Source organism: Dasypus novemcinctus, chromosome 25, assembly GCF_030445035.2.
Source record: "Dasypus novemcinctus isolate mDasNov1 chromosome 25, mDasNov1.1.hap2, whole genome shotgun sequence".
Classification (NCBI taxonomy): Eukaryota; Metazoa; Chordata; class Mammalia; order Cingulata; family Dasypodidae; genus Dasypus; species Dasypus novemcinctus.
In genome coordinates this window covers 53,761,804-53,833,892 of record NC_080697.1, presented here as the reverse complement: position 1 = coordinate 53,833,892, position 72,089 = coordinate 53,761,804, and positions in this window count along the sequence as shown.

The following is a 72,089-nucleotide window of genomic DNA, read 5'->3' as shown; positions in this document are numbered from 1 at the left end:
AATGATATTGAAACTTAAAGCACAATTCACTATGCTATTGGCATTCAGAGGAGGTTTTCAGGGGTAGATTTTCAACTGTCTTTTTAATAAAGGCGTATTAGTTGTGTATGCTCTTTAATTAAATTGAGTTTCTCTTCCCACCTCTAATTATAGTATTAAAGGAGAATTCTTACTCCAGTAGCGATGGTAGATTTAGTGTTCTTAACATAATGGCCAGCCTTCTAACTAATTAAAATCACCATGCATATTGAACATTGAGAATTCAATGCCTTTTAAAAATTCAACTCATGCACTAAGCTTGGTGAAAAACTAATATTGTAATCTCAGAAGCCTCTTTCAAGTGCTGCTATTTAGACTATGCACTATTTGATCAAATTGGGCAGTTTGAAAAGAGCTCAAAATTAAGGAATTTCAATCTATTCAGGGAAAAATGAAACTTGCTGTTTTTCCTTTTTGTTCTCTGTGGTCTTGGCTTTTCTGTCTCTGGTTGCCTCTTTCCACCAACTCCCCATTACAATATCACTTGGGTACTTTTCAAACTTTCTCTTTATAATTCTTTCATCCTTTCATTCATTAACTTTCCATGGTGCACTCACCATATTCCAGAACTGTGCCAGACTTTGGCTATACCAAGAGTAAAATAAAGAATAAAATAAATAATCAACATTTAAAGATTTCATAACCGTTTGGATGTGCTCTTATTTTTTTAAAAGTCTGAACAAAAATTCAATAAAAATTGCCTGTCTGACAGTTCCTAGCACTGTATCTGGCAGGTGTAAATGAGTCAGTCAATGGATGATGTATAAATGCTAGTCATAACCTAGCTGTAACCCAAGAAATCTTGCCATTTAAATGTATGGAATGTGTTAGACAGAAAAGAAATCACTGTACGTTTTGTTCATAGGAATGGAAGGACAGCAGCCTCTTATAAAATATGGCAAGCTGCATGTATTGTTTTTTCAAATGGCCACATGATGTCACTGTCACTATAATTCAATCTCCTAGCTAGGAACTTTGTCGGGCATTAAAGCAAATGGTCTCATAAGGACATTTTATTCAGATCAGAGTTCGGCATCTTCTGTTTCTTCTCTAGTAATACATGACTGTACTCATTTATTGTTTTACTCACACTCTGTTCAAGTGTTCTTTGTATTAATAAACACCAAGTTCATGACTCTCCTGTTATTTTTTGTAACTTGATTAGGTGACACTTAATATTAACTGTTTTTGACTCACATTAATACATAGAATTTGCAAATTAGAGTCAACTATGCTTTGTAAATTGACTTTAATTAGAAGTCCTAATACAGCAATTCTTAAAAAAAGCCAAAACACTTTGCATAGTAATAGCCGATTTGGAAGTCACATTTTTCCAGTTGCCTTTTGGCAGACAATTCTCTGAATAGTTTGTCTGAACTGTCTTCAGAGTTGGAGTGAAAGAGTAAAATCTCCTCGAAGTGTGAGGACTTTGTGGAGACTACACAGCTTTCTTTTCTCAGGTATTTTGAGAATGAGTTGCACTCTGTTCATTTTATGTAGTGACAAAATTCAATAACTTGAGAAATTACAGCAGTTCATCTCTGAAAAGAAAGATGATTTAGAAAAGAGTTTCAGAAACAATAAATTCATGATAATCTGTTGAGGTCTCCACGTTATTGTTAGTCTTTATTTACCCTATGCATGGAATTTCACAGTCCTCCAAAAAAAGAAACAAAAAGTAATCTATGACTAAAATAAACTGATAGCAGATGCAAACTTATTATTTTATCTAAAAAGCTAAGATTATGAATAGCTTCTTTAGATAATAAAGTGGGATTATACATCAGAAAATACTATAATGTATCACATTAATGAAATAAAAGGTAAGAAACAGCAGAATCGTCTCAATAATGCTGGAAAAGTATTTGTTACAATTGACTATTCATAATAAAATTCTCAGACATTAAAAATAAAAAGACAACTTCTTTAATATGATATTGGTGACAATGATATCCTACAGCAAAAAGTGTACAGAATACAGAGATTTTAGACTCCATGTGGCTGAGCCAAATATCAGATTCCTATGTACCACCCTATATTTTATGAATTAAAACCCATAACTTCTCGAACAAAGAAAAAGAATAAGCCGAGAAAGCTTTTAAGATTAAAGACAAGGCAAGAATGCCCAACATGGAACCCAAATTTCTGGGTAAAGCAGTACAACATGAAAATGAAATAAGGAGTAGAAAAACTGGAATAGAGGAACAGATCTTGCCATTTGCAGAGGGCATGATTATTTCCCTATGGAGTTGAAATTTCCTAGCAAACTATTGAGATACATGAGTTAAAAAAAAAAAATTCAGACCTTGGCAAAGTATCTGGATACGTGATCAATTTACAAAAAGACTCTAGTACTAACAAGCTAGTAAATTCATTAGAAAATAATATTTTACAAAAGCCTTAAAAAAACTAGAAAAGAATATAATGGAGTATGTACTAGATATTTATGGGAATAAAAGTTAAATTCTGTCGAAGGATGTTAGAATAAGAATAATTATATCAAGATTGATTTCTAAATTCAAATCATTTCAATAAAAATTGCTGCAATATGTTTTCCTGGGGAAATTGACTCTGATCTTAAGATCTTAATTTTACTAAAATTTCTATAATCCCACAGTCTGTATTCTAAAATCCACAAACATCTCAGACAATTTTCACTACAAAATAATAATCTATAAAAGTAGTAAAAACAGAGCAAGCAGTAATTACAGAACCAGAGAAAACTGCAATCAAACAAAACAGAAATCCTGAGGCCATGTATACATGAGAAATCAATTTATGACTCAAGTGGCAACCTCTTATCACTGAGAAAGACATGAATTACGGGGTAGATCATTTGGGGAAACTAACTTATGAGGGAGAAGATTCAAGCTGGATCCCTACCTCATATATATATAAAATAAATCCCAACCTATTAGGGACTGACATTTTAAAGATAAAACTCATAAACTAATGGAAGAATTTCTTAGCTTTAATAAAATCTGAATCATAAAGAAAATAAATAAGTAGATGTGAAAACAATAAAATTAATGATTGCTCTTCAATATTAAACATCTCAATATACAAATTTAAGATACAAGTATGAAAATGGGAGAAGATATTTTGAATATCTGAAAACAAAATGAAATGAGTGGACTCACTGGTATTCTACTATAGACTACTGTGCCTCTAGCGTTGGAAGAAACTGTATAACTGATGTGGAGATAGTGGCCACAGTAGTTGCTGAGGGCAGAGAGAAGGAAGAAGAGATGTGATGTGGGGGCATTTTTTGGGACTTGGAGTTAGTTGTCTTAAATGTATTGCAGGGACAGATGCTGGACATTATATATCCCGCCATAACCCACTGAATGGCCTGGGGAGAGTATAAACTACAATGTAAACTATAATCCATGCGGTGTAGCAGTGCTCCAGAATGTATTCACCAAATGCAATGACTGTGCCACAATGATGAAAGAGGTTGATAATGTGGGAGAAGTGAGGTTGAGGGGGTGTGGGGTATATGGGAACCTCTTGTATTTTTTAATGTAACATATTTTTGTGATCTATGTATCTTTAAATAAGAAGACAATTTAAAATATTTAAAAAATAAATAAATGACATATAACATCCATAAGGTTGAAAATCCAAAGTTAAAAAAAATCATAATGTAACAAGGGTTGATGTTGACATTGGAATAGGGGGGAAAACTTGCACTACTAAGCATTATTAATGGTATTTAAGTTGGTATAAATATTTTCAAGAATAATCCAGAAGGACTTAATTATGTGTGTACTTTACAATACAGGAGTTCTGTTTATGGCTACCTATACCAGTAAACCTATCCATGTGTCTATTATGGAACATATCCAGCAACATTTATTAAACATCTTTGTATGAATAAAATGTTGAAAGCCATGTGATACTTCACTATGGAAATCGAATGTCAAAGATAATAGTATCATATAATTGTATATTATGGCAGCAGTCAGAATTAAGCCTAGATTATCAATATAAGAATATGGGTAATTTTTAAAAACAAGGCTATATTTGAAAAATGTGAGAAAAAGAATGAATGCGTCTACGTTTGCTCTAATTCAGTTGCTTAAAACTTAGTTGAAATTAAGGTTTAAGTTTAATAATCATTATTAATAAATCCCCCAGGAAATTCATGTTTTGTAAGACTTTTGCCTACCAACGACAGCATTTTAGAAATAACTTTGTTCCATTGTTTCTATTAGATACATATATATTTCATTACTTATTTTAAGCAGCATTGTATCAAAGTCATCTGCCATTTTAGGGGGCTTATAAAGACTTGAGAGCAATATCTTTTGTGTCACTAAAAGTGTGGAGCACTGAAGACAAGTAGGATCTAGCTCCATTCAAGATTGAACGGGTAGCTCTTTCTCTGGGGAAGGAGGATCATTGGATGCTGTTTTGAGGATGAAATATAAAAATTAGCCGTTCCCTGTATATATGCAGAGAAAGGAGATCGTTTTTTTTTCTGGATCTGTGAGAGTCAGATATCTGTGTCTGCACCACTTCTGGCAGCTCTTGCAACAGTTGCATGGTATCAATTCAGCATAAATTATTCTAAATATTTTGACTAGTGACACTTTCAAACAGCTAGTGTGCATATCTCCAGGACCCAGAAACCCGAAAGAGGCCAAGAGATAAGGTTCATATTAATCCTGTAATGGGTAAAGACTTTGTTCCTTTTTACTGGCCAGACAGCAGTATCTGTTTTAACTTAGAAGCCATTTAGACTGAGAGCAACGCCAAGGCCGCATTTATTCAAGACGCTTGCCTTTAAGGATATCATTGCAATATAATATAGGAAAATTATGTTGATATTGAAAGCAAAGGGTCCAACTTTTAAAATGCAGACAAGTAAAGGGCAAATACTGTGGACATATTTAGGCGTATTTCCATCTAAATGGTTAATAACAATATAAGTTTGCATCTTAAATTGTGACATATTTACCTAGAAAAAGCTGTTATAGCATCCAAATTTTATGTCTCCCAAGTAATTTTAATAAACTGGAGATCTTTAACTCTAGGAAGGCCTTACCACAGTACAACATACAGTCTTTATTTACTTATAATTATTTTCATGTAAGGTTTTTTACTTTTTATTTAAAATAATATATAAGTAACACGTTATAAATAGTATAAGATACAGAGAAAGCAAAAATAAGAACACAGAAGCCATGCTAATTCCATCAGCCAACATTCACAGTTGTTAACATACATGGTATCTTTTGTGCAAACTTACTTTAGAGTATACTCACTCACCCACACACTTTTGAAAAGGGATAGTACTGTACTTAACGTTTCCCCCCACTTATCAGTATATCTTTACCTTGTATAGAATTTTAAAAATGGTTCTATCATTATACTTTAAGGAAATGGATTGTCTTACAACAGTTATGCATTTATGTGTTCACAAGTGTAAGCTGTATATTTATAGTCTTTATTGAACCCAAGCTACTTCTTGGATGTTCTTGCTTGAAAGAGATTCCTACAGGGAGAGTGTGCTTTTGGAATTATTCTTAATTTGCATTCATGAAGCATGCTTAGTCACTTAAACCTCGAATCTCACCTTCAAAACGATGGATGTACTTTTCTTCTGAAATAAGTTACTTACTGTAATTCTTTATTCCTAGAAGAGGATCCTTGTCGCTGGAAACTTCCTTTAGTGTTTGAAACAGTGAGAGGATCCATCCTTAGGGGTGCCAGTTTGGCGTTCTATCTGAGGCGTTATGTCAGTTATCCTCTTAGAAGCCTGCTGCCGTGTTGTGCAGTTCTCCCGTTTCTGAGAAGTCATGGTGACTTTGTCAAATCTTCTTAGTCCAAAGGATGGCTTCACTTGGATTGCTTTTTCTCTTCTAGTTAATTTCTGAAAGTTTTATTTAATTCTTTGGATATAATTTTTATTAATAATTTAGTATTATATATTATAATATGTACCAAAGGATATACAAATAATATTAATAATAAATCACAATAGCAGGATGTATCTCTTGTTGAATCCACTATAAAGCCAGATTTGTTGAACTAAGCATTACAGTTATAGTAATTTAAAAATATCTCAGTCATAATTTATATAATTTTCATTATTTAGAAGAAACAAAGGTATATATCATTTGAAATTAATCATTCCAGAGACTAAGACAAGCCAATAATATTTAAAATTTCATAAAAGACATCCTTAAAAACATAGTGAAAATAATAACATCAAGATTTGTTAATTCTCTTTTTTATTCCTATTTTCAATTCACTATTACAGCCAGACTCTCAGATTTTAGAATGGGTTTAAGGCAAGAAATGGTATTTATATCAAACTTTAGTGACATATTATTTGGATGAATCATATATTTAAGACATGTTACTAAAATTCTCAAGGAAAATTAGCTATGGTCATTTGTAAATTTTCTTATTTCAGGTGAATTATAATAAATACATTGTATATAATATTTATTTTTAAATGCTAGTCAGTATTTAATAAAATATTGTCAACATATATGAAATCACATTATAAGAAATTTGAAAGGTCCAAATTCTTCTGTGAGTTTGAATTTGCTTTTTCTATCAAATATTACTTGAAATAAATGGGATATTTGTGGAAAATATATTCCTTTTTATTTGGGTTCAGTGTTTTTGTTGTCAAAGTTTTATAAGAATGGGTTTTGAAAGGTGCAAAAAAATCACTTTTAATGAACTCTGTGGGACTTCCAAATTATTGGTTCTAATAGCAGTTTATTAAAATAATACATAATTCAAAATCACATGTTCATGTTAAGAGGAATTACAGATAAAATATGACAGAGTATGTTCCTTTTTGTAATAGATAGATTAGCAAGTAAATAGAATTGTGTTGGCCCAAGAAGATAGGTGTCTTTGCATGTCATCCATCTCTAGATATTGGAATTCTTTGTGACCAGGTAGAAGCAAGTGTAAATCCATCTATTTACTGGTAGTTGGGTATGATTGTTGTATGTGTATGTATGTGATGGTGTTTATGTGTGTGTGTATGAATGTGTTTTGGTGGAAAATTTTTATCCAGTTTTCCTCTTTTGAATTTCATTGATTTCTGCTCTAATTTTTATTTCTTTTCTTCTGCTTCCTTTAGACTTAAATTGGTCTTTCTCCTTTGTTTCCTAGGTACAATCTTAGATTACTGATTTTTAACTATTTCTTCTTTTACAATGTATTCATTCAATGCTATAAATTTCCCTCTAAACTCTGCTTTTGCTGCATCCCACAAATTTTGATGTTCTATCTTATTTAGTTAAAATATTTTATTTCCAGTTTCATTGCATTGTGGTCTGAGAACATATTTTATATGATTTCAATTATGTTTTAAAATTTAAGGTATGCTTTATGATCCAAATTTTGGATGGCATTAGTGACTGTTCCTTAGGTACTTGATTTGAGTTTGTATTCTGTTGCTGTTGGATGAAATATTTTCTAAATATCAATGAGATAAATGTGATTAATAGTGATATTCAAGTCAGCTATATTCTTACTTCTTTTCTGCCTATTCAATCTATCAATTACTGATAGAGTAGTATTGAATTTTCCAACAATATAATGCATTTGCCCATTTCTCCTTTTAGTTCTTTTAGCTTGCCTTATGTATTTTGATGTTCTGTTGTTACTTGCATAAACATTTTGGATTGCTATGTGTTTTTGGAAGACTCAATCCCTTTATTACTATACAATGCTCCCCTGTATTTCTGACAATTTTGTTTGTTCTTTTTGTTTTAAAACAGCAAAGCTTCACCAGTTTCTTTTGATAACTGGTATATCTTTCTCTATCTATGAGTCCTTTTAGGACAGGAGACAGTAGGAAATATAGGAAGATGAAGTTGTTTCTTTATATAATTCCATTCTCTTTTTCAAGTGAGAGGCTGGTGTTGCCTTCTGAGACTGAGTGGACATCGGGTGTTCAGAGGTTTGACAAGAGGAGAGACCATTTGAAATAGTTCTAGTTAAGAATTCAAGTGCATGATTTGTGGTGAAATTGCAGTGTTACAATTTGTAACACTAAGGAGTTTGTAATTAAAATTTTGTAATGAAACAATCTGATTCATGGATTAATCTTCTCTGGCAGTGATCTGTTGGGTTCAAGGTCCAGAGAAAGTATATATTGGATGTGGTTGTTACAGTTTTTAACGGGATCAGTAAGCTTACCTCTGGGACTGATGTGAAAATTAATTGACATAATTCTTACTAAATGCTTATTTTAGTACTATTACCTCAATAACTAACATATTAGTTAATACATCAATGAAGATTTATATTCCTTAGCCAATGTTGACAAAATAAAATAACTATTTTATATATAAATAAAATATATACCCTAAAATAAAAATAACTGTTTTTATGTATGTAAAATCTAAACTCATATGTTTGTATTTCATAATTTCAAAGATATGTGCAAACTTATTAACATCTAACTGTGCTTAGTATCTATTATTTTGAATCTCTATTTCTCTTAATACACAATTCCCTTATTTTCTTTTTTGGTTATTTTCATTTTATCCACCTTTTCTTAATTCTATTTCTAAAGTTTATATATGACTGGTTGTTTCAAAATTTTTAATTATTTATCAATTCAATAGCTATTTTCTTCTGTATACAAATTTATTTGTTTTCACCTTATTTTCTTTATCCTGTATCTTTTTTTTTATTGTTTAGTCTAATTTTGGTTCTTATAATAAATTCTTATTTTATTGCTATTTTTCCTCATTTGGCTATTGAAATAATTTAAGGATATGATGTGGTTTTAGTTTCCTAGGCTGCTCAAAGCAAATACCATGAAATGGGTTGGGTGAAACATTGAGAATTTATTTGCTCACAGTTTCAAGGTTAGAGAAATGTCCAAATCAAGGCATCATCAAGGTGATGCTTTCTTCCCCAAGACTGGCCTTGGGGCTGCCTGCCAGACCCCAGCTCCTCTGTCACATGGCAAGGCACATGGCAGCATCTGCTGGGCTCTCCTTTCTCTTCTGGCTTTCACTGATTTCAGCTTCTTGCTTACCTGACTCTCTGTCTTTGTTTGAATTTTATCTCTTATAAAAGACTCCTGAAGTAGGATTAAGACCCATGCTGACTGAGGTAAGACACACCTTAACTGAAGTACCATCATGGAAGGGTCCTACTTACGATGAGCTCACACCAAGGAGTGGATTAGATTTAAGAACACACTTTTCTGGAGTGCATATAACTTCAAACCAAAACAGGTGTCATCTGGGCCTTTGTTTGCTCATGTCTTGTAAGTCTAGATGCCTAATATTAATAAACATACTGTACTTGGGTTACTCCTTCCTTTTCGTTTGTTTGACACACTGTCACTAGCATAGCTTTTTTAAAAAATCAATATTATTTAAGCATATTCATAAACCATACAACCCATCGAAGTGTACAAGCATTGACTTTTGGTACAATCACAGACTTATGCATTTATCACTGCCATCAAAATTAAGGAATTTTCATTACTCTAAAAAGAAAAAATCCTATGCCTTAGGAGTCACCTCTCAATCTCTCTAACCTTCCCCTGCCATATTTAATTGCTAATCTGTGTCTGTCTCTCTCAATTTATTTATACTGAAATTTTGTACAGATGGAATCTAACAATACGTAGCACTTTGCGTCTGAGTTCTTTCACTTAGCCTACTCCCTCCACCCCCCACTTTTTTACCCTTTGTGGAAGAATATTAATATATTACTATTTTCTAGAGTCCATACTTCGCTTTAGTTGCATTTTTGCCCATTTTTAAATTAATCTTATGTTCATTCATGTGAATATTATTTTAAGGAATAATATGCATGTATTGCTTTGATTAGAAGTCCATTTAGAAAATGGAAAAAGCGTGTATTAGAGCACTGAGGCTCTCAGGAACTCAACAGCAAAGATAATTCCTATGACTAGTTGGGTATGATTTTAGTGACCTTTGGATTCTGCATGGATGGATGGAGCCAGAAGCCGATGAAACAGAGTTAGAGTGCATTTATAGTTTTATTTTCAATTCTTCCAGTGTTTATGTATCTAAGTGGACATGTTTAAGAAAAATTGCTCAATGTATACCAAGCAAATTAACACTGAATGAATTATTTTGTGAAGTTTTAAATGTTTGCTTTAATTTAAATGTTAAATTAATATTTACTCAATCACTATTATATTTTACATCATATCCCTGTAGGTAGGTATCTCCATATTCTAGTTGTAAATTAAGTTCTATTTGGAACCCTATAGACTGGGGCACTGACTCTTCCCCTTTTCCTTCCCCACTCCCTCAACAGTTTTGTGATCATATAGTTTTGTTCTCTACTATTACCTTGAATTTGATGTACCATACCTCTTAGAAAGAAAAGACATCAATTAGCATCAGAGAACAATATTTCCTTTGGTATTTTTTTCTGGATAATTGCTTTCAGAGGCTATACATAGAGAAATTAAGTTGTCTCTACAACTTATTCATCAAATACTAAGCTATATTCTGATTTTACAATGCACATTTTTAAAAAAATTAACAGACTTCAGTGTTACCCTTCAGCACTTCTTCTCTATTTTTTCTAATTCACAATCTGTTGGAATTGCACACAGGGTCCTATATGTGGTGAGAGCATCATCTTGGTGGGTAACGTTCCATTTGTGGGTGTGTTAATGAAATATGGGCAGTTCAAGCTTGAAAGAGAGCTATTTCCCTTTTTAAAGTTTGGATTCCATTTACAATATTGCAACAAAATGTCCAAAGGTTTTCCCAAAAGGTATGGGTCAATGCTATTTTTTTTCTTTTAACTTTCTTTGTTTCTAAAGTCCAACGAAAAATATGGATGGGAGCTAGTGTGGAATGTTTGTCCAACAAAATAGTTTCATTGTGGAAGATCTATTTGTTCCTAGCTTTAAAAACCAAAACAAAGAATACTAGAGTATGTTTAAAATAATAAGCTCAGCTTCCTACTGAAGTAACAAAATCAGACATTAAAGAGCAAAGTGGCACTTTTGCTTGAAGTACTGAAAAGTCTGATGAAAACCAATACCAATGGGGTATTTTTAAGTTAGCAAATAAGGAGGTGCATTTCATTCTTACATCAATCCTTTGAAGCATCAGTTTCCATCTCGATATAGACCTAGTGATTTCTCGCATCTAAACTTACTAGTACCCACTTTTATTCCTCCTTACATGGCAGATCCAGGCTACTGAGCTCTCCCTGTGACTGGGGAGACAGCTTAGATGACTTTATTATAGAATTGTTTGTCCTGTTTATAGTAGAGGCCCTCCTAAATTATAGCTTGCTTGAACACAGTTAGATATTTTAACTGGCCTAAAAAGGGCTTCTCACCAGCAAAGTGGCGTTGTAACAAGTCAGAGAAATGAAATGAGCCACTTTAGATAAAAATGCTGGCCACACATGAGGTAGAGACAGTATTGCCCTTGTGTCAGTGTAATAGAAAATATGCCCTATAAGCTGTTCAGAACAAGAAAGCCATACTGTGTTTGCAGAGATAAGGAAGAGAGGTTGGATTCTTCAAGAGAAGGGATAATAGTGCAAGATCACACTGGGCAGGATGAAATCTAATGATATTCAGAAATGATCGTGACCTTGGAAATGTATCATGTGAAAATATTACACACACATATACACACGTGTAAACAAACCACTGGATAATGTTTACAGTGGTACTTATAAAACATGATGGGAACAGGGCTCTTGCCAAAGACACTAAGGCCACAATGCAAATTTCAAAATTATAGTGAAACAATAGATGTACAGTTCCTAATTTTGAAAGACATATCATGAAGATACAATGTGGTGTTATTATCGTAAGACTGTGGTATGAAATATCTTTAAGAAAACTGTTTTCTGCAATTACCAATCAGTATATAAGTCATGCATAGCCTAAGAATGCCTCAACTCCAGAGAGATATTTTTTTCTTATGGCCACATTTATGAATGCTTATTATTTGCCAAAAGTTTTGTCGAGTATTTTATAGGTAATATCTCATTAATCTTCATGAAAATCCTGCAAGCTGTTTGTTATAATCCACAGTTTCACAGATGAGAATCAATGAGACCCAAAGTTAATATATAACTAGCCAAATACAAATAGCAAGGAAGGAGGAGGTAGGATTAAAAAAATACATTTCCCTGCTTTTAGAATCTAGATTTTTTAATATTTGCTAGAATACCATCAGTGTGTTCAGTAAATTTCCCATATTATTCTCTGAGAAAATGAGAACATACAAAAGTAGGCATACAGTGACCAGTTTTTACTTTAGTACATTTCAAAGATAAATACATACACACTGCACAAAGAATCACAAAATTTTCAAGAAAAGAAGTTTTAGCAACTAGAAACCTAATGAAATCAGATATTATAAAAATCAGTTATATTCACTTAACTGGATAAGTGTGAAGGCTAATAATAAATGAGCATGTGTTAGTGTTCTTAGTTGTTAAAAAGAGGGGGGGGAGGTATAACCCACTCTAGCTAGATTGTGCAGAGGAGGGATATAGTAAAGGATATTAAAAATCCACCCATCTGCCCATGGGATTGAAGCCCCCTCTCAATTAGAGATGGAGTGGGCATCACCGTCCAGAATTCTCAGGATTGGGGAATAAAACATGGACTAGTATGGACTTACTGTTCTTCTACTATAGACTTATTGTGATTCTAGCAATGGAAGAAATTATATCATTGACACAGAGGCAGTGGCCACTGGAGGTGCTGAAGAAAAGGGAGAGGGAAAAACAGGTGTAATATGGGGGCATTTTGGGGACTTGGAAATTGTCCTGAATGACATTGCAAAAACAGATACAAGACATTATGTATCATGCCATAACCTACAAAATCGAATGGGAAAGAGTGTAAACTACAGTGTAAAATGTAATCCACACTTAGTGCCAATGCTCCAAAATGTTTTCATCAATTGTAGCAAAAGTACCACACTAATGAAGGATGTTGTTAATGTGGGAAAATGTGGGAAGTATAGGGAGTGGGCATATGGGAATCCCCTATATTTTTATGTAACATTTATGTAATTTAAGTATCTTTAAAAAAATAAAAAATATGTTTAGAAATTCTACAGTAGGGTGGCAGAACTAGACTTGAAGGCTACACAGTCAGGAACAAGTTCAACTACACCATGAAGTCCTCAGTAATGAGCCTACACCCCTGCTTTAGGGCACAGTCATGGCAAAATTCATCTTTGAGCATGGAATATTAGTGCTAAGACTACTCTTCTGGAAAGCTGGAAGATACCTCAGTCCACTCTTCCATTCTCATTGGAGGATATTCTGTGTGGCACCTCTAGCACATCACTTTCTTCCAAGTAAAAACCTCATGTGGTTGCATCTTTGTTGAGTCTTGACCACATGACTGTACTTTAGCTCCACATTAGTTTCTCATGTCTATGTTGGCAAAGCAAAAGTGGAATATTTCTCAAGGAAGTTTTTCCAAAAATGATGTTATTATAATATATCACTTTACAAAACAGTCTAACATGATTATAAATTCTAATAATAAGCTCTAAGTCCATTCACTATAGTAGATTGACAAGCAATATTTGAGTTTTCATTAAGAGAAAGTTATTTTTGGATATTCTATCAACTGTCACATCAAAGACATTGGGATGAGAAAAAAATATATATATGTCTTGTGCTTAATCATATAGAGTCACTTGATATCTACGCATTCAATGCCAAAACATAAAACTTCATAAAATAGTACTATTTTTTTCTGGTTAAAGTACAGATAATTGGACTTTTGGAAATGTCTGAGGAATGAAATGGTTGCATGAATTGTCATGGAAAAAATTACAAGTAACTTTATAAAAGGATCAAAAGAAGTCAGAGGAGATGTTTATTCTAAAAGAATTGCAATTAGAAGGGGTAAGAATTATGAGTTTGCTCCTCTCTGGCCTAAAACATCACCAACAATCATGACCAGGATTTCAACTGTGAAGTGTAGGCTTACTAGTTCAAAGTTCCTGAAATTAATATTCCAGGCTTGAAAAGCATCTGGAAATTTAAAGGGAAAATCCTGGCCAATAGAACTGCAGAAGAACTGAGACATAAATTCTTAGTATAAAATTGTACAAATCCCTGACAGATAGCTAGATAACACTTTTACAGATAAGAATCCAGGGATCTTAAAATTCAGGTAGGGAAGAGAAAGGAATAAAATCTTGAAGGAATTTCAGCAGATAATATCCCTGAGTTTACTTCTTTTTAAAATAGATTTCACTCCCCATCCATATGTGTCCTGGGCAGCAGGCTTGAAGTACGAGAGGACAGAGACCAAGACTGAGAAAGAGAAAAAGAATTTATCTCTGCCCAAATATTGACTGATTGCCAAGTTGCACAAAGAGGAGAACATGAGAGCACCTTGCTAAAAAATGTCAAAAGTGTGCAGTCACATGTAAAGAGAAGCAGTATTAACAGATATATATGAGGGGGAAGGAAAAGTTTGCAGTATAATTCCAGACAGACTAAACACTTACTAGAACAGTAGCAAAAATGTCAGCATAACACATAAGAAAAAAGAGTCTCTACGAAGTATTCAAAAATGCTTGGAATTACCCAAAAATTATTAGATATTAAAAATGCATGGAACTTATGAACCATAATAAGTAAAAGAGGGCCATCAGTGGAAACCGACTCTGAAAAAGTCTAGATGTTGCTTTTAGCAATAAAGTCTTCAAAATAAGTCATACATATATTTTCAAGATATCTATATATCTTCAAAAGTATAAAGGAAAATATGTCCAAAGAATCAAAAAGAAATATAATATCAATTAATAAACAGAGAAGGACTATCAGCAGACAAATGGAACCTATTTTATAATTGGAAATTCTAGAGTTGAAACTATAGTATTTGAAATAAAAATTCAAAATTGAGATATTAGATTGTATATAAGAGAAAAAGTAATTAGTGACCTTGAAGATAGACCAATAAAAATTAGCCAATCCCCCTTCCAAAAAAAAAAAAAAGGCAGAAAATTTTGCATGCATTTATTGGTATAATATCAAGAATCATCAGATACCTCTAGTACAGTATCAAAAAATCTAATGTATAATTAGAATCCAAGAGGAAAATAGTAGAGAAGAGACATGATCAGAGATAATATTAGAAGAATAATGGCTTGAAACTTCTCAAACTGTGTGGAAAATATTAACTTACAGATCCAAAAAATTCAATGAAATCCAACCAAGATACACACAAAGAAACTCCTCCTAGACACATCAAAGCCAAACTACTCTAAAACAAACAAAAAAAGAAAATTGTCAAAGCAGCCAGAGGAAAACACGAGGTGCTATATACAGAAGAAGAATAATCTGAATAAGGATTAACAAGTTATAAGTAACTATTGAAGTGGTGAAGAAAAAAGAAAAGAAAACTTTTCAATGACAAATTTTATAAATGGTGAAATGATACTATCAAAATACAGTTTTGATACATTTTCACATGAAAAGAAACTGAATTTATCTCCAGCAGATCTGTATTACTATAAATGCTAAAGAAAATTCTTTAAGTTGAAAAGAAATGACATCTAGAGAAATCAAAGAAGAAAGTTAAATGTTTAAACCAAGTCTGTTGGGCTTCTGGTAGACCAAGATGGTGGTGTACAGTGCTCCAGGATGTTACTCCCCAAGAGAGTTTTCAAAAAACTAGCAAAAACTGGCAAAGCCTTCCCCTCAGAAATCCCCAAAACAGTTAAAAGTTTGTAGTAACTGGATGGGAGCAAAATTATGAAACATGCAGTTTTAGAAAATGGTAGGAAAAGCTCATGGTGCACTTGTTGGTTTCACGCTCTCCCCTCCCTATTGTGCAGCCAGCCTACCATGCCAATGCATGTTCCTGACCCTGTTCTGGAAGGAGCAAAGTAACCTCTATGCAGTATTGTGGTCACTACAAAATATTTGTGAAAGAAAACATAGAAGAGCTAAATAAATGGAAATATATTCCACGTTCATGGATTGGAAGATACATTATTAAGATATCAATTCTATCCAAACTGATTTTCAGATTCAGTGCAATCCCAAACAAAATCCCAGCAACCTTCTTTGCATAAATGGAAATGACAATCATCAAATTTATATAGTAGGGTAGAGGGCCCCAAATAGCTGAAAATTTGCAAAAAGAAGAACAAAGTTGAAGACTCACACTTCCTGAGTTTAAAACTTATTACATAGCTACAGTAATCTAATCAGTATAGTACTGACACAAATTAAGATATAAACAAGAGGATTCCATTTGAGAGCTCAGAAATAAATTCTCACATCTACGGCCAATTGATTTTTGGCAATGGTGCCAAGTCCACTTAATTGGGAAGAAATGGTCTCTTCAGTGCTAGAAGAACTGGGTATCCATATGCAAAAGAGTGAAGGTGGACCCTGACTAAAATCAATATAAAATGAATCAAGACTTAAATATAATAACCAAAACTATAGAACTCCTAGAAGACAACATATACAGGGATGCATGTTCAGGACCTTCTTTAGGCAAAGATTTCATAGACTTTATACCAAACACATGAGCAACAAAACAACAAATAGATAAATGGGTCTTCATTAAATTAAAACTTTTGTGCATAAAAAGACTTCATGAATTTTAAAAAATTGCATGTGCACAACAGGAGATAACATTTGGAATCAACATTATCTACAAATGTTTAGTATCGAGAGTACATAATGAAGTCTTACAACTGAAAGAAAAGAGAAACAACCCAATTTAAAAAATGGTCAAAAGGCCTGGATAGACATTGTTTTCTTTAAAAAGATATACAAATAGCAATAAACACATGAACAGATGCTCAACATCATTAGCCATTAGGGATATTCAACCCAAAACCACGAGATACTATTTCACATCCAGCAGAATGGATAATATTTTAAAATATGAACAGTAACCAGAGTCGGAGAGGATAAATATAACTAGAAACATGTTTTGTTTTTGGTGGGAATGTAAAATGGTGCAGCCGCTGTATAGGGTGTAGTGGTCCCTCAGAAAGCTAAGTATAGAAACACCGTATGACCTGGCATTTCTACTTCCAGGTATGCAAAAGAATTGAGAGCAGGGACTCAGACAGATATTAGCAAACCAATATTCATCACAGCAACAATTAGTCATGTTAGTACAACTAGACTGAAAAATCTGTAAATATGAAAGAAAATCTGGTTGAAATACCTGCCATCTTACTTTAATTTATATTTTGAGTTCCCTGCACCCAAATACACATCTTCTCCAAGGATACATGAAGTCTTCATCAAGATAGAACAATGCTCTGCCAAAGAAGAATCTCAACAGATTTCTAAAAATTTAAATTTTGCAATCTGTCTATAGGGAAAGCAATGAAAAATCAACAATAATTTAAAATCTAGAAAAACACCAACTATCTAGAATTAAAAACAAATTAATTCCAAGTAACTTATGAGATGATGTAAAAATCCCAGAGGACATTAGGAAATAGTTCTATATGAATGATAATTAAAAAAATGTGAGATACAGAAAACAACAAATATAAATTTATGGATTTTTACATTTCATCTCTGAAAAATAACAGAGATGTTATTTAAATCAATTGTGTTAGCTTTTGCTGTAGAAAGATGTTTAAATCAATTGTGTTAGCTTTTGCTGTAGAAAGATGTTAAAGAGCAAAGTAAACCAAAAGTGATTGCAATCAAGAAAAATAATACAAATTAATGCATAAATCAATGAAAATGGACAAATTGTAAGAGCTAGTAGCAATATACATTTTTACAAGAGGGCTTGAATCCAGAATACATTAAGAATTCTTTTTCTTTTTATAAGAATTCTTACAACTCAACAATAAAAGGAAAAACAACTCAATTTTAAAAATGTGCAAAAGGAACAGAAATTTTACAAGTAAAAATATACACCAGGTTAACAGTTACATACAATTTTGTCTAATTTCATGAATTATAAGGAAAACGCAGGTTAAAAATCAGTACATATGATGCTATACATCACCTAGTATGGTTGAAGTTAAAAAGCCTGACAATGTGAACCACTGATGAGGCTGTGGCGTCACTGGACCTGCAGCATTCTTCTGGTGAGAATGTAAAATAGTACAGTTAGGTGGGACTATAAAATTGTACAAAGATTGCATAATACTCATTGAGAGGTTTTTAAAGTGTCAAATTAACACCTACTCTGTGACCTAACCATTCCATTCCTAGGTATCTGTAGCTGTTTGATATTGATGAATTCCAAAAAGAAGTATTGGTTTATGTTTATAAACTGATCTTTCCCCTGGGCTTATGAGATTATACTGGATTCAATATTGATTATATTGGTATCAGTAGGGCGATGAGTCCCCCGCCCTTTGGTGGGTGGGGACTCACAGATAAAAGGCATGGCAAAGGACAGAGTTGAGGGTTCTTAATGTTGGAGTTGTGATGTTGGAGGTTGATGCCAAAGTCTTAAGCTGGAGCCCTGGGGAAAGAGACAGAGCCCTTCACCTGATAGTCGACAGCTGACCTTGTGGAGAAAACAGAGGGGCTGAGCCTAGAGGAACCCAGGAAGCCTGAACCCGCGCATATGTTGGCAGCCATCTTGCTCCAGCACGTGCAAATAGACTTTGGTGAGGGAAGTAACTTCTGCTTTATGGCCTGCTATCTGTAAGCTCCTACCCCAAATAAATACCCTCTAAAAAACCAATTTCTGGTATTTTGCATCAACACTCCTTTGGCTGACTAATACAGTATCTAAGAAAAATTAAACCATATTTTACATAAAATTATACACAAATATCCTGAGCAGCTTTATTCACAATAGTCCAAAACTAGAAACAGGAAACAACTCACCTGTGCACCTATAAGCAAACGTGTAAACAAAATGGAATACAAGCAGTAACATCAATAGATTACTATGTGATAATGGACATCCTAACTCCCTAGAGCTGCAGTAACAGTGCCAGACACAGAGTGGCTTACAACAACACAAATTTATTGTCTCAGATCTGGACTTCAGAAGTCCAAATCAAGGTGGCAGCAGGGCCATGCTGCTTCTGAAGTCCGCTGGTACCGCAGTGGCTTGATGACAACCCATGGCTTATGGAATAACTCAGTCACTGCCTCTGCCACATGGCCATCTTATTATCTTATCATCTAATCTAATTGGATTGTCCTATTCCAGTTTGGCTTAAGGTAACTATAACATCTTCAAAGACCCTATTGCCAATAGGGTCATATTCATGAGACTGGGGTTCAGGATTTTCCTTGTCTTTTGGGGCACACATTCAGTCTGTAACCGTGGATCCATTTCAGATTCATTCTGCTTAGTGAAGGAGGCTAGATGGAATAGAAAACACTGCAGTGCTGATGCACACAAGGAGTGCCGTGCCATGCAGGGGTGTCCCCCATGTAGGGGAGCCCCACATGCAAGGAGTGCGCCCCGTAAGGAAAGCCGCCCAGCGCAAAAAAAGCGCAGCCTGCCCAGGAGTGGTGCCGCACATACAGAGAGCTGACGCAGCAAGATGACACAACAGAAAGAGACAGATTCCCCGTGCCGCTGACAAGAATATAAGCAGACACAGAAGAACACACAGCAAATGGACACAGAGAGCAGACAACTGGGGGGCAGGGAAGGGGAGAGAAATAAGTAAAAAATCTTAAAAAGAAAAAACGAATACACACTATAGGGCTGGTTATATAAAATTCTAGAAAATAATCTAATTTTATTAGTGGTAACTGAGAGCTGGTGATGGTAGAAGGGACAGAATGAAAAGGACCCTTGACACTAGGGGTGGGGGCGGTTAATGGAAAAGTTCTCTATTTTGATTGTGTGTATGGTTTCACAGCTGCATACTCATTGGGTTTTGCACTTCAAATTGATGCATGTTATAGTATGTAAATGATACTTCAAGATACAGCTAACTACATAAATGAATGCTTTTATTTATGCCAGGGGATATGTGATTCCACATGAATTTTTTTTTCCTTTGAGTTCCCATATGTGTAGACAAAGGAGTAAATGAATGAGCGCTTGGGTTGAATTCTAGCTTTTATCTTTCCCATTTTGTATTGCTACTAAATCAACATGAAGATATTATAAATTCTAATCATGTTTGTTTATCATCTTTAGAGTCATAATCATAGTTTAATTTCAGTAGTATGTCCAGCAATAATTTCTCACAGATGTTAATGTCGCAGGTATCTGCTAAGTATTAATCAGAGAATAAAATTTTTCCCTATTCTTTTCCTTTCTTCTTTCCTTTCTTTCCTCTTTCCTTTTTATTTTCTCTCACGTTAAAGATGTTTTAGAGTGGTTGAAAGGTGAGGAATTTTCCTGTCTGTCTTTTTTTGTTTATTATTATTGAAATAATGAAAATTCTCTAATAATGTTTGAAGAAATGAAAGCACAACGATGTGATTATACCAAATATCATTGATCATACACTTTGGATGAAGTGTATCCTTTATCAATATGCATCATAAAATTGATTTGTTTAAAAAAAAAGATTTTTTTCTCCTCCTGTATTGCCATAACTAATCCCTTCAGAGAGTACCCGGATATTAGTGGCACAAATTTTAATAAATATGGCTAGAAATGCAACCTAAATTTGTTTATTCTTTGCCTTAATCTACAGGAGCAATGTTTTTCTTTGATGTAATCTTTTAAATATAATATTATAAGTTGCATAATCAGCTAGTAATAACCATTCTTGCTCTTTGTTCATAGTTAAGCTTTGGGCATCTTGTAATAAAATAACCATTACATTTCAGTTTACCTTATGGCAGAAAATTTTAAGTATTTAATTAGATAAATTTTTGGAAGGTATTAAGGATAGAACTTTGTCTCTTCTAAAACTATAATCTTGGGAGATTTTCTTTGAGTAAAAATTGAAATATTTCATCTCTAAATAATTGTTTTTTTTCATGAAAGTTAAGTAGCAATAGAGAAGCAGAGCAAATATAAATACATATTCAGGTTTTCTTGTGAGGAGGCAATGACATGAAGAGGAGGCTTTAATATACCACCTTTTTTCTGCACATTCTGAAGGCTGTTTCATCATTAATGCACCAGCGGTTGAGTTCTTTCTATCAAACTCTTAAAAATTTACAGAAAAAGGAACAGAGACCCAGTTATATTTAAGATCCCATGTACAGACACATTTCAAGTTATTGACAGGGCTAGGATAAAAGTCAATTGACTAGTTGTGATATAACATCCAGTCACATTTGAGAATGCAACTATGGACGAAAGTAGACTTATTATTATTCTAGCAATGGAAGAACTTGTAACATTGATAAAAAGACAGCAGTCACCCCTGGTTCTGAGGGGAGGGTGAGGGAACATTTGTATAACATGGGCATTGGACTTGTTCTCTGTAATATTGCAGTGATGGATACAGGCCATTTCATATTTTGTCAAAACCTATAAAATTGTGCAGTGCAAAAAGTAAACTAAATGTATACTATAGACGACGGTTAGTAGCAATGCTTCAATATGTGTTCATGAATTTTAACAAATGTCCCACACTAATGAAAGATGTTGTTAATGGGAGAAAGTATGGGAGGGAGAGGGTGTGGGTATATGAAATACCCTATATTTTCAATGTAACATTTATGTAATCTAAAGTTTCTTTAAAAATAGAGGAAAAAATAATATAAATAAAATGGTAAATATAATTGGGAATGGATATATCATCTTCCCTCACAGAGAGGCACAACATATTTGTTTAAAATAATTACAGCTATGTATAATCTGTCCAGCTATTTCATTTGATATTATTTTAATTAAGTGAGTTAGCATGTTTTTGCATAATAGAAAAAAATAATGGGTACAAGACCAAGAAACTAGTAGCTTCAAAAAAAATTTATAGTTTTGGGTAGAAAATTCACGCCATGAGTTCCTGGTGAATCAAAGACCACACCTGAAGGTTTCCACAAGCATATTTTCCTTGTCTGAGTCTGAAAGAGAGTGGGTGCACAGACACTCTGTGGCAAATAAATGACTACGCACAATACTCTCCACTTCTTTAAAAATTACTTAAAATAATGCTGATGGCCATTGGGTTACTGAACCCTCAAGTGTTTTCATGCCTGAAAAAGAAGGTCACGAGAAGCAGGCACTTGAAATTGGAAGTTTTTATGGGAAAATATAAGAGAAGTTTTGGTGTTTTATTGATTTTGTTGGGGACCACTTTTTATTTTTATTTTTTGAAACTCAAACTCATTTCAGCAAGAAGTTCAAAGTCAAGCAGTTTGGACTATTTTTCATCCTAGCCCTTACCATCCCACCTCCTGTGATAAATTGAAGATTTGCATTACACAAGATCCATCTACGAATAATTGGGAATTGAGCGATTATAGACCTAGAGCTGTATAAACAAACATGTCTTTATTAACCCCAAAGATATTATTTCCAGATACATACCATTCTTTGAAAATAAATCATCATGTGCTCCTAAGATTCTGGAAAATAATTAGCCACATACTAGTTAAGTGACATGAAGAGCTGAGAATGAAATCAGTAAACAATATAAATCATTGAGCTAGCTTTGATGCACAAATCCCTTGTATGAATGAATGGAGAAGGCTTATTGTCCTAATCAAGTAATTAGCTGTCTACTAATTTGCATCTTCTCAGGGTAATTTCGACATTACCATTCGAGTCATTACTCAGGGGTACTGACATCTGCCCTGTCTCTGGAAGCCTTTGACTCCATCCATCAACTTGAATGGTACATAGCCTACAATAGATATGGAATAAATACTTCTTTGATTTTTTTTTGTTGGTGAATATAGAATACAAGGCTCATTGTTATAAGGTCACCTATTTTTATGAATCAGAAATACCCCAGACAACTTATATGTGAAAGTGACATCAAAAACCATTTTTCATTTCAGAGTTGTTATGATTCTTATATTTTCCTATTTCACATTTTTTGGTTTCTTTTGTGTTGCTTTTAACTGCTTTTCAGTAATGCATAGATTACCAGAAATATAAAGATTGATGATTTTAGGCTCTCAGACAGTTCAGTTCATTATTTTGTCCTCAGGTAAAAGATATTTGATTGTCATTTTCCATATAGAATTTTTGGAATCACTGCAAAAATATGAATCCTAAACATAAAGATGATTCGTTTCGGTGACCTTATTGGTCTCTTTAACTTCAGAAATATTATGATTCTATATTTTTACTATAAAAAATGCAGTCTTTAGTAGATTATTCATTTTAGTAGATTATAGATATTCATTTCAGTTCCAGACCACCGAATAAAGTGAATATAACAATAAAGCAAGTCACATGAATGTTTTGGTTTCCTAGTGCATATAAGTTATGCTTACACTACCCTGTAGGCTATAAAGTGTGCAATAGCTTTAGGCATTTTAACAATAATATGCATGCCTTAATTAAAAATACTTTAATAAGAAAGTGCTAACCATCATCTTAGCTTCAGCAAATTGTAATCTTTTTGCCGGCGAAGGGTCTTGCCTCTATGTTGATGGCTGCCAACTGATCAGGAAAAGGGTTGCTGAAGATTGGGGTGGCTGTGGCAATTTCTAAAAATCAGACAACAATGAAGTTTGCTACATCGACTGACCCTGCCTTCCACAAAAAGTTTCTCTGTAGCATGAGATGCTGTTTGATAGTGTTCAACGCACAGCAGAACTTCTTTCATAATTGAGGTCAATCCTCTTCAATTAACTTTATCAATTAGGCTTATCTAATACTCTAAATTCTTTGTTTTCATTTCAGTAATGTTCAAAGCATCTTCACCTGGAATAGATTCCACTTCAAGAAACCACTTTCTTTCCTCATTCAGAATAAGCAACTTCTCATCTGTTAAAGTTTTATCATGAAATTGCTGCAATTCAGTAACATCTTCAGGCTCTACATCTATTTCTAGTTCTCTTGCTATTTCTACCACATATGCAGTTACTTCCTCTACTGAACTATTTTTTTTTCTCTTTGATACTTGAGCTTTTTATTTATAATAATATCCTAGGAATACTCCCATTAGATCTTATCTAGTTCTTTTTTCCATTTTTTTGTCTTTATTTTTTTAATATTACATTAAAAAAAATATGAGGTCCCCATATACCCCCCACTCCCCTCACCCCACTCCTCCCCCCATAACAACAATCTCCTCCATCATCATGAGACACTCATTGCATTTGGTGAATACATCTCTGAGCACCGCTGCACCTCATGGTCAATGGTCCACATCATAGCCCACACTTTCCCACGTTCCACCCAGTGGACCATGGGAGGACATACAATGTCCGGTAGCTGTCCCTGCAGCACCACCCAGGACAACTCCAAGTCATGAAAATGCCCCCACATCTCATCTCTTCCTCTCACTCCCTACCCCTAGCTGCCACCATGGGCACTTTCTCCACACCAATGCCACATTTTCTTCGATTACTAATCACAATAGTTCATGAATAGAATACCAGTAAGTCCACTCTACTCCATACTCTATTCCTCCATCCTGTGGACCTTAGAATGGTTGTGTCCACTCCACATCTATATCAAGAGGGGGCTTAGATTCCACATGGATGCTGGATGCAATTCTCCTGCTTTCAGTTGTAGGCACTCTTGGCTCCCTGGTGTGGTGGTTGACCTTCTTCAACTCCATGTTAGCTGAGAGGGGTAAGTCCAATGAACCAGAGTGTAGGAACTGAATCTACTGAAATCTTGAACCTCTCAAAGTCATCCAAGAGGGTTAGAATATACTTCTTCCAAATGCCTGTTAATATTGATATTTTGAACTCCTTCCATGAATAATGAGTGTTCTTAATACACTCAAGAATGATGAATCCTTTCCAGAAGGTTTGCCATTGACTACGCAGATTCATCAGAGGAATCAGTATCTATAGCGGCAATAGCCTTATGAAATATAGTTCTTAAATAATAATATTTGAGAGTTGAAATGGCTCCTTGATCCATGGGCTGCTAAGAATGGATGTTGTGTTAACAATCATGAACACAACATTTTTCCCATTGTACATCTCCCTTGGGTGATCAGATGCATTGTCAATGGGCAGCAGTATTTTGAAAGGAATCATTTTTCTGAACTGTGTGTGGTTCTCAATGGTAGTTTTAAAATATTCAATAAATCATCTTGTAAACAGACTCACTCTCATCCAGGCTTTGTTATTCCACTTATAGAGCACAAGCTGAATAGATTTAGGATAATTCTTAAGGGCCCTAGGATTTTTGGAATGGTACATGACCATGGGCTTCCGCTTAAAGTCACCAGCTATAGTATTCCCTAACCAGTGAGTCAGCCTGTACTCTGAAGCTTTGGAGCCAGGCATGGGCTTCTCCTCTCTGACTGTGTATGTCCTGGATGGCATCTCCCTTCAATATAAGGGTTGTTTTTTTCTGCAGTGAAAATCTGTTGTCTAGTGCAGCCAACTTCATCAAATACCTTAACTTGGTCTTCTGGATAACTTGCTGCAGCTTCTGCATTAGCACTTGGTTCTTTACCTTGCACATTTATAGTATAATAGAGATGGCTTCTTTCCTTAAACCTCATAAACCAAACTATCTTAGCTTCAAAGTTTTCTTCTGCAGCTTCTTCACCTTCCAGGAATTAAAGAGAGTTAGGGCCTTCCTGTGGATTAGGATTTGGCTTAAGGAAATACTGCAGCTGGCATGATCTTTTACCACTAAAACTCTCTCCATATCAGCAATCAGATTGCTTTGCTTTCTTATTCATGTGTTCACGGCACTGCACTTTTAATTTCTTTGAAGAACTTTTCTCTGCATGTTCACAACTTGGCTAGCTGTTTGGCATATGAGGCCTAGCTTTCAGCCTCTCTTGGTGTATTAATCAGCCAGAGGGGTGCTGATGAAAAGTACTAGAAATCCGTTGGCTTTTAAAAGGGTATTTATTTGGGGTAAAAGTTCACAGTTACAAGGTCATAAAGAGTCCAATTCAAGGCTGCTTCCTCACCAAAGTCAGTTGCCACACATTGAAGCAAGATGGCGGGTGATCTCTGCCTGGTCTCTCCTTCCTTCTTGCTCTGAAGGCTTTGTGGTCCCAGCTTCTTCTGATCTCAGCTGTACACTAGCATAGGGCTCATTTCTTTTTGGGCCTCCTCAGCTGCTCAGCTGCAAACTATCAGGTGAACGGCTCATTTCTCTTTCTGGGGCTGTAGGGTTAAAGTTCTCTCCTCCACCATAACTACAGAGCGCTCTCTCTTCCGGTGTGTCTTCTTGAGTGAGTGTCCGTTTTTCAGCCCACCAAGAGGACTGGGACTCAACCCTTGCTCATGCCCTACCGATATGGTCGAAGCAAAACCCTAAGCTGATTTAATAAAGTAAACTTAAAATCTTTGAATTTAATACAATCAATGGGTGTCATACCCAGAAGAACAGACCAGTTTAGAAATATAATCCTTGTCTTTTTGGGGCGTTCATAAATAATCTCGACCTGCCATGCTTGGTTTTTGACATACCCTCCTCATGAAGCTTAATTGTGTCTAGTTTTTTATTTAAACTGAAAGATGTGCAACTCATCCTTTCTCTTGAACACTTAGGGACCATTATTGGGTTATTAATTGGTCTAATTTCCATATTGTTGCATCGCAGGGAATAGGGAAGCCAGAGAAGAGGGAGAGAGACTGGGAATGGCCAGTCAATAGAGCAGTTAGAACACACACAGCATTTATTAAGTTCTCCGTCTTGTATGGGTGTTGCTCATTGAGCCCCAAAACAATTGCAATAGTAGCATCAAAGATCACAGATCAAAGATCACCACACCAGATTTGATAACAACGAAAATGTTTGGAATATTGAGAGAATTAATCAAAATATGACACAGAGACATGAAGTGAGCACATGCAGCCGGAAAAATCATGCAGATAGTCTTGCTTGATGTAGGATCGCCGCAGACCTTCACATGGTGAAAAACAATATCCACAAAGTGTAGTAACGTGAAGCACAATAAAACAAGGCATGACTGTGTTAAAGGGTCCCAGAAATGTGAGCATGCTCAGTGTTAGTGTAGGAGTTGAGTCATTTTATGTTACAAATAAGAGTTAGAAATGCCCAGTTCTTAGTTTTTAACAAAATTAGAGGAAGCCCTAACCAAGTTAGCTAAGAAACCCTTAAATCTATTCTTGATAGTAGATCACTATGTGATAAAACTGTGAAAGAATTCAAATTATTGAATAACATTACCATAGAACCCCCTTTTCATTTTAAACTATTTAAAGTTTCAATAGTGACAAATTCTCTGGGTACACACATATCTATAGAAATGGACTATAGTAATTGAATTTGTGCCATTCTGCAGCTCAACAATATATTCATGAACTAATTAAAGTATGGAAAATATTGAAATCATCTCATTAATTGGTGTTTATACAAAAAACTTTTTAAAATTTATTTTTAAATTACTATATGTAAAATTTGTGTTATAGTTATTTTATTTTGATCTACTCTCCATTATAATGATAGTTCAACCCTGATGGTTTTTAAAGTGAAAGTTTTGTGGACATATGAGATATAAAATCATTATTGTAGAGAAGTATGAGAGCGTGAGCAATAAAGGCTTTAAAGCACAAAAATATGTTGCATTAAGATAAATTATGCATGGTAAATAGAATAGAAATACAAGTTCAATGACAGAAAAGTAGCAATCTGTAATTTCTTTCTCTTAAAGGCAAGCTTATTCCCTTTTATAAAATTCAAGATGGTGATCATCAAACTGCTTTGGTATTTAGACTTTATTAGATGTATTTAAAAAGTGATGTAACAGTTATTTTTAATATGTCAATATTTACAGTGTAAGAAGTTATATCCTTTATAATTATTTCCATTTATTATAAGCATTTTAGATTCAAATTTAAGAGTCCTAGTGGATGCAGCATTTTTCAATACTATTTTGTAAGGCCACAAAATAAGTATATAAGAAAAAAAAATGGGTTGCAAAGGTTACTGCAATGGTTATAGAGAACTGTTATCTCAACAATCTACCAATGAGAAATGTGATGTCTGCTTTCATATGTATGGTTTTTGAAGTGCTGTCCAGATCTGTGAAAATAGTGGGGTTTGAGAGAGAATATATATGCTTGGTGTGTGCGTGTGAATTGAGAGAGAGAGGCAGCAGCTAAGAGGAGGTACTCTGAGTACCAGTGCTTCCCCATAGCCTCTGAAGTCAAAATACAGTCTCCAGAACAGCACGACATGACGTTTAAATGTGGATTTTTAGAGGAAAAGTGACTCATATTAACTAAAATTAAAAAGTCGCTCTCCTTTGTCACATTTGGCAATTTAAATGCTCAATAGCCCATCTACCTAGAAGCTACCCTGTTGGTCAGCAGAGTGATATACATTTTCCTTTATTGTAGACAGCTTTTTTGGTTGGTGCTAATCTTGAGGAATGGTGGATTGCAACTTATCACAGTTTATAAAATGGACTTTATCTCAGATTTAGGCAGCAGCATACATTTATTTTTCTCTGGCAAAGATTCATATTGTACAGTAGGGTAGGCAGTCTGTGTTACAAACTTGAGAGGGATTCACACATTTCCAGACCATCTAAGCCTTTGGTGGGACTGACAACCTTTAAGGAAAATGCACAAAACTGCTATTTGACCAGATTTAGAGGCTATCTTCTAGCCAAAACGTTCAAAAGTTAACTTTACCTTAGGTCTTTTCTTTATTGGCTATATTTCTGAACATAGTATTTTTTCCTTAGAATCAGAAATGAACCAAGCATTAAACTTGGACATTTGTACAATATTATATTATTCACTATCCCAATTTATTTATTTATTTTTTTAAATTTTATTTTATTCATTTTTTTAAAAAATTACATTAAAAAAATATGAGGTCCCCATTCACCCCCACTGCCTCCACCCCACCACTCCCCCCACAGTAACACTCTCCCCCATCATTGTGACACATCCATTGCATCTGGTGAGTACATCTCTGGGCATTACTGCACCCCATGGCCTGTGGTCTACACCATAGCCCACACTCTTCCACTTTCCATCCAGTGGGCCATGGGAGGACATACAATGTCCAGCAATTGTGCCTGCAGCACCACTCAGGACAACTCCAAGTCCCGAAAATGCCTCCACATCTCATCTCTTCCTCCCACTCCCTGCACCCAGCAGCCACCATGGCCACTTTTTCCACACCAATGACACATTTTCTCGATTATTAACCACAATAGTTCATGAATAGAATATCATTAAGTCCATTCTAATCCTTACTGTATTCCTCCTTCCTGTGGACCTTGACTTGGTCGTGTCCATTCCACATCTATGTCAAGAGGGGGCTTAGATTCCACATGGATACTGGATGCAATCCTCCTGCTTTCAGTTGTAGGCACTCTAGGCTCCATGGTGTGGTGGTTGACCTTCTTCAACTCCATGTTAGTTGAGTGGAGTAAGTCCAATAAACCAGAGTATAGGAGCTGAAGTCTGTTGAGGCTCAGGGCCTGGCTATCATATGGTCAGTCCAGAGATTCAAATCCCCTTCACTATCCCAATTTAAAAAGCAATGTTGGCCATTAAAAATCAAGCATCAAGTTCCAATATTTAATGTATAATTATTTGGCTTGTTATTAAAGCATTTCCTTGACTGAATTTTATCTTGGGTTAAAGGTGATAGCCTGGATTGCAATTTGCACAAATTGTGCTCATCTATTTTTAGAGAAACTTTTCTGGAGTTATTCTGGAATATAGTTATTCCTTTAATTAACAACAAAGCTTCAAATTTTCAAAGGCACAAATAAATTCAATTCATTTACTGAGTATAACACCAGCGATTAGAATGAGAAGCTTTTACTTGTGAGAACAATCTGAAATCCAGCAAGTTTTAAGTTTAATAAATTTGAAAAATTAAGTTTATCATGTAAAATAGAGAAAAAGAAAATTAATGGAGATAAAATATTTGACATACTCTAAAAAGAAACTTCTATTGACTTGCGGTGAGATAAATATCTAGTTGCACTTATCCCAAATGGCAAATATTGACTGATGTTATTAAGGTCAATATTTATCTCAAGTGAAGAATAAATCTTGATTTTTTTCTTTGAGTTAAAATGTCAATGAATGTTTTGCTACAAAAACACAAAATGTACTTGATTTATATTTAATATTTTTTCTAAACATATCGGTTTTCAGGGTGGGGAGAAGACTCCGTTTCTCTTACACATAGTTTTGCAAGAGATAGAATCTGTCAAGATCAAGTCACAGAATTCATCATATATAGGTCCTTTGTTCTTCCTTTTATTTTTCCCTTTTATATCTCTCCTGGGAGAAAGGCATCTTCGCCCATACCTCTGATTTAACTGTTTTAGTCTGCAAGAAAGAACTGTTAATATTGTAAAAAGGAAAACAGTTCCACAGGTGATATAATGACCTTCAGGTGTTCCAGATTGGCCACCGGTGTGAGAAAGGACCCTTCTCTGAGGTGTCAGGAGAGGTGTCAGTTGATTCCCTGGTTCAATGAAAGAGCAGAGAGAGGTCTGTGATTCTAAATTGTGTGGCATATGAGCTGAGCTAAGACTTCATTGCTACTTCTTGGGTAAAAAAGTACTATGGGAAGCTTGCTGTGTGCTTTAAAGGGGGCACCTCAGTATGTGTCCTTTTGTTTTTGTTTTTGTATGTGCCTGGTGAGTATGGTAGAGGCGAAATGATTTGCTTGCTTGCTAGCTTGACTGTTTTTTTTGTTTTTTTTGTTTGCAGGGAGATTTGAGGGGAATTAAAGGAATTACTTTTGTTGGTTGCTTATTCCTACAACATGACAAGAATTGCCCGGCTCTTAGGCATAGCTGTCTTCTCCACAGTGTGCTCTCAGTTCTCTCTGGTACATTTGTCAGCCTTTATCCATGACATGTATTTATTTCAATATTTGGGAGATGAATCTACCAAGAGTGACCATGCAGAATGACAAACTCCGACCCTGAAAATAACCAGAGACAAGTCTTAGGCCAAGTCTCATGAGCTTCTGAGGCCTGCAGTGTTCTCTGTACACTAAGCAGCGCCACAACAAGTGGGGATCGTATAAATGATACATGGCGGAAGCAGGTGTAAAAGCGGAGTTCACTGAGTTGCCTGAGCTTGTCTTTTATAACCCTCTCCAGCTCACTCCTGCCACATTGCTGCCATTCCTTAATCCATACTTATGGCTTTGTGAGGAGTTTTTAATTCTTTAAAAACAGTGCATTGCAGATGGAAAAAAAATGGTCTGCTTTCAGATGACCTGGCACCAGTGACTTGTTTTGCTAATATCTGCCAGAAGATGTTGGTTATGTCTCTACAGTTCCGTTCTGATGCTATCCTTGAAGGCTGGTGTGAAAGGGAAAACTTGGCAAAACTCTAGATTATGGTTATCATTTCATATCACCAAGAAATTCCCTGAGGTATCTATACCAGTGTATGGCATCATTGTAAACATTGGCTCTATGTTCAAAGTCTTAGAAGACTGGAAGATGGGGAATAGGGAAGTTTGGGTCAGATGTATGTAGATGGACTTCTCAGAATGACCCTAGAGGACAGGTGGCCAAACGGTCCCTATTTACCCAGCAATTTACTTGATTTAGCAATGAATGCTGCACATGCTGAGAAATCCCTCAGTCCCAGGCACATTTCGGTACTTGGTTACCTACCTGAGAGTAAAATATTTCTGTCCCACTAGATTATTCATTGGAAGGTATCCCTAAAGAAGGAGAAAATATATGCAAACTAATCAGCAGATGAAGGCCTAGTATTTAAAAGATATAAAGAACTTCTAAAATACAACAGCAAAAAAAAAAAAAGATAATCCAATTTGAAAATGGACAAAACATATGAAGAAATATTTCACCAAAGTGAATACAGAGATGAGCAAAAAACACATGAAATGATATAGAACATCATTAGCCATTGGTGAAATGCAAATTAAAACCACAATGAGGTATCACCACACATCTATCAGAAGGTCTAAAATAGAAAATAATGACACCACCAAAATACTGGCAAAGCTATGCCGAAGCCAGATCACTCATACGTTGATGGTGGAAATGTGGAATGGCACAGTCACCGGAAAACAAGTCGGCAGGTTCTTTAGAAACAATAATTCAACTACCATGTAACCTGGTATTCGCACTACTGGCCATCGTTTCAGAGAAGTTAAAAGTTACATATACACTAAAGTTTGTCTACGAATCATTATAGCAGCTTATTCATAACAATAATCTGGAAACAGCCAAGATGTCCTTGAACAGGTAAATGATAAACAAACTGTGGTGCAGCCATACTATGCAATACTACTCAGCAGAAAAAATAAAAATCAAAAAGAAACTGAATTCATGATCCATGCAACAACCTGGATGAATCTCTGGAGCTTATACGGAGTGAAAATAGCCCCTCTCAGATGGTTATAAGCTATAGGATTACATGCGTATATTGCTATTGAAATGTCAAAATGAAAGAGGTGGAGAACAGATTAGTGGTTGCCATGGGCTAAGTGGGAGGGGGAAGGAGGGGGAAGTAGGTGTGGCTGTAAGAGGCAGCATGGGAGACCCTTGTGATGGACTAGCTCTCCATCTTGGCTGTATGGGCGTCAATGTCCCGGCTGTGATATTGTATTATAGTTTTCATTATGTTGCCATTGGGGGAAATTGGGTAAAGGCACATAGGATTTCTCTGTATTATATCTGAGAACTGCAAGCAAATCTCCAATTATTTCCAGACAAAAAGTTCAAATTAATTTTAAAAATACAACCATATATGCCTGAAAAGAATAAACTCTTGCCAAGGAAAAATGAAAAGTACAAAAGGGTGTCCCTATAAAACATGGTCTCGTAGTAGATACAATAAACATTCGCAGCCTGACTTCACTCATCCTGCTTTGCCAGCTACACCAGCTCAGTGAGTTCATGAACAAGGCACCCTGGAATCAGGGCTGGAGGCTTACTGAGCTCAGCTACCAGACTTCCCAGGCTGAACTGGCTGCTGTCACTGAAGAGGACCTTACTGGCTCATGGAAGAAACCAATATCCAGGCCTCAGTATACTTGAGGCGGGTGTATCTGTTTGCAGAGTGGGGACACCACATTGTTTCTATGACCGAAGCATTGGCTGTCTTTCCTTGGAATCTGTTGATTCAGCATTTGGACTTGCCATCTCTTTCTGACATGCTTCATCCAGCATCAGCATTTGGGTATTTGCTGAATTCTTGAATAGTATAGTAATCTAAACAATACTTCTTCTGACCATGGAACTTTACAGACAAAGCTGACAGTGCCATGGAGGAATGGAGATTTGGATATGGCATCATCCAGTCACCGACACCTTACAAGATTAGGATGCTGCACAGCAGGATGTGTCATTTATGGCTCTTCCTTCCATAGCCTGAACATGGGTCAGGGTCCAGTGGCACATCAGAGAGTCCTTGCATGGCTCTAGTATTGGCTGGTAGTGCTCAAAGGTGACAGAGTCCAGCACAGAGTTGTGAGTGTCCAGAGCTAGTGGGTGCTAACTCACTGTGCAGTGACCATGAGTGGCAGACAGAGAGATCATTCTGGAGGAAATTGCTGTGCTTTGCCTTTATTGGGCTTGCCCCAAACTTTGTCCTTCAGCCCTCCTGACAATTCTATTCAATGCCTGATGCCCGTATATATTATTTTCTTTTTTTTGCTTAGTTAAACCAGCAGTTTATTTTTAATTTTTACATACCACACTGACTATACACAACAGAAAATCTCCTTTTAGTTTCCAGATGTCCATTCCACTTGTACAAAAACTTTTAATTTTCCAAAGGCTGCCAATGAGAAATTACCAGAAATAATTTGGCTTTTATTATGAGGAGGATTTATTAGGGTAAACACCTATAGTTCTGAGGCTATGAAAATGTCCTAATCAAGGCATCCTCAGAGCTGCTGTTTCACCAAAGGTTAGCTGCTGGTAGATCCTCTAGTCTTGTCACATGGCAAGGCAAAATGGCGGCTCTCTGCCTGCGTCTTTCTTCTCCAGGCCACTTTTACCCCAAGCTCGGGATCAAGCACATGACTTGCCTCATCTCTTCAGCTCTGAGCTGCTCCATGCACCTGCCCTCTCGTGGGCCTCTTTCTGCACCTCTGTGCTCCGCTGATTCTGACCTTTCTTCTCGGCTCTCAGACTTTGGCTCAGCCTCTCTCTCAGCTTTAGCTGTTCCTGGAGTCCTCTTTTGCAGGACAGGCTGTCTTTCTCTGTGTGTGTGTTTCTGCTTCCATTCTCAGTCTGTTTAAGACCCCAGCAAGAGGGCGGAGACCCAACCTGGGTCATACTTCACTGACTTAGGCAGAGGCCCCAAAGTGGTCTAATCAAAAGACCCCTTCACTGGATCTAATGCAATCAGTGGTACCACACCCACAAGATTGGAATAGTTCTAAGAACATTTTCTGGAATTCACACAAAACTTCAAACTGTCACAGGCACTTACTGCATGTGGGACCTCAAGCAAAGGTTGGAATGAAACACAGTTTTTGCCTTTATTGTTTGGGCTACGACTGTGATTCCTTATAAAGGTGAGCAAGTCACTCATCTTCATCTTCTGAATTTTTTTCCTGACACTGAAATAATGCCTTGATATATTCATTTGTTGTTAAAAATAACTAATGAAAAAATAACTAACGGAAAATTTCTATAGTTATGATCTCGCATGGAGCCTTGCATAATACCAGATATTAAATTAAATGCTCCTTTAAAATTTTCTGGTTCTGTGTAGTCCCATAAAGCAGATTCTGTACCTGGTACTACATACTTTTTATCACCATTACCAGGCTTATTAAATGTGCAATGCAAGGTGTCATGGCAATATTTTTGTAACATTGTCCTAATATGAAAGTGGACTTCAGGTGAGAAGACCTATTTTTGAATTCTAGTATATTAAATGTGGATCATTACAAGTGACATTTAAGTGGTGACAATAGTCAAAAACTCAGGCTCAAAGTCAAAGCAATTTTTTGAAAGAGTCTCTATTATTTGGAGTTTTAAGTGTTGACAGGTCACAAGTAATTTGAAAATTTAAATTTACTCTTTAATCATTGCTCTCTCTGTTTGACAATAATCCCATATTATGCATTTTCCCAGAATCTCCTACTGCTTTCTGATTAGAATATAAGGCTGAAAATACTTTCTAGATACCACAGTCATAAATGGGTTATTATTGACAAAGTTCATAAGAGTTGTTCATTAGGAAAGCGCTTATTCATCATGCCCAAAAGTCATCAACGATATTATATTCCTCTCCCTACAATTGGTAAATTATTCATTTTGGAGTTTCTTTTGTAAAAAATATGTTATCTTAATGCATTAGTCGAAAAATATAAACATACTATTTGGCCTAACCAACCCTCACTTTTCTTAGGATAATATCTAATTGCTTCTTGGATAGTCCTTAATATTTTCTTTTCAAAAGTAGCCCATTGGCTTTGTGGAATATCTATTGTTATGCTTATTAAAAAATTTCTTTCTTGTATCTCATTTGAAATTTTTTGTTAACTTTTATTTAAACCCTAGGGTGCCACCATCTATCAACATCTCTGAATTCACTCAAAGGAATTTTTGTCCCTTAATGCCGGTTTTTCCTGAGTCACTATTGCTTTCTAGGCCATTCACCCCCTTCCAGCAATGCCTGACTCACAGGAAAAGGTTGTCTTAATTACATACTAATAGGTATATCCTGACATATCAGATCTAATGGGGAAGCTGTACCAGAAACTACAATTGCTTTTCACAATGTAATTTTCCCCACTTGCCTCTCTCTGCAGTTTTAGTTTGGTGCATGGCAATATAGAATTAATTACACATTTCTCATCCTCCCTTGCAGTTAGGAGGTGATAGGATTATTTAGAACCAAACATGTAAACATTAAATGGAAACTTTCCAAAAAATCTTCCTTAGGAGACAACTGATGCAAACTCTTTGCTCCTTCTTCCTATCTCCTCATTTGGCCAGGCTGGAGTGTGTACATAACGGAGCAGCCAGGGATCCAGTTAACTAGCTGGAACTCCAGAAAACCTCCTTGACTGGGAGAACAAGAGTTAGGCTCTAGGGATAGAAGAGCAGTGAGCTGAAAGCCCGGATCTTACCCACTAATGTACTATCCACTTTAACCCGTGGAGATGCTATATAACAAATTTATAACTGTGTTACTTTTATTTTGGGTTTTCTCTCATACGCAACTGAACTTATTTCTAGGCAATAACTAGATGAACTTGTTTTCATTTGAATCAAACACGTGTATGCTCTCTTGTCCATTCCCACACCCAATATTTCAAACTTTCCTGTAATATGAAGTGCAAGTAGTCTTCAAACTCTGTTTGAACATCTTCTGCTACATGGAAACTCCATTTCTTTGGGTAAAACAGTAAGTCTGAACATCTCCCTTTAAGATAAAATAATAAATCCTATAAAAAGCAGCTACTCATGAATCAAAGATATCCATTATGTTTTCATTAATATGGCTCTCCAAGCGATATCTTCAAAATAACTTTAACTCTGTCAATTTCCCCCAACATTGTAGCTAGTGTTATCTAGGCTTATCACAGATTGTCTGCATCCCTTTCAGTAATCTGATGGCAGCAAAAGAAAATTATTCTGCAGCTCAATAAACCCAAGTGGAAAGGATATTTGTCTTTCTTTCATTATCACATTATCATTTTACTGGATTATAAAACCCCTCCAATTTCCCAAAGCAGGTTCTCACGATAAATATGAATGAATGGCAAAGCTCATTCAGTTCCTCTCCTCATAGACAACTGCTCCATGATTTGTGACAGCCATAAAGCCTCGCAGTAGAGGTGAGGGTTCTGTATTCCAAAAGCCCAGATGTGAAATACTCCTCTCTAATGCCCTTCGCCATCTCATCTTTCACCTCTCTTTTCACAATTATTTTTCTAATTGGGTTGCGGAACCTGTCATTTTGATTTAAAGGAAAGTTGGTTTATATATTGTGATCTAAATGGATTAACTTATTTTTTTATGTATCACAATTGACCCTCTATTCTATAATCAGAGCCATTCTGGGAAAAATGTGTGTTTGTCAAAATGACAGTTTTATTTGGGGCCATGTTACCTTGAATGAGTTTACTAAATGACTCACAGATCATGGATATTTATAAAGTATAAGATATAAATAACTAGATTAGAATATAGAACCTCTAGGACAGGACATATATCTGGCAGACAGAAAACTAAAGCCCAAGGACATTTAGTGATGAAGGTCATATATTGTGTTATAAAAAGATTCAAGCTGTATCAAAGAACCCCTGATCTCCAGTTATTTGTCTTATGTAACTTCTTGGTATATTCCAGATTGAGCCATTGTTTGGTCACCTGAGGAGACCACAGCTATTGAACTAATTTAGCCAGTTGTTCCATATAACTTCCATATCAAACTGTGCTCCACAGGGGGATTGAAGAGGGTGGCGCCATAACATCAAGTGATTCCTTTTACATAGTCCTTTAGTCAATAAGAGCATCCTTTTAAAAATCTATTTTATGCTCTGAGACTGAGTTTGGGAATTTATTTGAAAAAAAAATAAGGTTTCATTGAAAAACCACTTGTTTGACCAAATAATTATTCAAGTGAAATTCCTAGCAAAATAATCTATGCATATATATATATGGCCATGGTATACTGAAGAAAAATCTACTGTCTTTGAGCACTAAAGGTAATCAGAAGACTTTCTAGGACTGTCAAGAAGGGAGGAAGGGAAGTGGATTTGGCTCAATGGATAGAGCATCCTCCTACCATATGGGAGGTCCAGGGTTCAAACTCAGGACCTCCTGACCCATTTGAGGACCTGGCCCATATGCAGTGCTGATGCGCGCAAGGAGTGCTGTGCCACGCAGGGGTGTCCCCCGTGTAGGGGAGCCCCACTTGCAAGGAGTGTGCCCCATAAGGAGAGCCGCCCAGGGTGAAAAAAGTGCTGCCTGCCCAGGAGTGGCACCGCACACACGGAGAGCTGACGCAGCAAGATGATGCAACAAAAAAAGACACAGATTCCCGGTGCTGTTGATAAGAATATAAGCAGACACAGAAGAACACACAGAAGAACACACACAGAGAGCAGACAACTGGGGGGAGGGGAGAACGGGAAAGACATAAAAAAAAAATAAATAAATCTTTAAAAAAAAAAGAAGAGAAGAAAATGCATCCATATACTTTTTTGACACTAAAGAGAAAGAAAAGATTAGAATTGGGCTATTGCTGTTAAATGCATATACAAGGGCAATGAAGGAAAAGTACGACTAGAGGGTCACACTGCTGTCCTTGAACTTGTTAGTACAAGTTCCATGTGAGTGTGTACTTCTAGGCAAAAGGGTGTTAAAATCAACAAATGACTGTTTCAACCTGTGTCTTTTCTAACTGGTGGGTTTTTTTTTTCTCTTAATGAATGATCCTCCTGGATCTCCTCAACCCACAGCCTCTTAATTGATGAAGTAACATCTTTTGCTCAATAATCTTATTAAATTCATTCACATAATTATGCTGGTTATACTTATTGGAGGAATTGAAATCTTATCTCCATGCTTTGAGGTTAAAGAGGGGTAGCCTTCATATTGTACACATGCAATTTTGTACTTTTATATTAGAAAAGGTATTAGTTTATTTTGAGTTTATGTAGCAAGTTTAATTCAATAATTTCCAAGCAGACAGTAACTTTACCATTTCTCATGAAAGCCTCTATCCACCCTCTCTGTAAACCCTTTCTCCATAACTTTGGAGGAAATCTAAAGAATTACTCTGTGTTCTTGTCGCTTTCAGATAATAAACACTCAATTCCTGTACAATATAACCTTTTTTCTCGTCTGATTTATACCCTTAATTTCCTGTAATTCAAGTCTGGTTGAAAACAGGAAAACTACAATGAAAAGTGATCTTGTTCAGAATTTTCTTCTTTTACATTCTCTTCTTCTAATTATCTGTTCTTCTTTATGGCTGAACAGAGGAAGAAAAAGAAAGTTAGTATAAATAAAGCACCTTATATTTCTCTTAGAGTTGTAATCTTGCATAACAAGTGGGAGGTATTGCAGGCTAATTCTTTTTCACATAGGATGCTCCTGTGTGTTGCTCAGATTCCACTTTCCCCTTCGTAGGGGCTTTCAAATGCAGTTGCTGAGCAAGGAAAATGTCTCATCCAACTATCAACTTAATCTCTCACCTATGAAGCTGACTAACTATACTTGCAGCCTCACTCCACTGAGGATACCTCATCCCTTCTTGGAAGCCCTCTTAGATGCATACTCTTCTCTCTTTGAAATTCTCTTCCAAAGTTTCAAAATCTGGCTCAAGGAAAATATATGTACATCCTTGCATTTTCAACTCACTCTCCAATGTAGTATTCTTGACTCTACTTAAGATTACTAGGATCAGTCACAGCCTTTCTGCATTTATAGCAGAATCCATGGCACTCAAACTTTACAAGATTCATGTTTAGTCATTTAAATGGCTCTTTTGAAGCATTTCCCTTACTTGGCTTAGAGTAAGGGATATTAGTTTCCTGTTACCATTGTAACAAATTATCACATGCTTGGTGGCTTAAAACAGCACCCATTTATTACCTTATGCTTCTGGAAGTCCAGAAGTCCAAAATTTGCTGGCAGGTTGCATTCCTGCTGGAGGCACTAAGGGAGAATCTGCTTCCTTGCCTGGTCAAGCTTTTAGCAGAACCAACATTCTTTGGCTTATGGCCCCTTCCTTCACCTTTAGATCTAGCAGCATAGCATCTTCCAATCTCTCTTTTCCTCTGTTACTTAAGGCGTTCATCACATCTCCTTTTCTGGCTCTCCTGCCTTTCCCTGTCCCTTACAAGGATCCCATTGATTATATTGAGTTCACCCAAGTAATCATGGATAATCTCCCTATCTCAAGATCCTTGATTCAATCACATCTGCAAAATCCCTTTTGCCATATAAAGAAGCACATTCACAATTTCTTTGGATTAAAGCATGAGCATCTTTGGGGAATTATTGTTCTATCAGAGTATCCCTCTACAATTCGGCAGAAGAAATGCACAGCTCTTTGACAATTCCTCCAAAATTCTGAATGTCAGCTCTTATACTTCATAGATGTGTTCTCTAATAGTTTCAAGAGTGGTGAGGTCAAGAGTCACAAACTTAGTTTCCTAATCTATCAGCATGTGCTACATAGGAACAGTGACGTTATCGATCGTTATTGGTTTGAAGACATCAACTGAAACTGAGTTATAAAGGGCCTCTTATATAACTGCATATTGAGAGAAACTCTTAGTTTCAATATTGGCTGAATTCAACTTATTCAAATGTGAGATGTGAGACCACCAGGCAATATGTAAATAAAATGTAGAAAAATGCTTTATAAGCTTTGTAAATGTGCTATAGTAGATTTTAGTAAATAAAGTAGATTTTAGTAAATAAAGCTTTTGATGGAATGCCCATTTTTGTACTAATATTCATGATTAAGAAACTCAAATAACAACTATAGATATAAAAATATTATCCTTAAATCAAATAAAAGCAATATATGGGTATGTCACAGAATTTCAAAAAAAAGTTCTGGGGTTTTTACTTTAAGATTTTCACAGAATTCCAGCCTATGAAAATAATTTGGAGAAACCAGGAAAAGCATTGATGGAGACGAGAAGTTACTGGAAGTTATTGGTATTCCATGAGATTTACCACTACCATCCAACTAAAAAAGGATAATGAATATTTCTCCTTTTATCTCCTAAGTCAAAAGAGACACTGGGCATGCTCAAACATGCCCTCAATAGTTTGGGGAGCATGGTATACTGAATGAAAGACTTTCCAGTTCATTTCCTTAGTCCTGAAGTAGGAAGGAATTTCTGAAAACAGCCCATTAAAGTTCAATATAAACACCCACTTATTCCAGAGAAAGGGAGGCTGGCTCACTACAATGTTGCATATGTTAGACAATTCCTATTTCCTTTAACCCCTAAATGACTAGAATCATGGTTCTTAACTGGTATGGAGTGCTGGCTAGCAGTAAGAGAAAGGGAAAAGAGGAAAAAGCAACTCAGCTCCCAAGTGAACAGCTGCCAGCAGCTTTGAGCATATAAAAGGAAGAAGTTGTAATTATGCTTGAGTTTTGATTTTTACTGTAGACTGAATGTATTTACTAGGTTACCATGTACTGGGAACCCTACTTTATCCATGCAATGGACCAGAGAACTGATTTATTTCTCCAGAAAAGTTATGGGGCTTGTTCTAAATTTGTTCAGAGACAGGGGATGTTTATAGCATTGGTTCTATATGCATATATAACTGCATATACAAAAAGTGTCTTTAAAGGGAAATTATATTCTCGGAAATCTTAAAGGCTTATTTGAACTCTGAATTCCTGTGATTCTAATAATTTTCTTCACTCCTCTCTAAGGGATTTTAACTTTCACCTTCATAGTGAATTTGAATAAGGTAGATTGTTTTTATCGGAAGGTCTGCTATGAGAGCATATTTGGCACGAATGCATAATGTTTAAACGTGAAATCATTCATTAATGTACTTGTATGTGCAATTTAAATTATTTTTCCTAAATATTAAGTTAGGATTAAAATTTATAAGCTTCGTTAATGTGCTATATATTGTAGCAGATTTTAGTAAATAAAACTTTTGATGGAATGCCCATTTTTGCACTAATATTAATATTTATGAAACTCAACAACTATAGATATAAAAATATTATCCTTAAATCAAATAAAAGCAGTATCTGAATATGTCACAGAATTTCTATAAAACATTTCCTTGTCTCTAAATATCCATGTATTTTTCAGAATGTGTACAAGTTAGCTCTCAAGATGAAGACAAGAATTCTCTATAATATCATGTTAAGGGATTTGGACATAGCTAAGTATTTGATAAAATGATATTGCTAAAGTAAACACATACATTTTAGTTCCAACTAATTTTTAATTTAGCCATAGCCAGAGTATGACTTATATTACTTATTTTTGGTAATGTTTATTTGGTTTTGTCTTATAGATACACAATAGATACTTAACTTTTATGAGCAAGGCAAACCCAATATCAAACTCAGCAGAAAAGAGGATCAGAAAGAAGAACTACTATCCTCTCAAGCTATAACTTTTGATTTTTGCCTGCAGGACAAAGGAAAAAGAAGACTGCTTGCAAGCCGTAAAACCACCTTGGCAATTGCTACACATTTACCATGTTCTTTATTTTCTACACAATAAAATCTGATAAATGATAGATGATAAGTTCTTGAAATCCGTGGAGTGAATTGCTTCTTTCCTTTAATGAGTTTCTCAGCAGCTCTTCTACTTTGAAATCAGCGAAAATATGATTGTTTTAATTATGAACACACTTAATTCATCCACATCAGGAAACCAAGAATGAAGAAATCTCCTTTTTCCACTTTTTCTATTTATTTATTTATATTTGTATTTTTTTTTTACTTCTACTCTGATTTTAACATATAATAAAGAACACTAAGTGCACTCAATTTTACTGTAGTCATTTACATTTGTAGGTCATATCCTACTATCATCCTACATAACATACAATTATAATATATAACATACTCTATAGCATATGCTGACACTATATAACATGAAGTGGGTTTATTATTGCTATTTTGAAATAATGAATATTAAACATTTTGTTTAATTTCTAATATATTAAAACCCACATAAACATGAGCTCTTTGAAGACCTCAAAAATTTGAGTGTTGGAATTCCAGAAATTAAAAATTTGAGAGCAATGACCTATCATTGGCCAAGTGATTTGAATTTTTAACATACAGCAAGAAAAGAGTGCATATGTCCATCAAAAGGCATGTACCAGAATGTCCCTAGCAGCTTTTGTCATAATGGCTGCAAACTAGAAGCAACACAAGTTCTGACAGGAGAATAGATAAGTAAATTGTGGTATATTTATGCAATAGAGTACTATATGTTAAAAAAAAAAAAAAGACAGCTAATCCTACATGAAGGAGGGTGGATGGATATTGCATAAAATAAGTAAAGCAAAGGAAGCCAGACACAAAATCATAAATACTGATTGATTCCATTTGTAGGAAGTCCAGGAACAGGCAAAATTAATCAGTGGGGATGGAAGCAAAAGTAATACTTACCCTTGCAGCAGGAACTAGGACATGTACTCAAAAGGTACACAACAAAAATTTCTGAAGGGAGGATTTGCCATCACTACCACTGAAAGATTGCCTAATATGCTCTCATTAAAATGCTTGTTCTTTCATTGTTGAGTTGTAAGATCTCTTTATATACTGGAAATCAAACCCTTATCTGATATGTGGTTTCCAAATATTTTCTCCCATTGAGTGGACTGCCTTTTCACCTTCTTGACAAAGTCCTTTGAATTACAAAAGTGTTTAAGTTTGAAGAGGTCCCATTTATCCGTGTTTTCTCTTACATTGCTCATGCTTTCAGTGCTAAGGTTTAAAATGCACCATCTTATCACCAGGTCTTGAAGATGTTTCCCTACATTTTCTTCTAGGAGCTTTATGAATCTTGCTTTTATGTTTAGGTCTTTGATCCATTTTGAGTTAATTTCTGTATAAGGTGTGAGATAGGGGTCCTCTTTCTTTTGGCTGTGGATAGCTATGGACCATGGTTGGAAGTAATGGTCTGATGATAGTATCTCTTAATCTGTAACAAATATTCCACCACGGTGTGGTGTGTAGGTGAAGGGGTATTGTGTGCATGATTGTTTTGTAGATTCTCAGGCTCTGTAATAAAAATATATTTTAAAAAGATAGTAGGGTGGATTGGGGAAAAATATGCACCGATTGTAAGATATGGACTCTATTTAGTAGTAATATTTTGATGACGCTCTTGCATAGTTTGTAACAAATGTTTCACAACAGTGCAAGGTGTTGGTTGAGGAGTAATATGTGGGACCCCTATGTGATGTTATGCATGTTTATTTTTTAAGTTCAAAACTTTTACTACACACATTGTTTTTATGTGCTCATGTGTGAATGATATCCTTCAATTTAAAAAAATCAGAAGAAAAAAGTCTTATTCACTATCTTTAAATGGGGGAGAATAAAGATCAGGCAATAACAATGTACAAAGAAAAGTATGATGTACAGGAACACCAATTAACAATAGGCACTGATAGGACAGTCAGAAGCGTGTAAGGAATTGAGGACTAACGGGCACAGTTAATGATGCCATTTATGAGGCTGAAAAAGAGTTTTCTTCAGAAAAACCTACCACGTTTTGTATTTTCCCCTTGTACATGTTGTTCTCCTTAACCGGACGCTTGCAGTGAACTAACAAACTCTTAGCAACCTCTGTGGAGAGTAGCTTCACTAGGTAAGAAATGGTTGTAAATGTGACTGAAGCACATGTCATGTGACTGTGCTTTATTGACCCCTTGGCTGTTTTCCTGGTTAAACTCTGAATCTCTTCATGTCGGGAGAATATTTATAAATCATGTTATCCCTGTGCCCAGCTCAGTTCGGCACTGGAGTGTTAAATTTTCCTAATTAATTAAATTTGCTAGCTCGTCAATTATACCTGTATTTATTAAGGTATAATTGATTTCTAATGTATTACATAACTCACTAAGTAGTTTAATGCAAGGAACAATAATGATGGATTAAGAAGAACAGGTTAAGGAGGTGGCAGGTGAGAATAAAGCTCAGCTCTGGATAAGAGGCGGCCCCGTGCCCCAGCCTGCACTGGAGGGGTGGCTTCTGAGGGATCCTCTCCTCTGTGCTGGAACGCTCTGGCCGTTGGGAGCTGGGTGGCCCCAGAGTGGCCTAGGGGCCACCCATGCCCAGCCCCTAGCGGGTCTCTGGGAGGGTGGTAATGGTCACTGGTCTGGGCCAGCCCCGGGAAGTCTGGAGGACTTCGGGGTGCTGGGGAGCAGAGGAGCAGGTGGCCGAGAGCCCGTCCGTGAGGGGCAGGTTGTGGTGGGGCCTCTGAGCAGCAGAGCCCAGGCGGGGGACACTGCCAGAGGCAGGGACCGCGTGTGAGCAGAGGCAGCACCTTCCAGCCACACATGCGCCGTCTTCCGTCCAATTTCACGTACAACCACACGTCCAGAGGATTTCAATCGCCACGCACAGGGCAGCACATCCCCGCGTGCAGCCTCAGTTCAGGGCCCCTCGTCGGAGTCCGGGGGTGGTAGGACGTCCGGGGGAACCGGCCGTGGCTCGCCCCCAAGGCCGGTCCACCCAGCTGCACACGTTGGGGAGCCCTGGAGGGCCCTCTACGAACGACTGCGTTAGTGGCAAGACCTCCTGCAGGAGACATCCCCGCACAACGCTGGCAGAGGGCTGGAAAGGAAGAGCCTGCCCCGGGTGAGCACTGATGGGCAGGAAGGAGAACAGTCAGGAGGTGGCATCTTGCTTCCTGGGGCTCTTTTAGGATCTGTCTGGGGATGTGGAAAAAATCCAAATGACAACGGATACTGGACTTCCCATCTATCATGAGAAATTGGAGTGGAAGACAGATGAAACTTGATTTAGAAAATATAAGGCAATTAATACATTTCTTGGACTAAATGTTGTCAAGCAAATTCATACCAATTACCTTTGAATCTCTGTTTGTCTCTGGGGTTTGCAAATTACCAGAGAACCAGAATTTCAAGGGCATGATCTCCAGATCTATTCTCAGACACTACTTGCAGGCTACACCAGTGGAAGTAAAATCTCATTACATTTTTCCTTTCATTTATTTCCTGTGGCTGCAGACAGACTGGGGGCTCGTCCAAATCCATATATGAATTCTGGATACTATAGAGATTAATCAATAGCTCTAGTAATAAATAACTTTTAATTTCCTTTTTTAAACAAAGAAAGGATAAACAAAATCTATCCACAATTAAGTTACCCAGTAGAAAATAGTTAAACACAGTTAAAACACAGGGTTATGCACTTATCAATGATATCATTAAATGTAGAACTGCAATCTTCCTAATGATTTATTTTATGCAGTTTATTTCCATATACTCTAGTATGTTTGATTACTTAAATTTTACTGTGTACTATACCCAGAAAAAAATATGCCAAGTTTGTAAAAGCTTTAAACATACAAAAGTTTGTTCTTTATAAAATTCTTATAGAAAGTACTCTAAAATATAGTAAAATCTTTATGTACAACAAGTGGAAACAATTATTTTTCTTTGCTTAATTTGCTCAGTCTTTGCTTTAAAATTAGCTTTATTCAGTCCCAGAAATATTCTAGCTTTCCCGGGCTCCTCCTTTTCTCTCTTCTTACCACTGATGCACAGGCTAATTTTGAAGAGAGACTTTCAACTAATCTTATCCTTTATCTAAATCCACATCTTCCCTGTCCTTTTATTATTCTCCTCTCTGCTCTTACAACATACTCCTGTAATATTTTGTGGGAAAAAGGAGATGCTGACCTGCTCTGTTATTGATCTAATGTATCTACTCCTGGAGCTTTGCAAACTCTAAAGTTGTGTTGGGAATTTTTGGAAAGTCTATTGGAATCCAGTAAAGTCCTAGAGAAAGTGTCGAGGCATAAATGAGGAGGGTAGCTACCGATGTTTTAGTAAAATAATGGAAAACTTTTGTCCACCTAAACCTTCCTTACCCCAACTGCCATATCTCTTGCAAAGTTGAACCAGATCACATAGTCACAGATAGGCCTGTGCTTGGCAGTATACTAGTAAAAGTGGGTGAAATAAATCAGCAATTAAAATTTTATACAGTCCCAATTCTTCCTCCCTCTGATCTCTCTCTAGTACACATACCTATTCTGTGAACAAGAATAGCCAAGAATTCCACTTTCAATTATATACAGATATTAGGTTTTGTTTTCCCTTTTTGTTATTTATTTTCTGTTATTCAGTTCCTTAACTTACAAAAAGTGTGTGTGTAATAAATGATTTATCTAGCTTTGTCAGAAAATAAGGTGTACCATAGGAATTCATTTTCTGGATAACTGAAAGTTATCTTTATAAGAGAGTTTATTTTGCTTTACCCATTATGGAAAGAAATCTTGTGGATTTCTGTCATGTACCACCCTTCATTCCTTTAGAGTGCTGGAAACACAATTTCTTTTTACTGCTTCCACAGTGGTCAGTGATGATTGTGCTAAATTGCCTGTGCAGGTCCCTGCAGGAGCTATGAAAGTGTCCAGGATGATTTGCCTCTACATTGAGTATCCCAGAACAATGGATACTTAAAAATATCTTCGTCTATTTTTATACTATTTGGTCTCCTTGCTATCATACCTCATTTCTTATTGCTCTCTGCAGTCTACCCTTGCATTCTTCATGCTCTAAAATATTAATTTGCTTTAACAGCCTACTGAAGTCTATGAAATAAAATGATCAAAATGTTTGAAATTCCACTTAAAATGCATCCTTATTACTTAAAAAATAAAGCAATACAGTGTATGTACTTTGGGGTGAGATTGTTTTAATCCTTTTCTGTTGTTGAGTTTTATCATCTTCTTGGTAAAGGAATAAACTCCTGTGTCTATGAATCAATAGTTGTTTGAACCTGAGTAAGTCAGTTTATTTCTAGGAGTCTGTTTACTCATGAAAATAAGGCCACTGTTTATAGAATTGTATATTACATAATTATTTAATTCTTTCATTATGACTAAGTTAAATCATATTCATTGCTTTTATAACAAATATGATCCTATAAGAAGGATACTTTAAATTATGCACTTTTTTGTTTCCAAGGAAATCGATAATATGCTTTGTATACATGTGGTGTTTTTTTTTCCCTTTCTGTTCTTGTTGTTGAGTTTTTTGCTTTATTTATTTGTTTATTTTTTTGAGGTATCATGGACTGGGGATTGAACCTGGGACCTTGTATGTGGGAAGCAGGCACTCAACCATTTGATTCACATCCAGTCCCTTATGTGATTTTAATTTATATGAATATTTGTATATATCTCAAATTTTTCTAGAGTATCCCAATGGGAGAATTTACGATTTTTAAAAAGACATTTGTTATATGTTAGATCCTATGGGTTTTTATTGTGATGGCTTTGTTATCAGCATGTTTTTATTTTTTTCCATCAGTGTCATATTTCCAATGCAGTCCAGGTTATTAGTGAGTGGCAGATAGTAAAAATAAATATAATAAAACAAGTTTTCTAAACTCTATGTGATGGTATAATTCTAGCTCCAGTCTTTATGATAGAGAATATTTCCATAATGATAAACCAAAAACACACACAATAGGAAATATATTCCATTCTTCCTCAGTGTAGACTGTTCATGAGTTCAGCTGACTGTGCAAAAGCTTTTAGGAATTTTATTTTCATAAATGTAGGGTTTTGCCTCAAACTAATATCATGCAATATGAATGCATTTCCACTGAAACAGAGCATCTGAAAACTTCCAGTAATGCCGAGATCCCATTTTGTCCCAATTTCCAAAGGGAATGTGATACATACAAGCAATGAAGAAAGACAAGTAAACTTTCTAGTACTGGGTCTGAAACATATTAAAATATATAGATTTTCTGCTTGGTAGAACTGTTTCTTAGTTGGCATCAATTATTAATAACCCAACAAGAGGCATTAACAACAAAAACACAAAACAAACAAAAACTACAGAAATAAAATTTTATTTTCCAACTGAATTATCTTGCTCCTTCTCTTTACTGTAATTTTTGCTTGAATTTGACAACTAATCATTGGCAGGCATATGTTGCTTGTGAGCCTTAATCTTGTAGCAATGAGGCTTAGAGCCAAATTGACAGTGATTGTATTTTAAGTATCTATCAGCTCAAGAATTCACAAATATCCAAATGGTCTTTGTAGAGCTATTGACCATATGAGATCAAAGTACTTTGAAGTACAACTGCCTTGATTAGCTCAGGTCACTGAATGATCTGTTATGGAGTCAGGCCCCATAGTTTGCCCACTGCTATGAAAGAACTGCAGGTGAAAAGTTCAGATTCTATGTTATTGTCTGTCATCTAATATTTGATTAAAATATACATAAAACTATAATACAAGGCCTGATGTGATACTATAAGGTCATGAGAATAGATTACTAAACTAAATTGGAGGAGGGAGTGATGTGTTCTAGCCAGAAATAACAAGACATTATTTATTAATGAGGTGGCATTTAAACTGGGTACTGGAACATCTGATTGGGAATTGACTGGATATAAAATTAAAAGAATGCTGCTAGTGCACTAGTAAAAACGTATATGGAGATAGAGATGTATAATTATTTTTAAAAATTGGAAGGATTTCCTCTTGAATGAAGAGCAAGCAAATAAAGGCCAGAAATGGTGATACATGTGATAAATTATGTTGGAGTCAAAACAGGAAAATTGAAAGCTCTTACTAAGACCAAATGTATTTTAAATATTGTGACAATCTAGAAGAAAGATAGAAAGATCTGAGATATATGGGAAGAGAGACAGTGATCTGGGGATTAATTTACTTAATATTCATTACAACCATTAACATGGATACTGTTAAAGAAACTTGTAAGGGTTACCAGTTACTAAGGGAATTAGCAATATTCAAAATAATAAATTCTGACCCAGGCCTTGGGCCCTTTTACAATGATGATACGCTGTCTGCCAGTAGGCAATAGTAAAGAGCATACAGCAGTCACACACTCAGGTTCATTGTTGAGTTCATCAGATTTCTTATACAACCATATATTTAAACTAAACATTTCCTTTATTTGATCATTTCTAGTATCAGGGATTTCATTGGCCATTATAGCTAATTTTTTTTTTCTTACTTCTCCTCCATTAACCACCCCCCCACCCCCCACTGCCGCTGTTGGCTCTGTGTCCATTCACTGTGTGTTCTTGTGTGTCTGTTGTATTCTCATTAGGCAGCTCCAGGAACCCATCCTGGGACCTTCCAGAATGGGAGATAGGTGATCATTCTCTTGCTCCACCTCAGCTCCCTACTTCGCTGCGTCTCATATTGCCTCTTCTCTGTGTCTCTTTTTTGTTGCATCATTTTGCTGTGTCAGCTCTCCATGTGGGCACCTCCACTCCTGGACCAGTCTGCACTCCTGCTCGGGGCTGCACTCCTTGCACGGGAGCCACTCCTTGCGAGGGGGCACCCTTGTACAGGGCAACACTCCTTGCACACAGCAGCACTACACGTGGGCCAGCTTGCCACATTGGCCAGGAGGCCCTGGGTATTGAACCCTGGACCTCCTAAACGGTAGGCAGAAGCTTTCTCCATTGAGCCATATCTGCTTTCCAGCTAATGATTTTTCAAATAAAATTTTTACTTTAGACTAGTTCCAGTTTAACAGAAAAATTTGCAAAGATAGTACAGAGAATTCTTATATCCCTATACCTAGTTTCCCCTCTTTTAAACATTTTAAAATACTATGCTACTATTCTTTGCGAATAATGAAACATTACTTTTAACTAAATACTTTTTTCAGATTTCCTTAGTTTTCACCTAATTTACTTTTTTCTGTTCCCTGATCCCACATTACGTTTAGTCATAATGGATAGTTAGGATTCCTTTTGACTGGACAATTTCTCAGACTTTCCTTCGTTTTCATTTTCTTGGTAGTTTTGGCATGACGGGTATTTGGGAGGAAATCACAGATATAAAGTCCAATTTCCATCACATCATATCAAGGGTACAGACTATCAACATGACTTATCACTGTTGAAGTTAACCTTGATCACCTGGCTGAGGTAGTTCTAGATTAACAGAAAAAGTGGTTTATAAGATTTCTCCAATCTAATGCTACCCGTCCTTCCCTTTTCTATGTTGTGCGCATTGGAAGGAAGATGTTCTGCACAATCCACACTTAAGGAAAGGGGCTTGGGCACTATTTCCTAGAGGGCAGACCTGCAATTAATGTTTTAGAATCCTTCTGTCCTAAAGACTTGTCTATTCCTTATTTAATTAATCTAACTATCGTCTATCTATCTATCTATCTATCTGGACTCATAGATAATTATTTTATAAATTGGGTTATAAACCAATACTACTTTCTTTCTCTCTTGCTCAAATTATTCCAGTGTTGGCCATTGGGAGCTCTTCCACCTGGTCCTTGCATGCCTTTGACATAGTCCCACCATCGTATACGTGTTTTTAAGCACTGTTCTTACTTTCTGTCACTACGAGATGCTCCAGGCTCACCACGTATATTTACTGCCTCAGTTGGAGAATCAGCTATTTCTCCAAGGAGACTTGATTCCTTTTCTTAGAGAGTGATAGTAGTAAATCAAGATGTCCTCATTGCTACTGGGATGTCATTGTTTCTAAGCCCTCTCTGTTGACAGAGCAAGAAAATACATGTGTGTATACTAACCTGTGCACATGCACACATCTATAAATATTTCTATATGCAAACATCAGTAGGAATATTAAATTAAGCCTGGGTACACACTCATGTTTCCAATTCTAATCCGTGACTAGAATACCATATCTGTAACCTCTCACTCTAATAGTGAGAAACCTGGCTCCTGCTACTACCATTCATTTACATCATTGTTTACTTTCAATAGACATGTATGGTGGTATTGAAATGATTGCCCTCTATTCCCATGGAAAACAACTTTATCATCTAGATTACAGTATTTATGTAAAGTTTCTTTTGTATTTAGTCTAACAGACTTCATTAATGTTTCTGTTAGGTTATTTCATATATTTGTACTACAGTAAGACTGTTTATACACATTCTGCATTTCTTTTTGGGCTCCCTGCTAATGATATCTCAAAATGCATAAATGTTTGAAAAGTTCCCCTCTCATTTTTGCAATTCTAGTATTTAGAGAGATTTTCTTAGGTTAACTGAAAACACCTCTATCTTATTTTCAGTCATTGATTTCCTCTGGTATTGCACAAACTATGTCTATTTTTCTTATACATGGTGATGAATGAACTATTCTTGGAAAGCTGCTATCCTAGCTTTCCAACTCTTCCCTAGTGAAGATAAACAGATCTCAGTATTTCTACTACTCCTAGCATGCTGTGATTTCCAGTATTCTGTTGAGATATACTCCATTTTGTAAATAATATTTTTAAAATGCCTCAAATTGAACAAAATGTTGCACAAATCATCTTTCCAGTGGCTGTGTCTTATCACGTCTCTAGAAGTGAGACCAAATAGATTACAATTGGTTTTGTTGTAGTTGTTGCCACAGTTATTGCATGGGATTGGTTTTGGTTTGGACTAGTTTCCTCTACCATCAATCTTTCAAGTTGTATAATCCCTCAGCTTGAACTTCCTCACCTACAAACGAGTAGTATGCTTCATTTATGATGCAAATTAGCCGCTTCATTCTTGTGTTTTATTGACAGATACTGTTAATTCTTTGCTCTTCCAGTCCTCATAGTATCAGAAATGCCAGGTTAAGATTGTTAGATTTAATTAATTATAAAAGGAGAACTGAAATAGCCTGAGCAGAAGATGGTTAATGCAGAATATGTGAATTTGGGTGATTAATCTGACACCTGTTATGTGTTATGGTTAGTGATTTAAATTTGGGATTTAATCACCTATGATTTAATAGCAATAATTGAAACAATTCAATCAACCCAGAGATGTGTTGATTGGCAAGAGGGAGATCAGAGGACTGGACTCCATTGTGCATAAAGATATAAAATTGGGAAAAAGACCCAAGAAAAGAAAGCGAGGGTGGTCTTTAATGAAGGAGCAGGTCAACTGTGTCAAACACTGTGGCGAGATTAAGTTAGTTGAGGAATGAAAACTGACCGTGTGTGACTAGAGTGGACACAGAATGAGAGGAGAGAAAATGAAGGTCTTGGGAACAAACAATTATAAAGGTGCTCGTTTTCTGAGGGAAATGACTGGGTAAAAATGGAAAAAATGCTTCTGCATCTTTGAATGGCAGTAATGCAGAAGGGAGGCCATGGAGACAGGAAGAATCAGGAACTAGTGCAGACGGGGGAAGGGAATGACTTCAGAATTCGGGCAGATCAGATGAGGCAGCGGGAAGGGTGAAATAGCGATCAAACCTGAACGAGGTTTGTAGCATTTGCTGCTTGGCTTTCTCTCTGAATGGGTGTGGGGGCTTGCCTGCGACCTCTCTACCTGTGGGCAATGCCCACTCCCTTTGGGATTTGGATATCCTGAGTATTACAGGAGGTATCGACATGGGGCATCCAAAGGGGCTAGCTGCATCTGCTGGTATGGAAAGTATCATTCCTGCTGTGGGATCAAAGAGTGAAAAGCTGGCACACCAGTGGCATCCGCTCTTCTTTCTGTAGGGAGGTGCTGCTTCCATGACTTGTGAGTGCAGGAACGGGAAGGGCCCCTTTGACCGGGAGTTGATGATACTTCAACTTGTGCATGGTTTCTGGGCAATTAAGCAGTGCCTTTAGTAATCATTATCTTCTGCATTTAATTATTTTGCCTTCTCCTTTTGGCGATCACTTCCCTGGGACATGCTCACAAGACTCCAGCACTTTACCTATTGATGCTTCTCTTCTTATACGTTTCATCACTTTGTTCTTCCTTCAGTTTCTTAGTCCCCTCCCTCATTGCACCTGCTAAATATGGCACTCAAAGCCCTCTTATACATCTCTTTTTCAAAATATCTTCATGGCTAGGGCAAGCATACAATTTACAGACCCAGCTGGGCCATTTGTGAAAACTTAATAGAGCACTATTAACAATTACAGCGGGATAAAGCATTAATGGGAATGCCCTGGCTAAAAAAGAATGTGTGGTCATCTTGTTTACAGCCCATGAAACTGAGAGAAAGAATTATAAGTAACCAAGAACTAATTAATATTTACTTAAAATCAGGGAAGACGTAATATTCCAGTCCTTCTAAGACAGGGGTGCTTAACCAGGGGTCTGTGGGCTTGAACTGAAATACAAAAAAGCATTATTCTTGTGAGATCATGTTGGTGCGGGTGTGATGTATTTATTAAATGATACATAGTATAATGTGGACTTAGTATGGGGTCTGTAGTTTTCACCTGACTGGCCAAGGGGTCCTTGGAACAAAAAGGATAAGAACCCCTGTTCTATGAGGTAACGTTAAAGATTGTACCTCCTTCTCTTAATACCACAACAAAAAGGAAAAGTTACAAAGCAATTTTGTACTTATTAAAACAGATGGTGTGCTCATATCTTGCCATATATGTGTTAGAACCAATTTAGAACAAGACTTAACTGTGGAATACATATGGAAAATAAATAAAAGCAAACACAAAGGAAATTATGTAATACATACACTAAATATTTGGATGAATGACAGTAATATCTTTTGAAATAATGAGGCCAGAAGCAGGTATTATTAGGCAATGAGTATGGCTCTCAGATTAAGGTGTTGTCCAAGTGGAGGTGCCAGTTTATGATGTCAGATTGGAGCTTTGAAGACTAGATAAATCTGGAGATTTAAATTGGACATTGTTGTTTGAAGCAGAGTAGAGGATGATATAACAATAAGAAGGTATAGAAAGGGGAGACAAAAAAGGGTTACTCGGCAATGCTTATACAGCATGAAAGAAAGAAGAGCTAGCAACAGTGGAAAAGAAAGCCCTGGAAGGCAAGTAGGGTAGAGACGAGGAAAGCATGGTGTCAGAAACGCCAAGGTATCAGGGTTCCTGAAAATCTCCCCTATTCTATTCTTGGTACCTGAATCTCCTCCCTTTTTGGTGCCAAAAAAGTATCGAGGTTCCAAATGGAGACATCTGGTAGGCTGTAAATAGAGGAGGCAATGTGGAAAACTCAGAGAGATGAATCCAAATATGGCAGAGATAGCTTTCCATCTATCCATTAGGTAATAGAAAAATATTTCCATTAGATAATGGAAAAAGAACATTGAACTGGAGAGCTGGCTCCTTTTCTTGCTAAAAATGTTACTTTGTAAAGATAAGAAATTCAATTTTTTCATCTTAAAATTGAATAATAATCCTTGTCCCAGTTTCATTAAGGGCTGCTGTATCACTTGAAATATTAGAGGCAAAGTGCTTATGATGAAAACATATTCAGCATAAAATAGTGAGGTCTTTGTAGTATGACAAGGAACAACTAAACTACCCTTCAGAGGTATAAAAGGGAAGCCAATTTATTCTCAACTCCCTTAGTTTTAGAAGTCATGGGTTTGTATTTGGAATCTTTGATAATAAAAACAAAACAAAACAAAAAATAATGATGGGATGTGCAGCGCTGGCTTGGGAATTGGATGAACCTGGACTTTATTCTTTGTTCTGTCACTGCTTTCTTTAGAAATATTGGACAGCAAACTAAAACACTGTGACTCAGTGTTCTCTTTGAAATGGTGATCATATTCCCCAGGTCTCGTGGAGTGGGGAGAAGATACAGGCACATGGCTTAACACACGGTGGGAATTTAGATATAGTGGCTATTAGGTTGGTTGTTTTTATGTAGGCAGGTGAGAAGGAGAATGCGTTGGATCCTTGAGAAAGAAAAAATGAAGTAACCTCCCAGTTTCCTTATGAGCTTAGAAATCCAGTTCACCAGGATTAAAAAAGGAAAAAACCCTTCTACAATAACAACTTGTGGGAGTTCCCCTGTGACTGAGGTGGGTGTGACAGAACAAAAGAGAAGGAGGGACTCCAAAACTTAAGTGAAATATTGAGGGCAAAACTACTACTTCGGAGTCCTGCCCTTAACTCTGCCTGAAGGGTAGGATCCAGGAGGCAAATTGTCACAAATCCCCGTTGAAACTTCAGAGGAAACTGTGGGAAGGGGAGATGCTCTATCATTGGCCCTTTGCCAAGTTGCTTTAAAGACTGAGCATGGCACTTCAGGTAAAATAATTTGTGATTTGAAAGGGAAAAGAATGAGATTTTCAGGCTTAAATATTAAGCTCAGATCCACAATCCTGCACCTTTCAGAGCTAAGTTACTTTCAAATGAGAACTTAGGCAAATCTCATCACCTCCTCTGATGGCTACATCAATTCAAAGAGAGAAAATGAGGAGAATACCCAGGCAGAAGTAGTTCTATAAAGTAACTGATGTTTGTCATGGACAGCAGAATCCACAAGAAAATAAAGAACATTGTTTGGGGACTTTAGAATGATTCCCCATTTTACCTTCTTTATTCAATTTTACGGTCTCCATGGTACAAAATGCTCTTCTGAATTGAAATCCAGCAACCCAGTCATACATAGGCTTATCACATTGTTTAGCCACTCAGACTGTGAGAGTTTGCAAATTGTTCAGTACAGTAGCCCATGGGCTCTCATCTTAAGGCTATGCTGGGGCACATCTTAGGAGTCTTCTCAGAACTCGCTCAGCAGAGTCAGCTGGGGGATGAACTCTCTTCACTTCCGGCTCCATCGATATCAGCATCTCTCACCACCCTCCCTAGGCTTACCTTAGAATGATGGATATTGAGGTGCCAGAGGTGCACGGAGCTGTCTTTGCACTGACAAAGGAACAAGACGAGGCCACGCTGCATGTGGGTAATTTCCTGCCTTATGACACCACAATCCCGTTTCAGTGCGACATGAACAAGAAGCAGCTGGTATGAGGGTATGCACATGCCTCCCAACCAGGCCTTTTCCAGGACTGGCCAGGACCTTGGCACGTTGAGAAGCAAAGTTTAGGTTGCAAAATCAGCAAGGATCTTCCCGGAGTGCACCTTGCATTTGTATTGTTCATTTCTTCATGTGTTCTGCTGGGTTGGGTTCTTATTTACCATTATATGCCTCCCCTTCAGCTTCTTGTTTCCCATCTTCTGACTGTATACCAACATTATTTACCTTTCTACTCTGAGCTCTATGAAGGGCTGGCATCTTGTCTTCTTTGCTGTTGTGCTTTCAGTGTTTTGCACAGAGTCTGGCGTGTAGTAGGTACCCAGTCATTTTTGAAAGAGGAGGAAAGAGGGAGAGAGAGAAGTAGAGAGGAAGAAAGGAAGAAAAGAAAGCAATGAGGAAGGAAAAATAGAAATAAGGATGGAGGAAGAGAGGAAATTACATGAATTCTTGTAATATCCACTTCAGCCACAATTCATAGGGTTCCTAACATTTCCATATTCTTGCAAATTGTTACACTTACAATCAAAGCATAGAGTCAGATTAAACTACATTTAATTATTTGTAGAGACAGGGGATAGAAGCAGAAATAAACACTAATCACCAAAAATTGCCAACAGATAATTGAAGAAATATGTGTGCGACAGATATGTTGACTGCCCAAATGCTGACATCAGGGAGCTGAGTATGTCAGCATGGTTGAACTTGACTGTTTATGACACTGGGATAAAGATTAAAGCTTGAGGTTTGCACAGTTATATATGTGGTAGAAGACCATAACGCATTGCCTCCAGCTATATGGAGACAACCTTAGCTGGTTTCCAAATGCCTTTTGTGAGCTACTTGGGAGGCCAGATGAGACACTGGTTATGGTCAGTGGAGATCTATTCAATGTGAAAACATAATGGGCATTAGACTAATAAAGTTGTTTTGGTGTAGGGGAAGAATGTGCATATAAACAGTAATGATAAAGAGGTTCTCAATATGCAAAACCCTTGTAAAGTATTCCCATACTAAACAACAGTCACAGATTAGATTAACTGTTCAGTGAGTTATGAGATGCTTAGGGGAAATTCTCATGTCATAATTTAACCCACCATTTTATATATTATTAATGAAAAATGGGGATGGAGAATGGCTTACTTTGAATCACGCTACAACACCATAGGGCCTTATGTGAATGGGTAATACATCTCATGAATTTCAAATAGGCATTTAGTTTCTACATTTTTATCTATAGGTCCAGGAGAGGTCTGAAAGCCACAAGTTCTGCTGATAGCCCTGAGGTCAGCCAACTTCAGTAACTAATTAACTTTGTATTAGCAGTTTGAAAAATAGACGATTAACCAAGTCAGTAGGAATGGGGTAGGCTGTTGTTTAAATATTGCTAGTAGAAATTCCTTTAAAATGTCTCACTAATAATGTTCTTGAAAAAGAAGAGCAGAGTTTGAGTGACCAAAATATACCATGAAAGTAGGAACTTTTTCAGGTAATCACCAGTTTCCATGAAAAGGAAGAACTTAGCACATAAAAGAAAAATACCTCAGCAAAGAAGTACTGTTAACCTCAAAACCTGAAGAATATTGTTTAAAGGAGCATAGTATCGAGTATGCATCTATGTATGTGTCTGCAGTAGTAGATGTGTTAAAAGAAGAATATGATCTCTTAGTGTACCAAGTGTAGTGGAATGAGCAGTGTCCTAAGAGTGTGTGATTATTGCAAATAAACTTTCCAGGACCTCAATTTTCTGACATATGTAACAGACACAATATATGCCTGGCACTCATCTCAAATGGTTTCTGAGAGAAGTAAATGTAGTAATGGATGTAAGTATTGTGAAGATTGCAGGACAATTCTATTTACAAGAACTTTTAAGTTTAATAAATCATACAATAGCTATTGTTAAGACAACCATTGTTGCATTAGTTATAAAGGAGGAAGAAAGAAGGAGAAAGGGAGGGAGGGAGGGAGGGATGAGAAAGGAGAAACTGAGAACTGCCTGTCACTCAAGGTGTCCTGTGATGCAGGACATCTTGTAGTCTAGTTTTTAATCTCATCTGGGGAAGCAGGATGCTGAGGTTGAGTTTATGATAATGGACTGCCTAAGCAAGCTTTGATCGCCTTAGGGAGCCCTGTGTGTAAGAGCCTAGTTTTGATGAGATGAAAGAACAAAGGCAAGCATGTTTCTCTTCCTTTGTACTCCTTCCAGTTTTGCTTGACTCCAGTCACAGAGTCAAGAATCCTGGGTTTGGCACAAGGAAGAAGAAGATGGGACAGGTACAGAACTACTGTTGGTATTTGAATTTTTACTTTTACAGTATAGACCATGATCTTCAGGTGAGCAAAGAAGAAAGTCCTTAAAGGTCACTCAAGAGCAGGGCCATTGATACTGAGAGAGAGATAGTGGGGGAGAGATGGGGGAGGGAGAGAGACAAAGAGAGAGAGGGAGAAAAGGGGGGGGAGAAAGAGAGAGAGAGAGAAAGAGAAAGCGAGAGAGAAGGTGGGGGAGAGAAGGGGGAAAGAGAGAGAGAGACAGACAGAGAGAGGGAGGAACGGGGGAAGAGAGAGAAAGAGAGTAATGTGGGAGGGGGAGGGAGAGAGGGAGTGAGAGAGTGAGGAAGAAGAGACCAATCAATATATTTGATCTAAAATATTTGGACTCATTTGCAGGCTGAAAAGTAGACTATATATTTGTATTTTTGTTATTGAACTTCAGCCTTTTAACTCATGTACATTCTAATTTTACCTGTTAACTTGGGCATTGTGGGTAGAGCACTGGACTCTGCACCAAGTGCTATGAATTCCTTCTATTATAAATCCACAGTGTGCATCTGGGCAGTGATTCCCTCGTCTGCTTACTAGAGAGTGCTCACATAAGCCCTGCCCACTTCTTCAGGAGGTTTGGAAGCATAGGTTTAAAAAATAGAGGCATTTGAGCTTTGAAAACTCTACAGTACTTTACAATCAAAGTGTTGTATTAGTTCACTCTTACAGACTATATCTGATTCCTTCAGATACGGTCATCATCATTTCTCTGTCAATGCTGTCCACTGCCAGAATGAAAAAGGAAAAGACAGAAAAGAGCACTCTGCACTCTGATGGACAATGGGAAGAGATTCCTAATATTTTTGTTAGATGGTGTAGCAGTCTGATATGGTTATGAATTCCAAAAATTGATATTAGATTATGTTTCTAATCTGATCTGTACCTGAGCCTGATTGAGTTATGATTAGGGCTTTAATTGGGCCATGTCATTAGGGCATTGAGTCCCTGCGCCCTGGTGGGTAGCGATTCACAGATAAAAGCCATGGCAAAGGACAGAGTTGCAGGTTTCTGATGTTGGAGTTTTGATATGGGAGTTTGATGCTGAAGTCTTAAGCTGGAGCCCCGGGGAAAGAGGCAGAGCTATTCACCTGATAGTCTACAGCTGACCTTGTGGAGAAAGGCAAAGCCTAGAGAGCCTCATAGTCTACAGCTGACCTTGTGGAGGAAACAGAGGAGCTGAGCCCAGAGGAACCCAGGAAGCCTGAACCCTCACAGACGTCAGCAGCCATCTTTCTCCAACATGTGGAAATAGACTTTGGTGAGGGAAGTAACTTATGCTTTATGGCCTGGAAACTGTAAGCTTCTACCCTGAATATATACCCTTTATAGCAGCCAGCAGATTTCTGGTGTTTTGCATCAGCACTCCTTTAGCTGACTAATACAGAATTTGGTACCAGTAGTGGGATACCTAGCAGTGAATTAGATGGGCAGTCTACTAAATTTCTTTGGGATCTGTATAAACAGAAGAGTTCTGGGTCGAGTGAATGAAAACCCTAACTCAAATTACAGATGCGGAGAATCAGGGCCCCTTAATCAATTCCCAGACTTGAAAGAGTTTATAGACCCAGAGCCCCTTGAATGAGGAGGAGGCCAGGTCTCCTTGAGAAAGAATCCTGTTAAACTGCCCAAAATTTATACTCTTAATCTTCCTCCCACCTTTCCCCAAGGAGATCTACAGCCTTTTACCAGAGTAATTGTGCATTGGGGAAAAGGAAATGATCAGACATTTTGAGGATTATTAGACACTGGCTCAGAAGTGACATTAATTCCAGGAGACCCAAAATGTCACTGTCAGTCATCTACCAGTCAGAGTAGGGGCGTATGGATGTCAGGTGATTAATGGAGTTTTAGCTCAGGTCTGTCTCACAGTTGGTCCAGTGGGTCCCTGGATCCATTCTGTGGTTATTTCCCCAGTTCCAGAATGCGTAATTGGAATAGACAAGCTCAGTAACTGTCAGAATCACCACATTGGATCCCTGACTTGTGGAGTGAGGACTACTATGCTTGGAAAGGCCAAACGTAAGCCACTAGGACTGCCCCTACCTAGCAAAATAGTAAACTGAAAGCAATACCAGATTCCTGGAGGGATTGCAGAAATTAGTGCCACTATCAAGGATGTGAAGGATGCAGGGGTGGTGATTCCCACCACATCCCCATTCAATTTTCCTATTTGGCATATGCAGAAAACAGATGGCTCTTGGAGGATGACAGTAGATTATTGTAAACTTAACCAGGTGGTGACTCCAATTGCAGCTGCTGTCCCAGATGTGGTATCATTGCTTGAGCAAATCAACACATCCTTTGGTACCTGGTATGCAGCTGCTTTTTTGGCAAATGCTTTTTTCTCAATTGCCATTAGTAAGGACCACCAGAAACAGTTTGCTTTCATCTGGCAAGGCCAGCAGTATACCTTCACTGTCCTGTCTCAGGGGTATATCAACTCTCAGCCCTATGTCATAATATTGTCTGCAGGGATCTTGATCTTCCCTCCCTCCCACAAGACATCACACTGATCCATTATATTGATGATATCATGTTGATAGGACCTAGTGAGCAAGAAGTGGCAAAGACTCTAGACTTATTAGTAAGGCATTTGTGTGAGAGAGGATAGGAGATAAAGCCAACTAAAATACAAGGTCTTTCAACCTCAGTGAAATTTCTAGGTGTCCAGTGGTGTGGGGCATGTCGAGATATTCCTTCTAAAATGAAGGATAAGTTGTTGCATCTGGCTCTTCCTATGACCAAAAAAAAGAGGCACAATGCTTAGTTGGTCTCTTTGGATTTTGGAGACAGCACATTCCTGATTATGGTGTGCTACTCAGGCCCATTTACCCAGTGACCAGAAAAGCTGCCAGTTTTGACTGGGGCCTGGAACAAGAAGTGACTCTGCATCAGGTCCAGGCTGCTGTGCAAGCTGCACTACCACTTGGGCCGTATGATCCAGCAGATCCAGTGAAGTTTCTGTGGCAAATAGAGATGTTGTCTGGAGCCTTTGGCAGGCCCCTATAAAAGAATCACAGCACAGACCCTTAGGATTTTGGAGCAAAGCCCTGCCATCCTCTGCAGATAACTACTCCCCTTTTGAGAAATAGCTTTTGACCTGCTACTGGGCCTTAGTAGAGACTGAACACTTAAGCATGGGCCATCAAGCTACCATGACTCCTGAGTTGCCTATCATGAGCTGGGTATTGTCTGACCCACCAAACCATAAAGTGGGCATGCACAGCAGCACTCCATAATAAAGTGGAAGTGGTATATATGAGATAGGGCTTGAGTGAGTCCTGAAGGCATGAGTAAGTTGCATGAGGAAGTAGCCCGAATACCCAATCCTGCCATGTTACCTTCTCTTTCCTAGTCCACAGCTTTGGCCTCTTGGGGAGTCCCTTACAATCAGTTGAATTCCTTAAAAGGGGAAGTGATTTCAGCATTAAGAGAGAATTTCCCAGCTCATCTTAGGACAGCCAACATCTCCCAGAACTCATCAAGAACCTTCATTGGACTTTCATTGGAGCCCCTGGTTGTAGCCTGCCTGTAGAACCTGGACTTGTGCATCCCCAGAATGAATTCCCTGCTGCTTTTAGAAATCTTGAACCATTTTAAATGTAAGACTTTAGAAATTTTTGTAGGTTTTTTTTTCAGTTGATTTATGAGTGAAAGAAAACAATATTAGTAAAAAAAATACCTCTTTATCAGTTTTTCATTTTCTGAAGAATGTTCTTGCAATTCATCTATTTTGTTTTTGAAAGTCTGTATATAGAACTAATATAAATTACTTGTATAATATTTAGCATCACGTTTTAATAATCAATCGATTCAAATTGCCCGAATTTGTATGTATAATTAGATGGCACTCAACATTTGTTACTTTAAGAAAAAGTCCAACATCCCCACTGACTTGAAGATTGTGAGTGATAAGAGGGTTTGATTGGTGTCAGGAAACTTTCCTTTATGTTTCTGCCATGAGCAAGATTACAGAGAAGAAAGCCACACAAAACACTTTGCACTTAGTTTACACCTTTAAAATCCTTTGCAAGGATTCATTCTTAAGATACCCCTGTGAAATAGGTCAGTCTTTGTATTCCCATCCACTGGGAAAATTAAATGCTCATTCAACACAAATCAAAACCAAAAATAGACCTTCAAACGAATGATCTGAGTCCAAACGGGGAGTCAAGAACATTTAAGAGGACAAATGGTGATGCTCAAACCCCTAACTTGTTACATATTTTAGTTAACTTTTTTTCTGGTAATAATAAACTTTATTTTAGAGTTAACTTTTGGGACAGCAAAGTACCATTATGAGAAATAAATTATTACAAAATACTCATCTCAGCACATGTTTAAGAATGTTTAATTCATAACCACCTTGCTACAAATAGCTTCCACTTAAGTAAGATAAAAATAAATTCTCTCAGCACATAAAATGTTTACTCAGGAAATTTGAAATATTATTATTAATCTTTTGCTAAATCTATATCTTCATAATTTTTATTACATTCTTTTAGGAAAACAGTGTCTGTTATAAGTTCATTAAAAAATAAGACTAAGGTTTCATATATACATTTTTTTCTTAAAAGCAATAACAAAATGCATTCATCTGTGCAAGTGATTTTTAGAGTTATCTGTCAAACTAGATGCTTTAGATGTCAATTGATATATCAATATCTTTAAATTTTCTCATTTGGGCTCTTTGACCAACAACAATTATGGTATGTTTACCATAAGTGGGATAGTGAAGAGAAAAGCACATTTAATTTTTCAATAATTCAGATATCAATAGATTTCCAAAAAAAAAAAAGGTTCAGATATGAAAAAGCCCTATGTTAAAAAAATACGTTCATTGCTATCAGAAAAGAAAAGGAAGAAAGGGAGGATAAACTTGGAAGATTTTATAAGCTATATTTTCATTTGTCTAGTATACATTTACTGACATTTTAAGTGTTTTTGTGATACCATGTAGCCCAGTTTTAATAAAGTGATAAAATATTGAGTTAAATTTAATAAAAAGAAAGAAATTAATTTCATTTATAAGAAAGAAAGCTTATTCAATTCAGAGAGATACCTTAATATAATAGCAGAGGAAGTTAAATGTGTGTTAGAAGAGATAAAAGAAATGCAGCGTCTTCCAGAGGAAACCTCATCTAACAGAGGCTATTTCAATACCCTGAACCAGACCCTAGTCAGGGGTCCAGTGGATTTAGTAACTTTTTAATGACCAAATTGTCTTCAAAGCATTGAGCTTACGTGATGTTTAATAATTAGGCGATGTCTTGGAGGGAAAAGAGAAGTTTTGTGAAAATAATTGATTTGATCTGAAGTAGGAACTGCCCTAGTCTCCCTACTTTGTTTTGCTTAATTTAATCTCTGACCATGTGGTCATCTTAAGCATTTGGAAGCACTCTGGCAGTTATTTATACTGTGCCTACAATGTCAGCGGTTCTGAGTTGAAAAAAAAAACTGGAATGTTTTAAATAATTTAGGAGTTTTGAAAATGATTAAACTTTACAAATGTCATGCAATGAAAGTTTTGAAATGTATCCATCTGTTTTATTGCTATTTACATTATTTTCTTTAAAATGCTAGAAATTCTACAGCTTCACCCCTGTTCAAAGAAGGATTTGAGCGGCCCCAATTAGCATGTCTAGCAGATGCTGTTTGCTCAAGAGACAATCACTAGGAAGTGTTCTATTAAAATACAACTTACAGTTTGAAAAGTTCATCTACTAATTTTTAAAAATTGGCTTAATGATTCTGAACCCATTCATTCATTAAATACTTTTTGAACATGTGATATTCAGTATAGAAATTTACAATGTTCCCAGGACAGTTATAGCACCAGTGATCTTGAAATCAACTGAATAGAATAAAACCCTTCCTTCCTGGAACTTTAATTAGGGTTGAGGTCCAATACAAGATAAACCTTTAAAAATACATACTAAATTAGGTTACAATAAATCCACCAGAGGAAAATAAGAAGAGTGAAGAGCATAGGGAGAAGTATGGGAGCAGGCATAGTTTTGAAAAAGGTGGTCATGGATGGGCTCCCTGAGGATGTGATATTTGAGTAAAACCAGGGAGGAGGAGAGGGAGCTGGCAGTGTGACATGGGCAAGGGTGGAGCCCGTTGCTGGCAGAAGACACAGCTAATGCAAAATCCCCTGTAGAGAAGCTGAAGCCAATGTGACCGATGTTTAGCCTGTTCATACTCAATATATTTATTGATATAGTTTTAAATGTGCTTGCTATTTGTTTTTTATAGGCCTTATGTCATTTTTATTCCTCTGTTCCTCTTTTTCTCTCTATTATTACATTATTATTTAATATAATACAATAGTATATATAATATAAAAATATATTACTAATATATCATATTAATATATTAGACAGATACTTTTTAGTGTACCACTTTAGTTCCTCTGCTGTTTTTTTTAAAACCAATATTATATTTGCCTTAGTGGTATTCTAGGGATTCCAATATAAATTTAAAATTTATCGAAATCTACTGGAAAACTGATTATAATCTAGTAAAGTAGAGAAACTTTGCACCAACATAGATCTAATCTCTCCAGCTTATTTTCTACTACTATTTCTATGCATGTCACTTTTAGTTATAGGACTTAGATGCAAAAATATATTGCCATAATTATTTCTTGAACTATAATCATATGTTTTTAAAGAAAATAATGGAAGAAAAGAAATCAAAGGATGTCTTTCATATATACCCACGTGTTTGGTATTTCAGAAGTTCTTCCTTCTTTCCTGTGGAATTGATTTATTGTCTAGAGTCATTTCCCCGCAGTCTGAGGAAATTCTGCTCATGTTTTTGTTTGTTTGTTTGTTGTTTCTAGGGTAGGTTTGTGAGTAACAGTTAATCTCAACTTTTGTTTTTCTCGAATTTGTTTGTTCCATCCTTCGTTTTTGAAGAAGAGTTTACTGGGTATAGAATTATTGCTATTTGTTTTTTTCTTTCTGCACTTTGAGAAGGTCATCATGCTGTTTTCTGGCCTCCGTCCTTTCTGTTTTAAAGTCAGCCATTAACTTTATTTTGTTTCATTTAGATCACAATTGACTTCTCTCTTGCTGCTTTAAAGGTTTTCTGTTTTTAACTTTCAGTGGTTTAAATACAATGTATCTAGATATAATTATCTTTCAGTTCATCTTACTTGAGGTTCATTGAGCTTCTGGATCTACAGACTAACTTTTTATCACATTTGTGAAGTTTTCAGTCATTATTTCTTTAAATATATTTTTGCTCCTTTATCTTTCTCCTCTCCTTCTAGGATTCCCATTATCTAACTCTCAGAGTTTTCTGTTCTTTCTTCTTCAATGTTTATTATTCTCCATTTACAGACCACAGAATTTCTATAGATCTATAATCATGTTTACTCATTCTTTCTTTTGTCTACTTCAATGTGCTTTGTGCCCATGTAGTAAATTAATTTCAGTAATTTTCTTTCAACTTCAGGATTTTCATTTTCTTCTTTTGAATAGTCTTTCTCCATTCAGTTTACATATTTATTGAGTCATTCCCATCATGGTTTCCTTTTAAAACATTTATAATATCAGATACGAAAACTCTGCCTACTAAATGCAACATCTGGTCCACTCAGAGTCTACTGACATGTTTTTTTATAATATCACACATTTCAGTTTCTGGACTTGTGTCATAATTTTCAGCTAAAACCGGGCATTATAGACAATATTGCAACAACTCTGTATTCTATTTTTTCCTGAGATATTTTTCCATTTGTTTCTTTGTTTTTTTTTTAACTTGTCTAAACTGTAGACTGTTTTCTCCCCAGAGATATACAGCCACTATTTTTAAAAATATTTATGCTCTTTTATTTATTTTTATGTAATATCAAGGGTGCATCCTTGTCCGCAGAGCTCAGTCAATTCTTTGGGCATAAGATGTGTTCAAATACCTCAACTCTTCAAGTTTCCTGCCAGTGAAACCTTGCTTTGGGTGGGAACACTTCTAAAATTGCAACCAGTTCTCCCATCCGCCTTGGCTTTTACCTTCCCTGCGCTCCCTCAGGGCTGCCCAGGGCAGGCATACATTTGCCCAGGCAACTGGATAAATGAGTGCTTTTCTCTGTCTTTCCACTCTTCGCTCATATCTGGGATCTACCCATTAAGTGTCTGGCTCTTGTTTTATTGATTCCAACTCAGACCACAAGGACTTACAAGTGTTCCTGTGCTTTTATGACCATGTTCATAAATTTTAGCATTGAAAGCCCACAGGAAGAGACTTGAATCTCTGGGCTGTCCACGTGCCAGCTGGGCCCTGAGCCTCAGCAGAGTTACAAACCTACTTTCCAGTTCATTGGCCTCACCCAGGACAAGTCACAAGGAGATGAGAATGGTCAACCACCACACCAAGGAACCAAGACAGTCTACAAGTGCAAGCAAGAGTCCCATCCATCAGCCATATGGGATCAAAACCCCCTCAATTAGGGGTGGAGTGGACATAACCATCCCAGAATCCTCTCGGGATAAAAATTAAATTATAGTGTCCCTTTTGGGGGGGGAAATTAAAGTATTGATTTATGTTAAACGCTAATGTATCAATAGTACAAGTGTAATCTCAGGCGATATCACTAAAATAATAAAATAAGTTATAGCTCAAGTTAAAGTTGTAGAGTAATGCAAGTGTTTGGTTAACTACAAAGGAGAGAGTAGGATAGTGGATGTGTCTCAAGCAGTTGAGCACCTGCCTCCCACATGGGAGGTCCTGGGTTCAGTACTTGGTGCCTCCTAAAGAAAAAATGAGCAGACAATGAGCAGAAACAATGGTCCAACAATGAACAGAAAAACAACAATGAGCCAGCAGACAAGGGAGCCATCAGAGGGGGGTGGGGAAGGAGAGAGTAAATAACAAAAATAGCTGGGAGAGAAAATAAATGAAAAAAAGTATGTGGGGTGGCTTGGAGCTATGTACCCCAGAAAAACATTTTCTTAGTCTTAATCCATTCCTGGGGGTGTGAGCCCATTGTAAACAGGCCCTTTTGGGATCATTTCAGCTAATCAGGACCAGCTGACTCAGCATAGGTTTTACTCCTTTTATAAAGGAACCAAGTGAGTCCCAAAGAGGCTGCCACACTCATTGCCATGTGACAGATAAACCAAGGACCAAGGATCACCAGAAGCCAGGCCCCCAAAGCCACAGTCTTCTGGGAGATAGCATTGCCTTGCCATTGCCTTGGTTTTGGACCTTTCCAAAACGGTGAGCCATGGGAAGCGGATGTGGCTCAACCAGTTGGGCTCCCACCTACCACATGGAGGTCCCAGGTTCAGGTCCTGGTGTCTCCTAAAGAATATGAGCTGAACTAAACACTGTACTCACTGCAAAGCTAGCTGCCTCACCCACTGCAATGAGCAGACACCTAAATGAGCAGATGCCACCAGCCATCAGCCACCTCAGCTGCAGGGAGTGGATGTGGCTCAGGCCATTGGGCACTCGCCTCCCATGTGGGAGGTCCCAAGTTCGGTTCCAGGTGCCTCCTGGATAAGGTGAGCAAACAATGAGCAGACAGACGAGAGAACCATCTTGGGGTGGGGGATAAATTAAAAAATAAAGTAAATAAATAAATCTTAAAAAGCACAACTAATTCCCATTAGTTAAGTCTACCCATTGCATGGTATTTGTTTTACTAGCCAAGAAACTAAACAGTATATAAATCTTAATACACGTGTGAAAGAAATCAAATATACACTTGATATATTTGATTTAAAGGACTAAAAATTGTCAATATGCCTTTTGCAAGAAATGCCCCAATTTTATATATACATATATTTCACAATTAAACTTGAAAAATGAAAGGAAGTAAAGGAATAACCCATATAAACACTAATCAAAAGAAAGGTGCCTATCTTTTTTATTATCAGGCAAATTACACTTTAAGGAAAGAAGAATTACTTGAGAAAAGGCAATGACATTCCATAGTGATTAACATGCCAATCTTTCTGGAAGATAAATATTGCAACCAAAGAAAAATTGAAAACCACTAAGCTAAGTACCCATCTCAAGAATTTAGAAAAAGAAAGTGTTTTAAAATGAGAGAAAGCAGAAAGAAGGAAATGATTTTTTTTAAAAGAGTAGAAATAGATCAATTAGAAAATAATATATAATAAAATCAATGAAGTAAAGAACTGGTTATTTTTTTTTGGTTATTTGTAAACTTTAATAAAAAAATTGGTAAACACCTAATGAGACTGATAAAGAGGGAAAACAGAATAATTTGTAGAATTTAATGTATATTACTAAAAGGGACTGCAGAAATTTGTAGACATTAAAAATAGTAAAAGTATGTCATGTCAAATAATTTAAACTTAAAAGTAAAATAGACAAATTCAAAGAAAAAACAACATGCAATTACTGATATGAGATGAAACAGAAAATATGAATAATTCATACATATTCAGGAAATGGAAACTGTAACTAAAAACTTTCTCACAAAAAAATCTCCAGGAGCAGTTGGCTTTACCAGTGAATTCTTCCAAACATTTAAGCAAGACGTAACAATGTTCTTTCTCAGGAAGAAGAAAAAACAAAAAAAAAAGAAAATAGAAAGAAGGCAATTTCCAGCTCTTTCTTTGGGGACAGCATGATTCTAAATCCTACAATATGACAAGGACATGGAAAGAAAAGAAAATTAGAAAACTGAGTCAACTTTCTACATGAAAATAGATTTAAAGATATGAAATAACATTTTACTTAGTATTTAGTAAAATATAAAGAGGATACCAAATTATAATCAAGGTAGTTTATTAGAGGAAGAATTTCCTTTTAGTTTCTTTTGTGTGATACTTTGCAATCCACTGATGAAATTCTCATTAAGTAAATAAAAGGGCAAAATCATGAGGTTATCTGAATGCATGCAGAAAAAGCATATGATAAAATCCAAGTTATTAGTTATAAAAACATTAACAAACAATCAAGATAAGGGAATTTTGCTTGATCATATAAGGACTTCTAAACAATAACAGCAACAAAATTCCTATAGCATGGATTGTACTTAATGGTAAATTAATGAAAGATGTTTCTTATGAGGTCGAGAATGAGGCAAGGCTGCCTGCTGTCACCACTACTATTCAGCATTGTATAGGAAGTCACAACCAAGAAATAAAACATGGAGAGGAAATGTTTTTGAAAGGAAGAAATTCCAAACAATCACAATGAATTATAGAAATTGAAAATGTAATTTAGCACAAACACCAATACAAGATCAGCATAAAATTAATATATTTCTATATATTAGCAGCAAACAGTAAGAAATTGAAATTTTAAACCACTTACAAGAAAATAAAAAACCATCAAACCCCTGCGAATATATCCAGCAAACATGTACAAGTCCTAAACTGAAAACTGTGAAACATAATTGAGAGGAATTAAAGAAAACCTACATAAATGGAGGGATAGAAATTACTAAAGTAATATCAAGCCTATCTATATATGTAGAATCATTTAGACAATGTATTATCCATAGAGAGATAACTAGACCAATGAAATAGAACAGGAAGCCCCAAAACAGACTCCCGAATGCTCTGTCATTTGATATATGCCAGTGATGCCACTGCAGTGTAATAAGGAAAGGAGTGTTTTCTCAAAAAAATAAATGATAGTAGGCCCCTTGGATATTGATTGGAAAAATCTTGATACCAATATCAAATTATATGCAAAACCTATTTCAAATGATTGGTAAATCTAAATATTTAAAGTAAAACATTTCTGGAAGTTCTATGAAATTAGATTTAGCACTGATATCTTAAGATTTTAAAAAATCTTAACTATAAAGTAAAATACAAATTATACCAAACTAATAATTTTTTATCATAAAAAGACACTACTAAAAGAAGTGAAAAGTCAATCTACAGAATGCAAGATCGTGCCAATAATACTCACCCCTGACCAAAAAAAATACATATACGATATATAGAAATTCTACAACCATTAAAAACAACAGGTCACCCAAAAGAAACAGGCAAAAGATTTCCAAATGACTGATAAATTCATAAAAATGCTGAGTTCTTTAATTATTAGGAAAAGGGAAATTAAAATCCAGCAGAGTGGCTTAAAGGTAAAGACTGACAGTGTGAAGTCTTCATGAGGATTCAAAGCAGCTGCAGTTGTGAGTTAAATTGGTACAATCACTTTGGAAAAGTTTTGCAGTTCCTCTTGAATTTAATACTAGGCGTACTTTCTGGGCCCACATTCCCAACTCTAGAAAGAACCCAAAAGGACATTCATAACATAACCATGGCAAAATAATTCAGATGGGACAAAAGCTGGAAAGAAATAAAATGTTAATATGGACAAGTAAATTTTGGAATATTCATACAATGGAATATTTTCATCATTGAGAAAGAACCAACTTCTGTTACAATAGAGCAGCATGGACAAATTCTCAAAAACAATTTTGGTCTAATTAAGCCAGGTATAAAAGAGTGTACAATGTATGATTTCATTCACATAAAACTTAAACCTAAGAAAATCTACTGGCTGAAAAAAATTAGGATCGTCGTTAATTTTGTGGAGGCGATACAGAGCAGGGCCAGGGCATGGGCAGGCCTCTGGGAATCTTGTTTTGGAATTTTTTAAATATGTTTTTTTAAAAAAGATATTTAGGTTACACAAACGTTACATTAACCATAGAGAGGATTCCCATATGCCCCACTCCCGACATCTCCCACACTTCCCCATATTAGCAACATCCTTCATTGGAGGGTCCACTGCTGCAATTGATGCACACATCTTGGAGCACTGCCACTAAGCATGGACCACGGTGTACATTGTAGTTTACACTCTCTCCCATTCAATTTTGTAGGTTATGGCAAGATACATAATGGCCTGTGTCTGTCATTGCAGTGTCATTCAGGAAAATTCCCAAGTCCCCAAGATGTCCCCATATTACACCTGTTTTTCCCTCTCTGAGAATCTCGTAATGTTTTATTTATTCATCTGGTGTTCACCTGGCAAAATTCATCAAGCTTAAATATGTGCTATTTAGTATGAAGTTTAATAAAAAAAAATGTTCCTTGTGGCTGCCGAGTTGGCAATGGAGTGTAAGAGGAGAAAATGGGAGCTATTCCAACAACGCAGGTGAGAGATGAGGACACGGGGGTCTAGGGTGTTGGGGTTTTTCTGATGGTGGAGGTGAGAACTTGTCAGACCCAACACATTTGTTGGTGTGAGAGGAAGAGTCAAAAACGACTCCGCCATATTTGGCTTGAGCAACTTCAAGGATGGAGATGCCTTGTGCTGTGAAGATGGTGAAAACTGCTGGAACAGCAGGTTTTGAGTGTACCATCAGGCAGTTGGGTTTCAGGTATTTGTTGGGGTACCTCTAATAAAAATCGAAGCTGA